At 41.8% G+C, this 72,089-nt stretch overlaps 1 protein-coding gene and 1 non-coding gene across 3 annotated transcripts; both read left to right on the top strand.

Annotated features, from left to right (window-relative positions):
- Positions 1-2,081: 2,081 nt before the first annotated feature.
- Positions 2,082-2,273, top strand: LOC149318751 (U2 spliceosomal RNA). The gene has a single exon (XR_016280301.1). It is a non-coding gene; the product is annotated as a U2 spliceosomal RNA (small nuclear RNA).
- A 2,920-nt stretch (positions 2,274-5,193) lies between these two features.
- DNAJB12 (DnaJ heat shock protein family (Hsp40) member B12) lies at positions 5,194-53,724 on the top strand. Of its 2 annotated transcripts, XM_089510400.1 has the most exons (10): positions 5,194-5,362; positions 15,597-15,771; positions 27,077-27,222; positions 32,519-32,704; positions 36,859-36,978; positions 37,834-37,913; positions 40,243-40,352; positions 47,833-48,005; positions 49,004-49,155; positions 51,346-53,724. In XM_089510400.1, the coding sequence occupies exons 1-9, from the start codon at positions 5,230-5,232 to the stop codon at positions 49,123-49,125; spliced, it is 1,245 nt and encodes a 414-aa protein (XP_089366526.1). In that variant the 5' UTR covers positions 5,194-5,229; the 3' UTR covers positions 49,126-49,155; positions 51,346-53,724. The 2 variants fall into 2 exon arrangements, with proteins under 2 accessions (XP_089366526.1, XP_089366525.1); XM_089510399.1 differs by lacking the exon at positions 36,859-36,978.
- Positions 53,725-72,089: the final 18,365 nt, after the last annotated feature.

A 72,089-nucleotide genomic window follows, 5' to 3' on the forward strand; every position in this document is an offset into this window, starting at 1 on the left:
CAGATGACATATGAACACGCACTTCTTGTCCTGAGATTCCTTTGGAAGAAAGCTGCTGTCGTGGAACTAAGAATATTTTCCAGGTGAACTTAGTTTGCTTTAAAATAATGGGAGGGAAATACAGGAAAAGAGATTGCACCTAAACACTAGGAAGAACTTCCTGAAGGTAAGAACGATTCCATAGTGGAATATGCTGCCTCAAAGAATGGTGGACTCTCCTTCTTTTAAGGTTTTTTTAACAGAGACTAGATGGACATTTGTTGAGAGTGCTTTGACTGTGAATTCCTGCATGGCAGGGGGTTGGACTGGATGGCCCTTGTGGTCTCTTTAAACACTATGATTCTATGAATGTCTGGAATCCACTATGACAGTTACAAATGCGTAACAGGGTTATGCATTCATGATTACAATGTATTAATGATCCCCACTATGTAGTAATTTTAAAAGTTCCCCAAACCACACATAGCAGTAAGCTGTGATCGTTTGAGGTCTATTCCCACTGATCAAGAAACAGCATACTGACCTTCCTATCTACACCTCCAGCATGAGGGGAATTTGATAGGAACCAGTTCTGTCTGTTGTACAGGAGATCGCTTATGGGAGAGGTAGGAAATGTCCGTTGGGCCGGGATTCATTGTGAAGCACCATAACGAATGTGTTTATGCATACATAAATGTCATAAAGAAATCCAGCCATTTTGCTTTAAAATAAGTTTCATTTTTAAAAAAAAAATCATGGGAAAAGGTGGATAGTTTTATGCAAACTGCAGACCGATAAACAAAAAAGCCATGGGAAGCAAAGTCACAAAGGAGTTTATCATACAAGGGAAATTGGAAGTATAATCCAATGGCAATCCTAACGCAATCATGGGGTTTAAAGTTATTGCGTGATAGACAACCACACGCAATTTTGGGCAATGAGAAGTCAGTCTGAACGCAATTATGGGGTTTCACGTTATTGCGTGAGAGATGATCACACACAATTTCTGGCTATGGCAAGCTATTTTCGGGCAATGGGAAGTCAGTTCAAACACAATTCGAATGCACGTAAATTTGCTGAACTAGTGAATTCACGTGAATGTGTTCTGGCCCCACTTTCCTTTCATTCGAAATTAAGAGAAATTCCTCCCGTGTGATAAACTCCAAAATTAAAAAGTCAGAAAAGAATTGACAAAATCTGAGATTAAACTGTGTTCCCCCCTCTACCTATTCCAATTTGGCAGAGACTGTCATCCCACTTTTCGAGCTGCTTTTGCAATATCCCAGTTTCTCTCTCGTCCTCCCCCTTTCCTCCTTTGTCCTCAGTTTACTTTAATTGCTGCAGGCTGTACTCTGTACTCATTAAATGTAGCTGAGGGAAGAGTGGAGAAGGGGGCAAAATCTAGCCCTTTACAATAGACTCAGGAAAAAAGCAGATCATTGCAACCTCTCTCCTAGGTTGTGTGCTCTTCTTCATCAGTGACTTTTGCCACCTTGACCACATTCTGATTTTGTTTGGTGACACATCTCCCATGAAATGTTGGAGGATATTATTTGGGCAGGGAACATTTCCCGTATGTCAGAGCTGATGAAAGTGGGACCCAATGGCCCAATGCATTTTGAGGCTCTCAAGGGCCCCCATCCCCAAACAGTATTTTCTAAAAATGTTTCTTATGCTTTTTGGTCATTTTTGAACCTCTCCTGAGGTGGTTTTACATCCAGAAAATGTGGGTTTCTCCCCCTTCAGTCAGGAAATTGACTTCCAGTTGACTGCCTGGTTGGAACAAGACTTATCTTGGACCAAATGTAGTCCTGAGGCTACCATGGATATGGCAAGGTTTCTCCTCTTGATGTCGGGTGGGAATCCTCTAAGGAAAAAAATGGGTGCATGGCTGGTGAGTGTGGCTCACCAGGTTCTCATGAAAGGTTGGTGACATCCACACGCCCAAGCAGTTGCCCAGTCTACTATAGGTGGTGGGAAAAGATGTAATTTCAATGTGTTTTTGACAAGACTTCAAACTGGGCTACCCCATATACAGTGCTAGAGCACCTGGATTTTGGCACTGCATCTGCCAGGTCTTCCTCGGTTCCATAAAGATTACTGTTGCTTATTGGTCTTTTGCTCTTAGATCAAGCATAGCATCTGTCCTTATCAGTTCAATACCTGATATGTCCACTACTTGTGGTATGTTTGTGAAACTGACTTTTGGCAATAGGAAATGGAATAATGGCTTGCTTAATCCATTCTGTGCATCAGCCTGGAATTATACTATGTGCAGGAGTGGTGCACTTCCCCTTGGAGAGGATAATTCTGGTTGAAAAATAGATGGACTGTTGTTGTCATGTTCAGGAAATAAATTGCTCAGGACTCATGTGGCACTTTAAAGACTACAGATTTATTATACCATGGCATTTATTATATTATAGTCTCTTTTTGCATGATGCAGTTATAAATAGAAACTTCAGTCCTATATAGATATGCCTTTATGGAATGCAGCCCACTCCAAGTATCTGATGAAGCAGACTATGCTCCAAGTCAATTAAATGTTAGCCATTTTGGCAACAATAAAGTACAATTATGACCCAGGAAGGATGCAAAAAAGCAATCAAATTTAAGTTTTATTTTACATTTCCTTTTATTTTTCTGCTGTTCTGCAGCAGTGATTTATTTGTTTCTTGTGTTAATTTAAGTTCTTCAAAGAGGCCAAAAGTGCCATCCCCTGGGGCAGTCCTGAAACAATTTCCTACTTGAGGAAAACGGTGCCCCCATCCCCAGTGAAGGTGCATAGGTACCCATTGGCCAACCATGTTCTTTAAGCATCCAAATCAGAAAACCCATAAGCAGCTCTCCCACTTCCTGATATGATGGAGGAGGAGGAGGACTACAAAAACAAAGGGCAAATGAGTATGCAAAGGCATCTTGTAGTGCCTTTAAAACTAACTCAAAGAAGTGGCAGCATCAGCTTTTGTAGACTTAGGGGCTAAACAGACCAGCTTGGAGCGCCGGCGTGGGGGTGGCATGGGGCCATAGCATCTGGACGAGGCATGCCCTGATGATGCCCCAAGCTGGCCTCACCCTGCCTATCTGATTGCATGGTGGGCGGCATCACAGCGCTCTTTTGGCATGGCATTTATATGCCACACGCTGAAAAGTGCCACTGCAGCTGGCTCTAAAAGGAGTGGCATTTCTTTTTGAGCCAGCAAACTGCCAGATTGGGGCTGTGGCATATGGATGCCATGGCCCTGATTCGGTGCTCAAAGGGGCATCGAGACGCCGCTCTATCAGGACCGTCTGTTTTGCTCCTGAGTCTACTTCAGGTGTATTCACACTGCAGAAATAAAGCAGTTTGACACCACTTCAAACTGTCAGGGCTCCATCCTGTGGAATCCTGGGATTTGTGGTTTGGTGAGGCACTATTGCTCTCTAACTAGGTTAAATACCTCACCAAGCTACAATCCCAGGATTCCACAGGATGGAGCCATGACAATTAAAGTGGTGTCAAACTACTTTGTTTCTGCAGTGTGGATACTTGTGTCTCTCAATGCTACCTTCAAAAGCAGAAAAAGTAATAGTATGATGACTTTTCATGACACAGCCTTCTCCGCCAAAGGGTGCTGGTGCCTCACAAAACTACAAATCCCAGGATTCTGAGCTGCATTATTCCTATGATGTAGATGTACCCCAAGAAACAGTTATAACCAATAGGCACAAATGTGGCACCTGTCCCTGCTTTGTGGGGCAAAGAAATCATTACTCCCTCACATCAGATTTCTTCCAATGCCATGGTTAAAGCAATTCACCCTGATGCTGGTTTGGTTGTTAGCTGCCTGCAGGTTGATAGCAGGGGATTGAACTGATGGCCCTTGTGGTCTCTTCCAACTCTACAATTGTATGATCCTGACTCATGGCAACCCTGTGGATGAGACATGGGCTCAGGCCCATGTCCTTCTGGCTGAGCCTATCTACCTAGTGTCCGGTCTTCTGCTTTTTCTGTACCTTCAACCCTTTTCTACCATCATTGTCTTTTCTAATGATTTGTTTTTTTTTTTCTCGTGATGTGGCCAAAATAGGAAAGCCTCAGTTTTGGCTTTCAAGGGCCCATATGTTTGTTTGTTTTTTGGCTCTCCATGGTATCCTCTGGATTCTTCTTCAGCTCCACATCTCAAATGAATTGATTTGCTTCTTCCCAGCTTTCTTCACTGTTTAACTCTCATATCTGTCTATGGTGATGGGGAATACAGTGGATTGAACGATGCTAACTTTAGTGCTTGGTGGTATATCTTTACTGTTTAAGATCTTGACTAATACTTTCATAGCTGTCCTTCCCAGTCCTATTCTTCTTCTAATTTCTTGAGTGCAATCTCAGTTCTGATCAGTGTTTGATCCAAGGTACAGGAACTCTTTCAATGTTCTCATTGAATTCTTGGAGATCTTTCATGGTTGTTATTTTTTGCTTTTTACGTTCGCATTGATCTAAACTTGGCCTTCTTCAGTAATCGCTCCATGACTTTGTTGGTTCCTGCTAGTAGTATGATGCCATCTGTGTATCTTAGGTTGTCAATGTTCCTTCCTCTCCTCCTCCTTCTGAGTCTAGACCTGCTTTTCTCACAATATGCTCTGCGTACAAGTTGAACAGATGGAGTGAAAGGGTGCAGCCTCTCCTGACCCCTTTGGCAACTGGGAACCATCCTCTTTCTCCGTACTCTGTCCTAACAGTCGTCTTTTGTCCTGAGTACGGGTTATGCGCAGGGTGACCAGAAACCCTCCTTTTTCCAGGCCATTCCTGTCAAGGGACCTTCTTCTGCCCAGGAGGAATCCCAACATGCCCTGCATTTAGAGCATAACTAAGATGCATGCATTTATATCTGATATAGGAGGGTATTTAGATTTCGTGGGCCTGGTCCTCCTCCATTTTTCTTGAACGCTCTCCATTTCGAGCATGAATTAGAAGCATGGATTTCCATTTCTAAGTGTGTTTCTGGCTTTTCTTTGGTCGTGTCCTCCATTTGCCTTGAATGTCCTACATTTTTAAGGATCACGAATTTACATTTCTGGGACTCAATACAATGAAATACAAGTGCCCCTCTCTTCCATGCAATACGACACGGCAGGTGCGCGGCTATTCCAGTCAACCCGGTAGTTAGCGCATTCGGTCGACGCAACAAAAGGGCTTCGGCCAGCAGGGGGCGCTACGCCTTCGCCGCGCGACGTCATCACCGTGCGCCGGCGACTCCCATCGCCGCCGCGGCCATGGAGTCCAACCGGGACGAGGCGGAGCGTTGCATCGCCATCGCGGTGGCCGCCATCAAAGCCAACCAGGCCGAGAAGGCGCGCCGCTTCCTGGAGAAGGCGCAGCGCTTGTACCCGTCGCAGCGGGTCCGCGGTGAGCCGGAGGCGGAGGGAGCGCCGGCGGCGGAGGGAGGGCCTGGGCCTGCGGAGGCCGGCTTGGGCTGCGCATGCGCGTGAATTGCGGCCGCGCGCGGGGCGCATGGGAGTTGGAGTCCTCAAATGGAGCATTGAGGGAGCCTGGTCCTGGCAAGGAGGGGGTTTTTCGGGGACAGCCTCCTCCCTCCCGGGCGCCCGGAGCAGCGGGAGTCTTCCCTGGGAAACCTGGCTCCATGTCCCTCCTGAGGAGAGAGAGGGGCTAGGCTCCGCGAGTGGAAGGAACTACAACTCCCAGGAGCGTTTGCGTTGCTGCGTGAGGGAGGGAGGTGGAAGTGAGCATTATTCAGGGCCCTTTAGCAGAGGCCTAGCAGCTGGGATAGACAGGCCCCTGCTCTCTCTGCTAGGCCTTGGGCTGGGGCTATGGAGTATTGAGGGGGGGAGGCCCCTAGGCAGCTCAGCCAGAGGTGTCTTCGCCCCAAAGGAGGACAAGGGCCACGGAATGGAGGGCCTCCCACAAACCTATGGAGACACAGGGATAAACACTCCTAGAAGGAGTTTTCTGTGGGGCTTTAGGGCTATGAAGCCATGGTCTAGAAGAGTTTCTGCCTGACATTTCACCAGCATCTGTGGCTGGCATCTTCAGAGGCTGGCATGGAAGAGAGTGGGGGATATAACTAAATACTGTATATACACACACACACATATTCACACTGTCTGTGTCTCTGTGTGTGTGTGTGTCTGTCGGATGTTGGCCACAGAGTTGCTCTGGAGGACCTAGACATTCATAGAGATGTGTCCCCCCAGGTAAAAACATGGTGTTTTTGTTATTTGTGGTTTTTCCATATTCACAGGGATCTTGTGCCCCTAACCCTGGCAAATATGGAGGGACAAGTGTTGTTCAGGTTTGACCTGTTCTAGAACCCATTTGTTTGTCCTTTTTAGTCACCCGTGGCATCCTCTGCACTCTTCCCCAGCATCACTTCTCAAATGAATTGCTTTTTCTCTATATCTGCGTTCATCACTGTCCAGCTCTCACATCCATGCAGTGGCTTGGACAATCCCTGCTTTAGTATTCAGAATTATATCTTCGCACTTCAGGATCTTCTCTAGTTTTTTTTTTTAATAGCTGCCCTTCCCAATCCTAATCTCCTGATTTCTTGACTGAAGTCTCTGTTCTGGTCTATACTTGATCAAAGGTATAGGAACTCTTCAATCAAGGAGACCATGGGCCTGAGCCTACAGGATCTGAGCAGAGAGGTAGAGGATAGAGGAGCTTGGAGGCGTCTCGTTCCCAGGGTCACCATGAGCCAAGTTCAACTGACAGGCAGTTAACAAAAACAATGGGAACTCATTGACTGTTTCAATTTTCTTATTGTCCGGGATGAATTATTGTAGCTCTTCCCCTAATGCTAAACATTATTTTTGTTAATATTTAGCATTAAGCCAATCTTGGCTCTTTACTCTTTGACCTTCTCCAGTGACAACACAGCCACTGTAATCCATCTTCAGGGATTGTGTATCCGAAAACAAGGTGCTAAGATGAAGACGGTGGCAAGGGCTCTTGCCTCCTTACCCTTCTCAGGTGCTTCCCTGAGATATTCTTGGAGACAGCATTTCGTTTATATGGATTCTTGATTCATTCATCAGGATGGGTCTTATGTCCCAAAACTCCCTTATCCAAGATGCTTGGGACCAGAGGTGTTTCTAGTTTGATTTTTTTTTCAATATTTGCATATAGTTTAATGAGATATCTTGAAGATGGGACCCAAATCTATTTGTTTCATATACCATATGCACATAGCCTGAAGGTAATTGTATACACAATGTCTTCCATAATGTTGTACATGAAACAAAAGTTGGTGTACATCAAACCATCAGAAAGCAAAGGTGTCGCTATCTCAGCCACCCATGTGATCAATTTTGGATTTTGGAACATTTTGGATTTCAGAATTCCAGATAAGGAAGATTCAACCTGTATAGATATTCTCTCACAATATTTGCCCACAGTCAGCTAGCCTCTCCTTGACTCTTAACTCCCAGTAACAATCTCCTCCTTCAGCTATCCTTTCCCTCTGCATTGTTGGATTTTGTTTTGGCTGTCATAGGTTTCATTCCACTTTACCACTCACTTTTCAGATCATTACTATTTTTCTCCTCTTACTTACAGTCATCTCTCTGCTTGAACCAGAAACATAGAGTATTTGCAGCAAACGCTTTCCAATATCTCCTTCCTTCAGAAACTACACACTTTGTTCTGCCTTCCTCCCTGGTGGTCCCCTGTGCTGCCATACCTTTCTCTCTTGGAGGCAGGAGAAGCCAAATGAATGCTGTTTAGCATTATGGTGTTGCTATAAACATGGCATATGTTAAAGTTGTATAAACAGGTTTTATAAACAGTGGCAGCACTTCCTGTTGTTCTGTCTCTGCCGAAACATCTCTGTGCTGAATTTCTGTTTGTCATACATCTGTGAAAAGCACACACCCTCCTTTGGGAGAAAAGGTCTGCCACCCTCCATAAAATTATAAATTTACATAAGTAGTGTGAAATGATGTGTAGAAACTTGAAAGTGTTGCAGGCCTGGTTTCAAGTGTGCCCTTGTTAATTTTGTGGTGGGAAGTTGAGATAATTCACACAGTGTCTTTCACCTTCCCTCTTAAACCATGAATAACAAAGCTTTCCATTATAAAGTGATGAAAAAAACACAAACACATACTCTCATTACTGGCCTTCAGAGCAAGTAGCAGAAAACTTTTCTAAAGTTTCAACCTGGAAATATGGTAATATAATTTATACCTACAAAGCAGGGTTATACTGAGCATTCACATGTGAACCTGGTTCGGTTGCAGCATAGTATTTCGGATAAGGGGTGTTCTCAGACCACTTTATTTTTAAACAAAGGCTATTTCTTCCCACCAGGGTGATCCCAGCCATATTCTTGTAAGTTACAAGAGCTTCTTAGACAATGGTGGTCTGCCTTCACTTTGAAGAAGTAGACTTCTTCCCTGTTGCTGCCCTCCCCACCCCCAGTAAGTGTCTCAAATAAAAGTGGTTTGAAACCTTTCAAGAAATGTGCCACTTCCTCTCTTTGAGCTTAGTCTTATATAAGAATGCTTGAGCATCTTCTTGATGGTTGCACATTGACAGATACTGCTGGGTGTAATTGTAATATATACAAATTGTGAAGACAAGGCCAATAAGAGGTGTATGTGTGTGTATACATATACTGTTACAATCTTCATGTGATAACATGATAAGAGGTGCTTCATGTTAGCCGCCTCCTTACTTGTTAGGCAACGTTGCTTTCTTTCTAAGGATATTGTGATGTTCTGGGAGGACTTTTCTCCAAGAAAACACATCCTCCCTTTGAAACCATTATGACTTTAGCAAAATACTATTTTTATTATCTTTTTATTTATTTATTTTGTTTCTATGCCACATTTCTCCCAGAAAGGGACTGAAGATGGCTCACAGATAAAATTGTTTAAAAACTTTTACAATGAAATTTACAAACAGTTAAAAATCATCTAGCTAAAAACAGTATAACATTACATAAAATGTACAACAGTTAAAAAAAAATACTTAGAGCACGCATCCTGTATAAAAGCTTCCCTGACATATATATTAAAAGCCTCCTTGAATAAAAATGTTTTTGCCTGCCAGGAAAAGGAAAGCAGGGAAGGGGCCAGTCTAGCATGCCACAGAAGGGAGTTCCAGAGGGTGAGAACAGTGACTGAAGGCGCTCTCTCATGTCCTCACCAAGCAAGTCTTTGATTATGGCAGGAACAGCATCACCTGTAGACCTTAGAACTTAGTGTTTGGAAGTTAGAACAAGTCAAATGTTATTGTTGTGCTTGAGATTCTGTTCTGTTTTCTTCTTTCTTCATGATAACAGAATCATAGAGTTGGAAGAGACCACCACAGCCAAGCAGTCCAACTTTCTGCCATGCGGCAACACAGAATCAAAGCACTCCCAACAGCTGGCATCCAACCTGTGTTTAAAAATCTCCAAAGAATCACCACACTCCCAGGAAGCATATTCCACTGTCGAACAGCTCTTACTGTCAGAAAGTTCTTCCTAACATTTAGGCGGAATCTCTTTTCCTGTAGTTCGAATCCATTGCTCCGTGTCCTAGTCTCTGGAGCAGCAGAAATCAAGCTTGCTCCTTTTTCCATATGACATCCTTTCAATATTTAAGCATGGATATCGTATCACTGCTTAAGCTTCTTTTTCACAGGCTATTCATACCCTGCTCCCTAAGATGCTTCTCATAGGGCACAATGTTCCAAAAGCTTGTTTTTAAGCTAATTTTTCCCCAATTGAAAATGACTTGGTAGGAGAGAATAGAAACCAAACCAACCAAATGTTGGTTTATGTTGTTTATGTCTTTTATAGGTCAAATAATTAATGTATCTTGTTCTACGTGAACAAAATCAGTGTTGAAATGTTTGGTTGGGCATAAGGGAACTTAACAGGAAAGATGTCTAGGTCAGTGCCTCCCATTGCTTACTCAACACATGCTGGAACTGAATGCTGACATTTATCTCGCCAGATGTGAATCACTCCTCTAAGTTGTATAATAATATATTACAGCATGTCACATCCTTAGAATTACTCATTTACAGATGAGTAATTTCTTTGGGAATAACTTTTAGATACACTACTATTATTCAAAATGTTGCAGGTAGCAAAAACAACATTTGAACTCTGGTCCAAAACACATAGCAGAAATAATCCAGTTTCAGACTGCTTTAACTGCCCTGGCTCAGTGCTAGAGAATCCTGGAAATTGTAGTTTATTGTGGCACCAGAGCTTTCTAGCAGAGAAGGCTAACTGTCAAAAAAACCTACAGTTCCCAGAATTCCCTAACATTGAGCCAGGGCAGTTAAAACAGTCTCAAACTGAATTATTTCTGCTGTGTGTTTTGGACCTCTGGTGTCCATTAATTGTTGGGATTATCTTCACCTCTTCTCCTTGGCACTCTGTTATTGCTTAGATGACTTGCACATTATTTAGTGTTTCTTCTAGTTTCATAGTTCTCGTTGTATTTTGGATATTTTACCAACGCGGCTATGGAAGTATTTTCTGAATACCTGTGTTAAACAGTGGCCTAAATACTTTAAAGGCACTGGATCCTGTTTGATCTTGGAAACTAAGCAGGGTCAGCCCTGGTTAGTACTTGGATGAGAGACAGACAACAAAGACCAGGGGTTGTAGGATATATTTCAGAGGAAGGAACTAGCAACACCACCTCTGAGTATTTCTTGCTTAATAAAACCCTATAAAATTCATGGAGTCTCTATAAATCAGCAGATTACTTGAAGGCACATGTATGTTAAGCAGCACATTAATTTCAGTTATTTGTCTAAACAATCCCTTTACTTAAACCAACAAGATGGTGATCATTTGTCAGTGAGGGTTTTTAATGGTGCTTGACTGTCTTGTCACCAACAGCATCTTTCCTACTATCTATTAAATGATAACATATACTGTACATTACTGTTGATTCGCATCACAGATGTATTTGTTTGGAGAACAACTTTACCATAGACTGGGAAGCTTCATTCAGACCTTAAGTGCAAAGCTTTGACCAGCAGTATGGGTTGAAGATCATTGTTATAATAATTGTTTAAATTATTCTTTTTTAGAATGACTAGGATGGTTAAAAAGATTTCTCTCCCACCCCCAGCTTCAAGGCAGACATCTGTACAGTATGATAATTTAATCTATGTTAATGACTGTGTGGATAGAAATAGTGTTAGTTACTGAGGAGAAATTAATCCAGTGTTGTTGATGTTTTTTAAGCACAAAAGAATATCACTCTAAATTGAGATGGGAATCGTGCAGCCCTCTGGATCTTGTCAGACTGTGTATCTCAGTATTCTTTCAGCATTTGTTCATGCAAGTGAGGAGCTATAGGAACATCATTCCAGCAAATTTGGAAGACCTCATGATCACTTTAAACCTATAGATGTGTGTAAACTTAGCCCATTAAAAGAAACTGTAGGGAGGTGGGAGAGAATGTTTTTTACTGTTGAGATTAAACATTATTTGTGCACAATCTAGCATTTATAGGTCATGTAGGATTGGATCCAGAAATAGTCATACTTAGAATAGACCTTGTTGAAAACAGTGGGACTTAAATTAATTTTAAGATACAGTCCCATTGATTTTAACCTGATCCAAGTTTGGATCCATCCACTGATAATACCAGGTGAATTTAGCACAGGTTTAGCATCTTTCCAATGAAGTTAATGGTGCAAACTGGCATAAACCATGCTGGAAAACTATAGGAAGAATGTGTTTTGTTGCACTGCATTTGATATGAAATGATACAGGCTAGAAGCTAGAATTGACACTAGCAGAGGATTTGTAATGGATGCAGAATAGATTTCTTTTAGTCTTGGAGGGAGTTATGGTGAAGTATCTATGGCAAGTGGATGCCCCTTCTTCGGTTCCCGAAGTTGGGAAGCACTGGCAGGAGGAGGATTGGGCATTAAACACCTGCCGAAATTGGGATGTGTCATCAAGGTTGCTCACATAGCCGCTGGACAGTACAACTCACATGGAAATTGTCAGGAATGGGACCATCAAGTGTAGGAATGCAGGAAGGATTCAGGAGGAATGGCAAGGTCATGCCATTTGATAGCGTGCTTTTAAAGAGGTCTCTAAAGGACATTCACATACTCTCATTTCTTAATTAAGAATAGAATTTAATTTGGATTAAGAGAATTTTATTATTGACTGAAAGATCTGCAGGATTAATGGTTTGATTACACCTGAGTGAGTGCCTTATTTTTATGAACTGAATCTAAAGGGCTGCAATATGGGGTAAAAGTACTGTGTTTTTAAGCCAAAAGGCATAACAAGAATACGGCTTAACAAATTATTAAAACAGACGAGGGGACCAGTAGACTGGATCTGTAGGATATTAGAACTGTGGATTTATGTAAGGCTGTTTATGAACAAATGCAAGTGGCTGTGTGAAAGTGAAAACTATTGTATGTTATTGTAATCTGTCAGATAACAAACACTTAGAATGGCAACATTATAAGAAGTGCAGATCTTGCTAAAGAACTAAATGTTCAGGCTTGCTGCTGTTGTTGTTGGGATGCTATTGCTGAGAAGAGGGAAGAACTGTGTGCTGTTGTGGATTTTTTGACAACAAGGAAGAGTGCTAGAGAAAGGAGAAGATTGAGTGATATGTCTGGAGACAGATGTGGATCTCCTGATGTTATATGAAAAGTGCTGGATGAACTTAAACTAATAAGAGTCTGAAATTAGAGTGGATTTCACAAGAGAATTTAAAAATGAGATTAAGGACTTTAAAAGTGCATGAAGCAGGTGAATGAGAAAGTTCAGGTCTTGGAGACAAATCAGAGTTTATGAACCTTGAGATGCAGAAAGATTTGGATAATTTGGATTTGATGACACTAAAAGAAAAGGAATTTTGCCTAAGATTTAGAGATGTGGCAGAGAGTTAGGATTAGGATATTTTTAAAAAGATGACTTAAGTTTTGGCAGAATTTTTGGAATCTGAGGTGTCAGGTGTGGTGACAAAAGTGAACTGTGTTTATAGAATAAATTCACATTATGCAAGATTGAGGAAGATATCAAGGGATATTTTTGTTCATTTTACTAAAAATTTGAAAAAGAATCAGATTTTGCAGCAACGTTATGAAGACAGTTTGGTGATTGATAGGAAATGTATTATTGTTCTTGGAGAAATTCCAATATATACATATCACCTAAAAGGAAGGTGGATTTTTGTTTTGCTTTGTTTTGTTTTTTACTGAGAAGCTTAAACAGAGAAGGATTGCATTCAGATGGGACAAATTAGAAGTAATTGTTGTTATTTTCAAACAATAAAGATATATATTGAGTTTGGTCCATAAAGCAAGATAACTTTTTTTGGAAAGATTCAGGAACAATTTGGAAGAAGATGGGCATAATGTTACTAAAGAGATGCAATCCCTGCAGCAAGAGAGAAATCTGGATGTGAATTCTTCAGTGAAAGGTGTTTTGGGGACTCCTCCTCCTGTTCCTTCTGCCTAAAAATGGATTATAAATACTTTTGCTGGAATGTGAACAGGTTGAATGCCCCACAAAACAGAAAAAAATTCTTGAAGAAACTTAAACAGGATTTGATTTGTCTATAGGAAACCCATATTAAGAGGTGTGTGTGTAAACTACTTAGGTTGGAAAGGATTGGTGAGGAAGGAATTTGTTTATGCTGGGCCAACTAAAAGAAGAGGAACTGTCTTACATATAAACCCTCAATTCGTCCCTGAACTGTTTTTGGTGGATGATCAAGGTTAGTTTGTGATGGCAGAAATTTAACATTCAAGGTGTGAAGGCACTGATGTTGAGGATATATACACTGAATGAAAATAAATCATTGGGTGCCCCCCCCCCTCCAAAAGACTTAATGGATAAATTGCTGGCGTTATCTTATGAAAATTGGGTACTATAAAGATTTGCAGGGGAAGCTCCCCCCAGGTTTTTGTTTTTTTTTAGATGCCTGACAGTCTTAATCTGATTTACTAATAGGGGATGATCAGAGAGATTTTATTTGGTTTTCCCAAAAAACATAGATTTTTTTATAAATTGATATGATTTGGGTTTCGAAGACTTTGTTGACTTAAGATTTCTAAGGTTGAGATCTTACCAAAGACTTTTTCCATCCGTAATCTGGTCACACTGAATATGAAGAGAACAAAGAGTACTTTCAGATGGAGAATTGGTTCAAAATTAGTTGGTTGTTCAAGCCTATAAAAAGGAATTAAGAAGGGTTTTTTTGCAGGTAATTTAGATAAGGACACTGGTGTGTTAATTCAACCTTTTATGAGGAAATGCTTTATTCAACATATTTCAGTGCTTAGGAAGAAAAGACTGGAAAAGATTTTGTTGTTGTTAACCACCCTCAAGTCAGTCTCGACTCATGGCAACCCTGTGGATGAGATATCTCCAAGACTCCCTTTCTTCCAATATTTGTCTTTTCATTCTTGTAGATTCATACCCCTGACTTCCCTAATGGAGTCCATCCATCTAGCATTCTCCTTCCCTAACATTGTGGTTGTATCTTCTCATGATGTGACCAAAGTGTGATGGCCTCAGCTTAGTCATCTTGGCTTCAGTGCCTTGCACTTTTAAGGATGAGGAATGTATGGCTCTCTAAATGTTGCTGAACTACAACTGCTATCATCCCTCACATTGGCTATGCTGGCTATGACTAGCAGTTGTTGCAGTCCAATTACCGTATCTGCTTCCCTATTTTTTGTGGTCTTCTGTCTCCCCTCCCTGCTTCACTTCCCCAACTAATAATAACAGTGCAGATTTTTGTTTTACATACGACACTTCAGTTTGTGGCATCATGGAAGGTGGTGTGAAAAGCTCTGTGGAGAGTGTCGTTGTTCCGCCTACCCAGGAGCTCTAATGAGAGCAAACGTGGTGTAGTGGTTTGAGCGTTAGAGTAGGATTCTGCCGACCAGGGTTGGAATACCTGCTCGGCCATGGAAACTCACTGGATGATCTCGAACAAGTACTCAGCCTTAGAGGAGGACAAAGGCAAACCTAAACAAATCCTGCCAAGACACTCTTTGTGATCCGTTTGGTTTAGGGTCTCCATAAGTCGGAAAGCGACTTGAAAGGACACAACAACTGTGAGCTCTATATTTTTCAACCACAGATTTTGTAATACTAACCAAAGCAGAAGCAAGTCAAGATGTTTTCTGAGTGTAAATGACAAAGAAGGCTGTGTTTGCAGATATAATTATTGGCTTGAATTGCAGCATTTAAGCCTATCGTTAGAAACAGTTGTTGCCATGACTTAGTTGCAGAAAATCTCAAACTCTGACCATTATGTGGCTTTTGTTTTCACTTACTTACAAAAACAAATGCATATAATACCTTATTATCTTTTTTTTTTTCATGTTTTTAATTTTGCCCTATTCTCTGATTGACTTTACACCCACAGAGAAATCCAAAGATTATGGGGTGATTGTTTGCCGGCATGAAGTAATGTGGCAACAAATTATTTGTATCAAATGGTGCTCTTTCTCTCTGGATGTAGGAATAAATGTCTCAGCCATCCCTGTTTTCTTGGATGGATGTCCTGAATTGCGGTGGAAGCGTGCCAGTGACAGGCCAGGGGCAGGAGTGTAAAAGAACATTTGGCAGTGTCTGTGAAAGAAATGAACACTTTGGACTCACAGCTGTGTTTTCTTCTTTTAGTGCTGCTTGACTCTCTCACCAAGAGTGAACATTCATCAAATGGCCATTCTCAGCCCAAGGAACCCACGAACCCAACCCGTAGGAAAATTAGTGCTGACTTCCCTTCAGCTAATGGAGAAGCAGGTGGGGATATCAGTAAAGGTTACACCCAGGATCAGGTAGATGCGGTTAAGAGGTAAGTGCATAATTCAGAATTTCACTTTGATCAGAAAGCCCATGCTTACTATATTGCAAAGTAGGTTTTTTAAAAAAAATTACATTACATTTGGAGGTTGGAGGTAAGCATTAGGATGCAGCTGCTGTCATGTGTTGATCAATAGCAGTGCTGGGGCTCTCCAAATGTTGTGAGACTCCAATGCCCATTATTCCCAAGTAGCATGACCAATATGTGATTCCATAAAATCTAGAGAGCTACAGGTTTCCCAGCAGAGATGGTCCTGTCCTCCTGTAATCTGGGTTTAGCTCCTCCTATTTGCTCCTGTAGGCAGGGACAATAAACAAAAGACCAGCCCCTATATAGGGAGGAGCTAGCCCCCCTGAGCCTCAGTCTTGTTCCTGCCTATGCTCCTAGCAGGATGTGTCTCTTCGAGCCAGCAAGGTTTTTCCTTTCTCTAAAGCAGTTTGAGAGTTCTCTTGGCCTTCCCTTCTTCTCCTCTCTCCTGCCTTTCCCCCCTTCCTTGGTGGTGGCTATGGCAGAGGACCCCAAGAGCACTGGCTAAGGGTCATCCTTAGCTCAGGCTTCCCTAGCTCAGGGTCTGCCAGCTCAACAGAAGGAGCTGGCTTCAGAGAGAGACCCATTGGGATGTGTTTGCTGTTGCTCTGCAGCTTCTTCACTACTGCCACTTCTGTCCTTTTCTTCTCTTCGTTTCTCTTGCTGCCTTGGGAGCATGAAGAAGGACTTAATATGGCAAGGGCTCCCAGGATTGGAGAAAGGTCTTGGCTTTGCCAATGACTCTCCCCCTCCTCCAGAGCTGCCCCTTATCATGGTGGGAGCACAGGAGATTTCTGCAACAGCATTGCAGCACATGGGAGCCGTGGGAACAGATGATGAGGGGTATCCCCTCCATATCTCTGTTTCTCCACATCACCTCTGCCCAGCCTGCTTAAGGCCAGGGATCAGTGAGGAAACTGGCCAGAAGTCATGGAAACTTCCCTTCTCAGCATCTCTGCTCAGCCCATTGGGGCCTGAGTTCAGAGGACAGGCCAGCCAAAAGCCATGGCAAAGGATTTCTCTGCATCACCTCTACCCAGCCTGTTTAAGGCCAGGGATCAGTGAGGAAACTGGCCAGAAGTTATGGAAACTTCCCTTCTCAGCGTCTGCTCAGCCCATTTGCGGCCAGAGTTCAGAGGACAGGCCAGCCAAAAGCCATGGCAAGAGATTTCTCTGCTTCACCTCTGCACAGCCTGAAACAGGGCCAAGGTCAGAGAGGCAAGCCAGCCAGAAGACACAGGAAAAGGGTGAGTACCAGGGGCCCTCTCTCTCCAGCCATCAAATAGCCTTTGCCAGATCTAATGCCCTCTCTCGGGGCAGGCATTGCCATGAGGCCTCTCCTTTCCATCAGAGATTATCCTTGTCAGCACACAGACATGCCTCAGGTAAATGTAGAGCCATGTCCCACAGCAGCCCCTCTGCCCTTCCCAGCTACTTATGCAAGTTGGAAGGGAGCTGAGGACCAAGCCATCTTCTATAATGCAGCCAGGTTACTATAAAGCCTGCCTGAGATTAAAAGGGCTAAGCTTCTAAACCCCAGCTTGAAGTTGGGGCTGTTTTAAACATAAATAAAACAAAATGCCTGTGAATATCAGGGCTACACTACAGGCCATATACAGCTATCTACCCATGATTAGCAATGGTCTTCAGTCACTGCTAACCCAGGAGCAGTTTCCTCAGTGCCTGGAAGAAGCTACTGCCCAGGCAGCCTCCCTTGATGGGGCAAATAAAGGAGGGGAGATCCCCCCCCCCCCATAGCAACAGGTCTAGGGGCTCTGATTTACAAGAGATACTGGTTAACTTTTTCTGGTGTTCATTTTATTACTGTTAGCCCATGAAGTTTGAGTTGTGCTGTTTCTGCTCACCCACTCTCCTTTTCCCAGGCCAGAGAAGATGCCTGGAAACTAATTCAACAAGGGAAGGGGCTAGCCATACGCCAACATGATGATTTTTCTTCCTTCCTCATGGGCATCCATCTCTGTCTCCATTAGGGCCACAGCCTTTTTGCCTTAGCTGGAACAGCCTAAGACATAAGATGAGCACATGGTTCTACCTCCTTTGTGCAAACTGTTATTCAGCCATAGCACTTCTCATTAAGAGCATAAGCTTTAACAATACAGATTCATTTAAATGCTAATAAACAGGGTAACAAGCAAGGAGAAGGCCTCTGGTCACTCAGCAGACCTCTAATGCTTACATACATTGAGGATCTTTGGTAAAAACATCTCATATTAGATGATAGATATATTGGATTAAGGTGACCAAGCAAGTTCCACTTTATTGGCAAAAGGGTTATGTTCCTGTTATAAAACACAGGGAACCTCAGTCAGCTAGCCTCAGGAGAGGTGGCTCCCCTTGCCTTCCCTTCTTTCATAGGAGAGATGTCTGTTAAAGGGAAGAAACTAAAAAATACAGTTTCTTCCATGAGATGGTTCTCACTAATACAGGGGGTTAAGAAAAATTATATAAAAAACAAACAGACAAACAGACTCTTCTCCATGGGGAGAGAATCTCCCCTTCCTCCAGGAGTGTTTTAAAACAATATAATCAGGTTTTTCTGCTAAGGGGTTGCTTCAAATCCCATTCAGACATCCTGCACAGCCCTGAAGAGTCTGCCACAAAAATCACAATTACCTCTTACCTTGGCTAGATAGTTTACATTTTAAATAATAATGCCTGCTGATGGGCTTGCCATTCAGCTGCTGCCTGGCTTGGAAGACCCATTGTAACAAGGTATGCATATGATGAGTTGGGCTCAAGGCCATGAAGGTTCATACTGCCAATCTCTTTCTTTTAGAGGTCTCAGGGTGCTACAAGATTCCTTTTCATATTGTTGGGCATGCTTTGATTGTGATTTCCTGCATGGCAGGGGGTTGGACTTGATGGCCCTTGTGGTCTCATCCAACTCCATGATTCTATGATTTTATTGTTATAGGTTAGCTGCTGTGTGGGAGAGTGTCTAATATGGGTTTTCATGCCAAGGTCTGGCCCAAACAACACCACTGCCTTCTGAGGCTGGGAAAATGGACTTCCTAGTGCCTATGCCTTGTTTTTCTGCTAGCACAGCTTGTGTGTGTGTGTGTGTGTATGTGTGTGTATATATATATATATATATATATATATATATATATATATTCATTCATTCCAAAAACAAACTGTGATTTTACTATTTTATACAGGAGACTCCATTTTACTATACCATTATATTTTCTGTGACTTCAACTTCCATGGATCTGGTATCCATGCAAAGTCCTAAATTCAACTCCAGTACATATCGAGGGCCCACTATACTATTTTAAATTTAGGTTTGTGTTCCTTTGACAGATCCCTTTTGTGGAGAAAATTCTCTCCTCGAAATTAGATACCAGAGGGCTATCTTTGCCAAGCCCCCTGTTCCCATTTCATGACTCCTTAATCAGCAGTTCATTTAGTCGGGAGACCCCTCAGCCTTCATACAGGTTGATGATAGTCTGCTACATGGAGTTGGGGTGATTTTTGAAGTCTCTAGACAAGTTCATCCTCAAAAGAAATCAGACTTAATTCTGACCACATGCCCTGTTAACACAGAGTACATCTATGCTTCTGCATGGACTCACCAATGTCTGCGAGATAAAGGTTAATCCAGTGTCTTCTTTGCCTAACCATGGGATTAGTCTTATTTTACACAGGTTCACAGATGTTCCAGTAAAGAACTGCACATTGTTTTGAAATTTTAATTGGAGGTCAGACATTAACATTCCTCTTTCAGAGTGGTAAGTCTTAATTACTACAAATGAAATCACCTTAATATCACCTTCATTGCTATAACCAGTTGACAAGGTGATCAGTGATAGGCTGGAAGCTGCCATAGGTCCAGATTAGATCAGGTTCTATTCTGATTGATCACATAATCCACTGCTTAGGCAAGTTCTCATCAACTGCTTCAGGTTTTCAGTGGCTGACCTGCTATAGTCCATCCAAGATGACATTAAGAAGGGACTTGACCCAACATGGTTATAAGGCAGGTGTCTGCCATCACGTCGTTTCTGCTCTATACGAGAGCAGCTAGAATGGCAGCCATCCTCACATTAAGAGGCTGTTGAGGGGAGTTTTCCAACAGGGCCTGCCCACCAGACATCGTTTTCCATCTTGGGATGTGAACACGGTCTTAAAGGCTCTGACGGTTGGGCTGATCAAGTCCCTTTGGGAGGCCTTCCTCAAACACCTCTCCCTCAAGGTCATCTTCCTCACGGCCATTCCTTCCGCCAGATGGGTGTCAGAGCTGGGGCCCTGTCAGTACGTAAAGACTTGTGTATTTTTAGGCCAGTCTCAGTGTGCCTTCGTCCAGATCCTACCTTCGTGCCTAGGGTCAACTCAGCCTTTCAGGTGTCACATGACATTCTCCTGCCTTCATTCTGCCCCGATCCTAAGAAGGACTTGGAAAAGACCTGGCACACATTGAATGTGTGCAGAGCCCTCAAAATCTACATCAAGAGGATTTCAACCTTAAGGTCGTCTGAGATGTTCTTTTCCTTTCGCCTGGGCTCTTTGGGGTGCAAGGTACCAGTCTCGACTCTGAGTAGGTGAATCAGGTCTTGTATTCAAAAGAACTACTGAATTCTTGATCTCACTCCACCCGAGGGGTTGATGGTGCACTCAACCAGGAGTGCATCTACCTCTGCGGCCTTGACCACTAGCGCCTCCCGGTCATATTTGCAGGGTGGCCACATGGAAGTCGCCTTCGACCTTCATAAGACATTACAAACTGGACGTGTCTCAGTCCGCAGAGGCGTCATTTGAAAGAGGTTCCTCCAACAGATTGTGTCGGGGGCCACAGTCTCCTAGCAGCACCTCCCTCCCAGTTCGAGAGGGCTTTTGTAAATCCCAGATTACAGGAGGACAGGACCCTCTCTGCTGGGAAAAGGAACGTTGGGTACTTACCGTGACACGTTCATTTCCTGCAGAGAAGGGTCCTGGCATCCTGCCCACCCGGGTGCTGCCTGCAGCCTCCGACTCTGCCTGCCTGTTGGTGGACCTGCCTTGTTCTTCTTCTTGTTGCTGGATTGGTTTTTCTGAGTTCTTGTTTGTTCTTGGACTAGTTTTTTCTAAGGTGTTCTAGTTAACCCTTAGCTGATGTTACTAAAGTTCAGTTCCTTGACTACCTTACTAGTTGCTTGGCTTGTTATTGACTGAGGCTCAGGGGGGCTAGCTCCTCCCTATATAGGGGCCGGTCTTTTGTTTATTGTCCCTGCCTACAGGAGCAAATAGGAGGAGCTAAACCCAGATTACAGGATGCCAGGACCCTTCTCTGCAGGAAATGAACGTGTCACGGTAAGTACCCAACGTTCCTGTTCCTCACGCTAGATTTATCCCATAAGTCATGGAGAGCAACATCTATGAAGCAACCTATATCTTTACAGGTCACCTCTTTGAGCACATTATCATAAGAATCAAAAACCTGGTTCCTCATTACTGTTGCTGAGAATTTGTATGTCCCTCCATGATGAGGAGCTTTATTTTTGAGCTGTATTTTGTTGTGTTTATCCTTAATGTATATCCAAATAGTTCAAAGAACCCTTAGGGCTGCATACAATGTTTTGTTGTTGACTGCCCTCAAGTTGACCCCCAATTCATGGTGATCCTGTGAAGGAGACTCCTCCAAGACCCCCTGTCCTCCACTGCTCTGCTTAGGCCCTGCAAATTCAGGTCCATGTCCACCATGATTTGAGTCTATCCGTCTGGCATGCAGTCTTCCTCCCTTTCTTCCACCCAGTACTTTTCTCAGCATTATAATCTTTTCTAATGAGTCGTGCCTTCCCATGATGTGGCCATCATGACAATTTTGGCTTTTAGGGAGATTTTAGGTCTGTTAGTGAGTCATGTCTTCTCTTTTTGGATGTCCACGATATCCTGGTACTCTTCTGCAAGCACCACATCTCAAATGAGTTGATTTGCTTCTTCTCAGCTTTCTTCCTTATAACTCTCACATCTGTTCATGGTGATGGGGAATACGGTGGTTTGGGCAAATCTAACTTTAGTGTTCAGTTGTATATCTTTACTGTTTAGTATCTTGTCTAGTTCCTTATAGCTGTCCTTCCCATTCCTCATCATCTTCTGATTTCTTGACTGTAATCTCCATTCTGATCAGTGTTTGATTCTAGGTATGGGAACTCTTTAAATGTTTCAATTTCCTCATTGTTTAGGTTGAATTTATATAGATCCTCTGTGGTCATTATTTTGGGGTGGGTCGGGGGTGGGATATGTTCAGCAACAAGCCTGCCTTTACACTTTCTTCTTTGACATTAGTATTTTTTCCAAGTCTGTGATGTTTTTTATTAGTAGTATGGTGTCATCCGCATATCTTAGATTGTTGATGTTCCTTCCTCCTATCATAATTTCTCCTCTTTCTGAATCTAAACCTGCTCTTTGTATGATATTTTCTGCACATGCTTTGAATGAATAGGATGTTAGGTTGCAGCCTTGCCTGACCCCTTTGCTAATTGGGGTTTCTTTTTCTCCATATTCTGTTTTAACAGTAGCCTCTTGTCCTAAGTACAGATTTCTCAGCAGGACTATCAGATATGATGGTTCTCCCATGTCCTTAAGAGCCATCCATAGCTTTTTGTGATCTATGAAGTAAAACATATTGTTATAGTCTATAACGCACATGTTAATTTTTTCTAGAATTCCTTTGTACACTCCATTAGCCATCATATGTTAGCAATGTCGTCCCTAGTGCCTCCTAGTCACTTTGGAAGTATGTTGTTTAAATGATGCATGTGTCCTGAGAGTCCAGAAGCCATGCCAAAGCCATGCTCCAGTCCTAAGGACTGGAGCGCAGCTTTGGCGCAGCTTCTAGCCACTTAAGATGTGTGTGTCATTTAAACAGCATACCTCCAAAGTGACCCAAAGCAGCTTTATTTTCGCCTGTCTGTACAGGCGCTATGTTGCAGGATTTTGATCATAATTTAGCTTGCGTGGGAAATTAATGCTATACTCCTATAGTTGTTGCAGTCTTTTGTGTTTCCTTTTTTGTGGCTAGGGATGTATACTGATAATTTCCAGTCTGCTGGCCACCATTTTGTTTTATTTTCCATATATATTATTTGTTGACATATATTAGTTAACACTAGAGCTGATTCTGTATGTACATCAGTAAATAAAGTATGCAGGCCCAAACACACAGTGGACTCCCCCTCATGTTACAGTGAGCCCTTGGTATCTGTGGGGAATCCATTCCGAACCTTTCCCCCCAAACAGATGCCAAAGTCTGTGGGTGCTCAAGCTCGCATTGTTTCCAGTGGCGGCGTGTGCATGTGGCTGTGCCACCATTAAGGACAGCCCCTATTGTCCTGTGGTGGTGCATGCACACAGCCACACTGCCATTGTGGACAACCGAACTTAGTGGCGGTGCATCCCCATGTATGGGCTGCCATGGGACAACAGGGTTTGTCCCTAATAGTGGCGTGGGCATGTATACGCGCCACCATTGGGGACAATGGAGGCTTGCCATCCACAGACGCTTGAATCTATGGTTGGCAAGTCCACAGATACCGAGAGCCAACTGTATTTTATTTTCCCAAGGGAGGACTCTGGAACAAAATCCACACAGAATTGGACATGCTGAGATGAAAAACACCCCAACATATTGATTGCTTTTTGTCATTGGGATACATATTGTCTCAGCCAGTACAGTCAGGCCCCTGTTTCCATGGATTCAACCAACCACAGATTCAACCATCCATGACTTGGGGAAGGGGAAATACATAGACACACACACACACACACACACACACAAAAAAAATCCAAAAAACAAACGTTGATTTTGGTGTTTTTTATAACGGACACAATTTTACTATGCCATTGTATATAATGGGAAATCAGTATCCATGGATTTTGGTATCCAAAGGCAGGTCCTGGAACCAAACCTCAAAGGATACCAAAGGTCTGTTTTATTACATATTGGGACAAAAATCTATGCAGCCTGTGATGGGGCAAAGTAGGAGTGATATTTTCACTTCATTGGCTCCATTAAGTAGAGACCAAAATTTCTTCCATGGACACTGGAAATTATTCAGGTCAATAAAAAGAAATGTTAGGCCTGTTACAGACAGCCAAAATAAAGCTGCTTCGAGTCACAGTGGAGGTATGGTGTTTCAATGATGCATGCGTCCTAAGAGTCCAGAAGCCACACCAAAGCCACACTCCAGTCCTGAAGGGCTGGAGCATGGCTTTGGCGCGACTTCTGGACTCTTAGGACGCATGCATCATTGAAACACCATACCTCCACTGTGACTCGAAGCAGCTTTATTTTGGCTGTCTGTAACAGGCCTTAGTTTTGTTTTATCAGATTCAATATCGTTTTCATTCTTTTTTTCTAACTTTAATGTTTAGAACACAATGGATTCTGTACACATCAACCCTCCTCTGGACACGGAACATTTGCATACCTCACAGTACCCTGGAATTCTTACTGGATTCAAAAAATATTCCACAACTGCCACAATGCAAGTGTTTTTGGTCCTACTGCACAAGATTTAAAATAAGAAGAATATTATGAGACATCTTATTACAGCAGTATTTTCAAAACTAGCTTTTCTAATTGTTTAGATAATTGCTTTGCAATAATTTGTTAGAAGAGAACAGTTTTTCTTATTTTTTTTAAAAAAACACCAGTATAAGCTTTTTCTGCAGAAGGGGTTGCATAATAACGGTGCTTCCAGTAAAAAGTCCTTATCCCTTGGAAGGCCAACCAGTCAGACATTTAATAACATTAGCTGTTGGAGTAGTGCCCCATCGGGTGATCTTAGTACCTGGGGAGAGGCGGTGTCCAGAAAGGTTTTGTGAATGGACATTCCCTGTGAGAGAATGTTTTATCTGTGGGACTGTTTGTATGTTGATTTATTAGAAATAGCTCATGCATCTAGAATTCAAGCAAGCTAAGATCAAAACCCCAAATCTCTGGTTTTTGTGTCCTATTATGCGGATTAATTGCTATATCTTTTTGCTGGGCATTTCAGTACAGATTATGTAATCCACTTGCACTCTGTTCTTTCTGTAGTGTTTGACATGATTCCTAGAAGGTCTTCCATTCAGGCAATGATTAGAGTCAGTCCCTTTAGATTCGGGACTAGAATTGTCTCTTGTGCCTTTGCATGTAGACTGTAATATTGTAATCCAGGGATGGGAAATACATAGTTGTTTTTATGGCTTTAAGTGCCATAAAATGCTTGCTTTAAACACTTTGTTGTTCACTTTACCATTTTAAAGCAAGCCAATTGCTTCCTTTAAATCAGAGGTTCTTAACATTGGGGAGCTATGATTTCATCTCAGAATCTGATAAAAATTGTGCTTCCTTTCCAAAAAAAGTATATATAAAGATATGTGCACTAAATTTTGCATGCCATTTATTTTATTGCATTTAAAATGAATGTTCTTCATATAGACTAGTCTAGAATGGGGGGGAAATGCCATTAATTGAAAATAGTAATTTTTTACCTTAAATTTCACTGTGATGGGGGAAGGGAATCAAATAACAGGAAGGACATTTTTGAAACATCATTGTTGCAGTCAGTTCTTATTGAAATCAGTGAGTCTTGTATCTGAGTAGACAGGTATAGATTTGCATTGCTACCATGGTTAATTTTTTTTTTTTTTTTTTTTTTTTTTTTTTTGCTTTCACGTGAATGACAACCTACATCTGTAGCTTTGTTAAATGCTATTTATTTTTGGTTTGAACTGACCACTTCTTCATATGAAATGATATTCTTAGGGTCTTTTTCAACAGGATTCTGAAGCTAATTCAGTATATATCAGATTAGGTTCAGGATGTAGTCAAAACATTTCCTAAAACTTTTACTTTAATGTAATGCAGGTGTATGCCACTTGAGGACAGCATTTTCATTGGGTAGATTCTGATCTTCAAAGTACTGTGACACTGGTGAGACTTTATAGCCAGGAGTGGGGAATGTATGGTTTGTGAGCTACATGTGGCCCCTGAATACCGTTTCTGCAGATCCTGACATGCATTTATTCTCTGCAGCCCCCCCCCCCCTTAACAGAATAGGTTCCCTAACTGTGAACAGTCTTTGAAAACTAGTGTTCAGCAACTTTCTCACAGGAAGGAGAAACATGGTAAAATCATCAACAACAAAATATATGGAGATTTATATGCCTGGCTTAGAAGAGAGACAAGAGACTTTCTTCTCAGCAATGGACAGGCAGTTTCTAAATGCAGCAGCTTCTCTTTGATTTTGGAGGGAAATTAGAGATGCTTTGTGCTGGGCTTCTTGGAATGCTGGTGTTAGTAGATCCTACATCTACATCACTAACACATATGGCAAGGGGCCCTATCTGTGCAGCCCTGTGTGAGATTACTGTGATGTTCTTAACTGCTGTCAAGTGTATTTTGACCTACGAATAAGGGACCTCCAAGTTACCCTTTCTTCAGTCGCGCAGTTCAGGTATTGCAGACTCAGGGCTGTGGCTTCCTATATTGAATCCATTTGTAATGCAGTCTTCCTCTTTTCCTATTTCCTTCTGCCATATTTAGTGTTACTGTCTTTTCTAGTGAGTCATGTCTTCTCATATTTCCAAAGTACAATAGTCTCTGTTTCGTCATCTAAACAGTCTTTAGTTTAATATTCAGTTCTAGGAAGTGTTCAGGCATTATTTGTTCTGGGATCCATTCGGTTGTCTTTTTCACAGTGCACAATATCCATAGAACTCTTCTTTAAATCCACATTTCAGATTAGTTGATTTTCTTCCTCTCAGCTTTCTTCACTGTCCAGATTTCACAAGCATACATAGAAGGTGGAAATATAATGGCATAGGCAGTCCTAAATTTAATATTCAGTTATGCCATGTACTAATGAATGGCTGCCAGTGAGCTTGGAAAATAGAGAAATAAACGAAGAGGCCCAGGTTCAAACGCTTCAGAAACTGATTCAAAACCTTAAGCATAAATGAGCAAGCTGCATGCACACAGCTCTGTGTTTTTCTCCCTTGTAACCTTAGTGGGATAGTAATGCTTGAAGACTCAAGGATATAAATCATTGTTTGCATAATGTAAGTAGCAGATTGTTAAACTGGGTGACTGAATCCTTGACAGGAGAGAAAAACTGAATTGATGCCCTGGTTTGTGACACTGTAGTAATGAATCCTTTAAGGAAAGAAAACTAGAAGGCAACATCATTCTAAGTTTTATTTTGGATGAAATGGAAGGTGAAGCTATATAACATAATCTGCATACAGTTAATGGTTTTTGTCTGCTCATCTCTTTAACCTTTAGGGTGAAACAGTGTAAAGACTACTATGAAATTCTGGGTGTGAGTAGAGACTCCTCTGATGAGGACCTGAAGAAGGCGTATCGGAAATTAGCGTTAAAATTTCACCCTGACAAGAATCATGCACCAGGTGCTACAGAGGCCTTTAAAGGTAAAATACAGTTCTTGTTATGGCGAAAATGGTGCTTTGGTATGGAAGAGGTGTTGTATTTAAGTACTGGAGAAGAAATGGTGGTAATGTGTTTCCTATTGTCACCGTAAACAGTTGAAAAAATCCAGGTTTGTTTGTGTGTGTGTACAGAGAGACTATTTGTCTCATTCATTAATCTGTTGGAGGGACTCTTCTGCTAAATCTTACAGTTGATGATACAGAATAGAGCCATAGTATGGGAACCACCTCACACAGAAATGGTTAAAATCTATTTCTTGTGCACCTATAAACTTTATCCATTATATATCTGTACTTAGCAAGGAGGAGCACTAATTTGCACAACTGTTGGCAGGGAAAGAGTTAAACAAAAATGGCAAAAGTGTGCTGTAGGCTTCCTTATTGGGATGAAATGCTCAGTCTGCACCCTTGCTCTCTTACTGTCTTTGTGCCAGTTCTGATGGAGGGTTAAAAACGGACATATTGGGGTGGAGAAGGTCTTGGATTCACTGGGCTTCCCTTTTTCCTGATACATGTAGACAAGGGGTGGCAGAAATGTTCCAATCCTTGAGCTTGTGATGTTATTTTCCCTCCCATTAAAATGGTGGGCATGGAGAATGAAAAGAGGAAGGAAAACAGTAAGTCCAAAACAAACTTCAGAAATAATCCAGTTTGAGTCTCTAATAGCCCTGGCTCAATGCTAGGGAAGTCTGGGAACTGTAATTTTGTGAGATGTTTAGCCTTCTCTGTCAGAGAGCTCTGGTGCCACAGCAAACTATAATTCTCAGGATTTCCTAGCACTAAACCAGGGCAATTAAAGTGGTCTCAAACTGGATTATTTCTGCAGTGTGGTTTGGACTATAGTCTTCAATAATGTAAAACAAATCAAAGAACCATGGAAAGTGTGCACAAGAAAGATGAGTTTGCCAAACAATTATATACTTTTCAAGTACAGAATAGGAGATTATTCAGATTCATTAAAATGTATAAATCCTTGAAACTGTGTGTACGATTTTAAAATGAGAAATACAAAATGAAATCCGCAATTATGGATTTAGAGGAATACAACCTCCTCAACCAGCAGACAAAAATACAACACTCAGTTAAAAACCTCAATGTTTTAACTGTAAAATGAAGGTTTTTTTAAAAAAAGAATATGCCTGAGCAGAGAGAGAGATTTTAATTTAATATCCGGGGGGCAGGGGGGGGGGGGGAGTTGGTGCCAGTTGTATCTCTTTTGAAATTTGAAAATCATGGTACCATTACTGAGAAAATCCTCTCCTTGTGTAAATGCATAGTGTATTTTGGTCATTGGTTGCATCTGTAGACAGCCCTCTTCTGAAGATCTTCGTGAATATATAGAATGGCATGGGAACAGATTCTTCTTTGGATATTTGGTCTCTAAGCTGGGTTAGGGGTGCAAAGGTGATAAACAGCACTTTGTACTCATTCTAAGAGAACTTAGTGTACTTCCTTAAATAGTGATATTATAGTCCAACAGTTGGTCCTTGTAACATTGCAATGCTATACCCACTTCCTTCTAAGCGGACATGTACCAGATTGCTCTGTAAGGTGCAGCCTGGAACATACTTACTAGGATGCAAGCCCCACTGAACAGAATGGGCATCACTTCTGATAAGCCATGCATGGGATTGCAATGCATTCTGCCCTCTTGACTTTGGTGGGAGAGAATTACATTTGTACCTACGTTTTAAGGGAGAAGAACTACTTGTCTGTATAAACAGCTTTTTTATTACTACAGATTGCAATTGAAAAATAACGTTTGGTTTCGTTCAAACACAGTGTTAAACCAAAACCAGAACTTCCTATCTTTATTTATAAACTGAGCTAAATATGGTTTCACTGAGGAAAAAACTACAGTGGATCCTTGTTATATGCTGGGGATTGGTTCTAAAATACCCCATGAATAATAAAATCTGTGGATGCTCAGGTCCCATTAAATATAATGGCAGAGCAAAATGGTGTCCCTTAAAAAAATGGAAAATCAAGGTCTGATATTTGAAATTTATACTTTTTTTGAACATTTTCAAACCATGGATGCTTGAATCCGCGTATAAAAAATCTGTGTATAAGAAGGGCCAACTGTAACAATTTCCAGAATAGGAACTACTGTATTTTAATAAAGTATAAGGAGGAGGAGGATCAGAAAAGTTATTTAAGTAAAATAGCTAAGGATCAATTATATAGAATTAGAAAGCTGTATCAGATTTCTTAGTGTAGTAATCAGATTGCAACCTAACCCAGGTTCAAATCCCCAGTCATCCATGAAACTCACTGGGCGACCTTTGGCCAGTCGCTGCGTCTTAGGCTAATATTCCTCACAGAGATATTGTGAGTATAAGCAGGAAGAGAGTTTGGATGATGCTTCATTGAGGCCCCAGGAGGAAATACAGGATATGTATGAAATACACAGAGAGAATGAGAGAGAAAGTATACAAATTTACCAAACACAAAATGCATGACAAGCACTGCAGTGGGTCTGCTGAGTTCTTTTTGGGCCCTAAATCCAGGCCTTTTACAATTGAAGAAAAAAGGACCTTCTTTTCTTTTCTTAAAATAATTACTATTTTATTAAAATTATAATACATACAGTATAATAATACAACAAGTCATAATTTAAAAACTTCCTAAAATCTCATCCATCTTCCCTCCCCTCCCCTAGTCATTCACTTGAACAAATCTCTTGACTGTCAGTCCTCTTTTCAAAAATGATCTGATGCTGTGAGTTAGGATTTGATTAATACTGCACTTGTATAGACAACCAGCTTTCATCAGGTTTCTAATTGGTTTCAAAGTGGCAAAAGGTAGGTTTCTTCACCTGTAGACTTTATATTATTATATTTGCTGAGGGCTTTACCAAGTGCTGCATGTCACAACTGGGGGCACAAAGCAAGTAGCACTTATCTTCCTCAAGAGAGGGCCATCTCTCATGGGGCTATCTTCATACTAGCACGTTTCAATGCTCCCTTTATCTTTTCCATGTTAGGAGCCACATGCCCACTACAGTTCATTTCTTTGGCTTTTGAGAGTGGAGAGAGAGAGAGAGAATCTGTTTAAACTACTTGGTTAATATTTTTCTGCCATTTACGTAAGCTGATCCTTTAGTGTTCCATTTCTCAGTGACACTGATAAGTGTGACATTTCTGCCTCAGACCTTGTTTTAATCAGTCATGTTTCTCTGTTTTTTTGGCGTAAGTTGGTAAGGAAACAAGAATTGCTTTTCCAGCTGTAGAACCACTGGTGGTCAATAAAACCAAACAGGAACATAGTACAGACAATTTTGGTAAATCCAGTCGCTTTGCAATATGATTGCTTTAAAAGAAATATAGCAAACCCTATTCCAAAAGTCTGACTTACACTTAAGACTACTTCTTTCCAATAAAAGTGAAAGATGGACCATATATTTAAAAATAACAGAATTGGAGCCCTTCTAACAGTGGGTCCCATTTGAGAAGAAAGGTGGGCATTTACCTTAAGTAAATAAATAAATAAAGTGTTCAGACTAGATGTGAGATTAATACAGTTGTTTAAATGTATTTCTCCTTAGTTTTGGCCTTAAACTAGGACAGTGATTCTATGGGTAGTTGCCTGAGAGTAAATCCCACTGAACTTAGTGGGACTTGCTTTCTTGTAGACTTTCATAGAATTGCATTAGGAAAAAAAATATGATTTTTTTGTTCTCATTGTTAGCGCATAGCACACTGCAGATTCAGTTCAATAATCAAGTTATATTAAATGGTAGTGAGATTGTCAGTGTTGTGTCTACTATTTAATCAAAAAAGTGTCAATCAGTCCTAAATATCTGAGAAGTACAGAGAGGAACATGGAGTCAAGGACAGTTTCCTGTAAGGAGAGAGAATGAAGTTGGGAAATCAAGACGTCAGATAGAAGATAAAAGAAATACAATTTGTACTAGTGATTAAACAGCAACCAAAGCAGACCAAATGGGATGACAGAGAGAGGTGCTCAGAACAGTGACTGGACTTGGTTTGGGTACTTTTCCATACTGACAGGTTTGCTTCACATGGCCTCTGGGCCCTTGTAGAAACTTTACTCTCCATTTCCTTACCTGAATTGTACCTCATTTTTGCAGATGCAATAGCATACAGCAGTTTTTTGTTTGTTTGTTTGTTTGTTTTGCAAAGAAAAACAATCAGTGGATAATTATGCCTTGATCTGGTTAGTAGTTAAACAGAAAAGTAGTACAGTTGCCCCTTGGAACTCATGGGGGATCCATTCCGAAACCTCCCGCAAGTTCCAAATCTTGTGCATATTCAAGCCCCATAGGCTTGGGTGAGGCACGTGCATGCGGGGCACACATCATGGGTGTGTGCCCCATTAACATTAATGGCGGTTGCCCCTTTGCAGATTTTCAAGTCCATGGGTTTCAAGTCCACGGACTTGGAGGGGCAACTGTACTTCAGAGACGGGATGCTTGTGGCCCTCCTGATTCTTTTGGGTTGAAAGTTCCATCAGCTCTCACCATTAGCTAAATTGACTAAAGTTGTTGAGAGTTTCAGTCTAAGAGCATCTGGCAGGGTATTGGTTACCCACCCTTTGTGTAGAAGGAAGGGTAGAAGAGGAAATAAAATAAAAGTTATCTGCAAAAGACCCAAATTTGGATTGAAAATGTACCATGCAAAAGGTTGAAGCCAATCTAAGGGCCTTCTCGCGCCACAAATAAGGCATCCTAAGCGCCCTCCAGTGGCTCAGTTACATCAGGCACGTGCCGGTCCATTTGGATATGGTGCATGCATGACGGCATCGTCACATGCTGCATATGGACAGCGCCATGCCAAGATGGTGCCCTCCATACGTAGTAGGGCTGGGAAGCGTGCGGTTGCTGCACGCTCTCCAGCCCTATTTTTGGCCCAGCACGGCACTTCTGTGCCGTCTGTACTGCGTCTATAAGAAAGCTAGTTGGAGAACTGTTTCAATTATAACTCAGTATTCAGAGGCCATATTACTGAATGGCCAACATATTTCGTATGTGTTATGTCACTAATTTTTCCAACAACTCTGTAAGATATATCTACCTAGCATTCCTGTATTGTAGTTGGCGGTCATAGTCTAAAAGATGTTGTGTCTGCAGAGGGATGAACGGGGGTCCCTTCCATTATGCAAAGGGATCTTGTAGCACCTTTGAGACTAACTAGAAGAAAGAAGTTGGTAGCATGAGCTTTCATAGACTTGAGCCTATGTCCTAAGATGCTTCCATTATGTTATATTTTGCCAGTGGGAAGAATCATAACAATTTTCTTCTTTTCTTACATTTTAGCCATTGGTAACGCATATGCAGTATTGAGCAACCCAGAGAAGAGGAAGCAGTATGACCAGTTTGGAGATGCAAAAACCAGTCCCACGCGGCATGGACACAGCCCTACAGATTTCAACCGAGGATTTGAGGCTGACATTTCTCCTGAGGATCTCTTCAATATGTTTTTTGGTGGAGGTTTTCCTTCTAGTAAGCTTGTCATTTAAGTATAGTTAGGGTGGAAGGGTGGAAGGTGAATGGGGTCCCACTTGGTTGGCTTCCCCCATTGTTCTTGTGCCAGAGTGGAAGTATCTATAGGGTAAACCCACATAAATATGCTTGGCCGTCTTAGGCCCTCAGCAGATGGGCAAGATAGCATGGGCCAAGTCTTGTGCTATCCTGACCCAGGTCAGTCCTTGGGCTGGCACAGTGACAGGTGGATGCTTACATATCCACCTGTGCCACAGACCCACTACCACCATGCGCCCTGTGTCTACCTCTGCCATTGTGTCTGCTGAGCAGAGCCCCATTGCAGCCTGTAAGGGTGGGAACAGAGTGCCTGGGTACATTTACATGGCCAGCCCCCCCCCCCCCCCCATCCTCCATCTGATGTCACAGGCTGTGACCGGGTCTTCTCAGCAGACATGATGGTGGAGGCAGGTACAGAGCATGTAGGACCACCTGGTCTGCTGAATGTCACAAACTCTGCAGCAAACAGCTGGTCTCTTAAGACTGGGTTAAGGTCCCTTTGGACTGGGATCGGGCCAGATCCATGAACGGTCTGCCTGATCCTCGCCTGGGACTAATGGCTTGCGTCACCTGGATAGGACGACACAAAGTCAGGGGGAGCATGGGCCTTTTGGACCATGCATACAGGCCCTTAGTGGATGCGTACCAGCTGAAACATCTAAGCTTAAAAAATGGTAACCTGTGCTAATATGTTCTCTGTGTTGGATTTTTTTTTAGCAAAGAATGTCATCAGAAATGGGATTTCCTGAAACCCTTGGAAAAGATATTTAGTAGTAGTCTTGGGGAAAGTTTCTTGTTCTAAGGATGCTTCCTTTCTCTTCTGTCCAATCTGACCCAAAAATGAAAATTGTTGTGACCCAATGTACCTGCCTTTGATATGTCTGATCTTCCTTGAAATAACTGTAAACTAGCATCAGTTGTGTATCTCATGTGCAGCTGAAAATGGCCTTCCTGAGTGAGATGAATTCCCATTAGGCTAATTGAAGTAGGATTTGTTTCCCTGTGTGTTCAAGCGATAGGGAAGGAAAATCCCTTCGTTTCTTCCCATAGGAGGATCAGTTAAGTAGAATGCTGTTGGCTTCCCTTCTTATACCACAGGGATAAGGATCAAGTGGCCTTCCACATTTCTGAAGATGCTGACTGCATCATCAGCCCAGGAAGGCTTTTTCCTGTGGCTTAAATTGACTAGAGATCTGGAGGGCTGTGTGTATGTTGCTGAGTAGAGGTTGTATTCTTGACAGCATGGGACTAGGCTCTCTCTTGCTTGTGTCATTTGGAACGAGTTGCTCTTAAGCTCTGTTGTCAGCAATGCGCCTGTGCTCTGTTTGTGATATCATGTGGCCTTGGCTTAAAAGAAAGGATTGGACAGTTGCTAGTTAGTTCCTTCTGTCCAGAGCTTGGATGTAAGGAGGTAACAGCCTGATTTTTTTGTCTGTCAACGGGAACACAGTGAAGTTGCATTACAGAGATAATGCTGCAAGTTTCTTTACTCATGTAACTAGAAGTATTTTCTAATTGCTTTTAAAGTTTCTTTTAAAACACCTTAAGACATTTTAAGAGGCGTTTTGACAGTAATATTATGCCATACTCTTATCAGTTTTAGGGGATCCACCCCTAAGAAGTACAGTAATTAAAAATAACAGACAAACAGTGCACTGGGTTACTTTTCTAACATTGTAACAAGTAACAGTAACAAATCATTTCCCCAAACAATGAACAATTGAAATTTACATTTAATCATAAATTAACTGCCCGGGTTCTTTTTCTGCTTTTGTGAACAAAAGCAGATTGAAAGGAGCCTACCTGGCAGAAGAAAATTGGAAGGGCTCATCTCACACTTCTTGCACTCCACCTATTGTTTTTTTGATCCTCAAATGCAATTCCGAGGCTCTGCAGTCAGCCAGCGGGAATTGATCTGATCCGCTTCTTTTAGTTAAATCTCAGGCCAACAAGGGGAGCAAGTTATAGGAAATGACTGAATAGGCATTGCTGTGTCTGAGCTAGTTCTAAAGAAATTATTAAGCACAAAAGCCAGATGAGTTGGTGAAACTTTTCTTGGACTATATCACTTGAAATTGTAGATGGACATATTAAAAAGTTCTACTTCCCTCAGTTCAATAATGACCTATGTCAGAATTTGGACTGGTACTAATGCCATGAAATTAGATTTAGGCAACTCAAACAGAATCTATACCCCAAAATGTAGTGTGTTTTGGTAGGGATTTGTGGATCAAAGATCTGGAAAAGACAACCTTAACAACTTCATGGTCCTTAGCCATTGTGGATTTGTCATTTTTCCTGACCACATGGATGGTGTTTATGATAAAAAAAAAAAGCTTCTGTTGAATTGAAGCCCGGTTTTAAATGGAATGCCTTGCATACCATAAATAAGGATATGTTAGTTCATAAACTGAGCTGTCTGCTCTGCTCTGATTCAGAAAGAATAGCTACCCATTGCCAGTGCTTTGTGCTGCCTCAACATAGAACCTTGGTTAACTTCTCTGTTTTGGAGCCTTTATAAATTTGAGAAATTATTCTGCTGCACAATATCCTAAAGATGAAATATCTTTGCAAAAGCTATATTCCTCTTGAAGGTATTTGCTGAAAAACTGATGTATGTGTTACACTGAAAGAGCCTCTCAGCTAGAAAAGAGAAATGGAAGGAGGCAACCCCACTGTATGGTTTCACCAATTCTTGAGGCATAAAAAAAGTACAGGGACTGTTTTGCCAGTGCTGCAGGTGTGCAGCAGAAAGCAGCAAATGGGAAAGACAAGCTTCTTTTTGAAAAAAAAAAAAAAAAAACTTGTATCAAAATCAAAGTATAAATAAGCATAGTTATATATTAATAAGAAAGTTTGTCCAAGTGTGAACAGATGCAGCATTCAGGGATTTGTTATCATCCCATCTCAGAAAAAAGTACACTGTGTCAATTGTCCAGATAACAGTGGCTGTTAGCATTTCTCAGAGTCATAATCCTGATGCACAAGCTAAGAACATGTTGAGTGCAGTGAAGGATCCACAAAGGGGCTAGTGCATGCCCCATTTTCAAAATATCAACAAATATTAACATGACGTCTTTGATCTCTCTGATTCCAGCTGGAAGTCTTCTATTAAGGATCTGGCTGTTGCCTGGCTTGAGCTTTAAAGGCAGCTAGAGAATCACAGCTAGGAAGCAAATAGGTGCATGTAAATGTACAGTGCTATATAAATAAAGCTTAACAATAATTATAATAATCTACACTCAAAGGTTTTGGCTTTCTAATCCTATTGATAACATTTGTATGGGCTTCCACTTGCTACCCATAGTAGGTTAGGAAGCATTTAGTTTTCTAGCACAGCATGTCTTAGAGTCTGGCTGTTGAAAGCACTACAGGCAGAGTTAGGAAATATTACCTGTTCAGACTGCACCTCCCAAAATCCCCCTGTCTCTTCTTTGCTGGTGAGGGGATTCTGGAAAGTGCAGTCCCAAAAAGTAACACTTCCCAATTTTGCCTAAATGTCCTGTAAAGTTTATTAAAACCTCTCAGAACACACATGTAACAGATTCATCAGAATGTGGCAGAGAGGAATGAGGTAGAGATGAAGATTTGCAGGAGTAAGTCACAACCTACCCCACATCCTGTGTCATATACCACTTTAGGAAGTTCCCTCTGTGCCCTTCTGGGGACTGCCTGGCCTGATGAATGTCAGTGGTGCCAGCTTCAGATGACATCCAGCACTGGGGTGTGGAGATAAACAAAACAAAAAACAAACAAGCTTCATTGATATACTGCTTCATACCGCCTAAGCAGTGTCTAAGCGGTTTACAACTGTAAGCTAATTTGCCGCCAACAATCTGGGTACTCATTTTAGCGACCTCGGAATGATGCAAGCCTGAGTCGAGCTTGAGCCCTTTTGCTGGTCTTGAACTCGCAACCTTATGGTTTTTAAGTGAGTGGCTACAGTAAAGGCATTTAACCACTGCGCCACCTGGGCTCAAATGGTGGGTATGCGGGAAGACAGCATACCAAAAGTAGAGAGGGGCAGAAGGAGTGAGCCACTGGGGTTCCCAGGAGCCAGAAATGGGATTTGGGGCGGCAGCAGGGAGTCATACTTACCCGAGTCTCCCTGGCAGGCCCCACCCTTTATAGAGAACCCAAAGGAAGACGTCACTGGGAACAGAGCGTCCCCGCCTGCAACGGAAAGCCTCCGAGAGTGGTGAAACCTGCCTGGAGGGAACGCCGGGGAGAGCCGCGTGAGACTAACCCCCTGGGAGCCAGAGTCCTTGGGCTAAGGAGGGAGAGGGGTGGCTAAAGAGCAGCCCCCTGGGAATGCTTGAAGCAGAGCTATAAAGCACAGAAGGTGGGGGGTGAGACAGGAGATGTCCATCATGATCTTCAGGTCTGAGAACCTGAAAGGAGCAGTTAGTATCAACACCCTCTCACCACAAACAAAATGCTTACAGTTGATGCTGGGTACTCCTGGGAGAGGGGCAAATCCTAGTGAAATGATGTTGAAGGTCTGTATCTACAAGGTTTTACAATGGGAAGCATAAAACACTTGACATTGAAACAGTCTTGTGTAATTCTTGTGATCTGAAAAGAGTCCATATTGATAGGTTCTTTTGCAGCTCCTTCTTAAGCAATATTGCTTGGTGCTGGGCGGGGGGGGGGGGGGGCAACCTTAAATTTGCATCCTTCTTCCATATCTGTTTCCAATGGCACATCAGCCATTCATCAGTGGATTAAAAACTCTGATCAAAAATTCTGTACATAAATATAGACCTCCATAATTTCAGTAGACCTTAATGGCCATATGTTGTGCTCAGGATTCAATTGAAGTCAGTTTGAGTTCAGCTAGTCTGATAAACTTGTTTTCCATTGCTTCCTTTTGGGCCACCCTGTCTATCAACTCTACCACCATGAGTTTTGTCCTATTATTAAAGACCTCATTTTCTAAATTTGCAGTGCAGTTGATAGCACCTTGTTAAACTCCATTCCAGGAGTGGAATGTTTTGAGCTTCTTTGCAGTTTCTGTTCCGTTTCCTGATTTGGTTAGCTGAAATAATTTTCTTTCTCTCATTGTTAAAATGTTTCTCTCCTCTGTACAGGTAATGTTCATGTATACAGTAATGGCCGGATGCGATATACCTACCACCAGAGGCAAGACAGGAGGGAACATCAAGGCGACGTAAGTTGCAACAAGAAGGAAGATAATTTTAAAAAAAAACTTCAAAACATGCAGTTTTTTCAGAAAAAGCAACTGTTGTACTCCTCCATCCTAACTGGTCTGTTATTTTTTTTTTCACTTTGCCAGTGCAAAGGTGCAACAAGGCATTGTGTTTTTTTCATTTAAAATTGTGTTTTGGGAATGCTGCCTCTGCCTTTAAGACTGAGTTGCCAGATAGATGATGAGTGAGTACTTCTCTTCGCTTGTGCTGAAGTGCCAATATTACGGTATTTCCAAATGGACTGAATGGAGCTCCTTTTAAATTGGATTTTGAAAATGATTTGTGGTTTTCTGCTAAAGTTCTCCTTCCTAGCACATTGAGTGCCTGTGAGCTACATGGCAGAAACCCCTTCAGCTTTTATAGCCTTTGTTCCATTATCGAATAATCCAAAAATGAATGATTCCAGGTACAGCCTCCACCAGCCTTGACTCCTCAGGGGTATGGCAGGCATGAGAGTCTTTGAACTGTGCCACCAAATTTGGACAGTAGCTTTTGAACACAAGCTTTCAAACTATTTGACTGCTTCAAGGTGACTTTCTGCTTCCAAGTGTACTTTGGCCAGAAATGAGAAATGTTAGGTGTTGAGGACTACAATGGATGCAGTCTTTTAGCTAGCATGAGCCCTGGCCATGCTGACTGGCAGATCCTGTGAGTTCCCAGCTCTGATTCTGGCAACAAAGACTTACTGAGCATAAAATGCAAAACTGGAAGAATAAGAATAAGTTTTTAGTGCGCCAGGAGAATACACCAACCATTAAGGGTTTTCTTAAGCCAATTTCCGTCAGGCTCTCAACAGAGATCTCCAGATTAGTACATTACTCTTAGTTAAAAATTGAAGGAGTCACTTTCGGTTCATAGAAATGATGTAACAGCACCCCCATCCTGCCAGCTAAAAGGCAGAGGGCACTAAGTCTAAGCCTTTGTAGGACTGACAGCCCATATACATATAGAATCCTGGCATTGTGCGATCGATGCCTTCTCTTCTACATTAAATATGTGTGCACACGTTAAGTGTTAGATGTCAGTGTAGCCAACACTGTCAGGGAGAAGACCAAAGATGCTGTATGTAAGAGGAGGGAGCACACACAAGTTCACACATTCGGATCATATGCTACCCCCCAAAGGGGTAGTGCCCAGTTCTGGATTCTCCAGGCTAACCTGGTCCATTGTGACCTTGATTCAGTGGAGTGAGCTGCACCGTCAGCTCTCCATGTACTGTAGACCTTCTCACTGGGGAAGCTGACCTCCAAGCTCAGAAATTCAACATACCTCCTGCATAACCATCTGTAATATTTAGCTTTATCCCTGGCATTGCACTAGGTAACTTAAGGCAGAAAATACTGTAGTTTTAATCTGTGTTGTTGTGTGCCTTCATGTTGTTTTTGACTCATGGTAAGCCTAAGGGAACCTTATCATAGGGTTTCCATAGCAGGATTTGCCTTCTTCTGATGCTGAGAGAGTGTTACTTGTCCAAGATACCTAGTGAGTTTCCTTGGCTGAGTGATTAGAACCCTGGTCTCTAGAATCACAGTCCAACACCCAAAACCCAACATCATTCTGGCTCTCATTAATCTATACACATGAATTTTTTCCAGACAGTCTCTCTAAAATGCAGTGTAATTCTTTTAACAAAACAGTGTTGCTAGCAATACTACTGACTAGTACTATTTCAGGTAGTGTTTGATTGAAATACCATAGCTTTGCTTCCAAAAGAACAATGAAGTTACACACTTGTCAGTCACAAATGAATAGAGATGAATGTATACTGCTCCAGCTGGATTGCGGGTGAATTAACAAGTCACAGATATGGTTTTGCAGAGTAGCCTGATTCATACTTGATGAATATGTTTCAGCAAGCTTGTCTCTTCTCTCCTTCGCCTTTCCCCAATCGTATTTCAACTACTGGGTAGCAAGTAAAGCATAGATGCTAAGAGTCTGAGCCCAGAATCAGATTGTCACTGGTTCCAATCTGAATTCCACCATGAACTTTCCAAGGACACGAAGTAAAATTCTGTTCTCTGAGCCCCAGCCACTATTCATAGTATTGGGATAATGGTAATATACTGACTGACCCAACTTCAAGGGGTGTTATACTGAGTGTTGTGAAAATAGGGCAAAATGCTGAATGTGCTTCAGTTGTATTGCCAAATTCATTCCGTGTTAAATTCTTCCTTCCTTGTGTAAACCCAGGGCTGAAAAATGGCTTGTTCTGAGCAAGACAAGAGTGGGAAATAGCAAGCTGTTTTATGAATGCAAATACACTGACAGCCTTCCTTTCTTCCTCTGCAGGGTGGCCTTGGTATGTTTGTCCAGCTGATGCCTATTCTCATCCTCATAATTGTGTCTGCTCTCAGCCAGATGATGGTCTCCAGTCCACCTTACAGTTTGAGCCACAGACCGTTAGTTCCCATTACTCTTCTACACAGTTATCTTGGGCACTTAAGGGTATGGGAAGGAACAAAGTGCCAATGCAGGCACTGTTTGCCAGTTGCTGGCTTGGTTTGGCGTGTTCTTTCCTCTGTGTTGCTTCTCTTTCCTTCTTGACATTTATCCCACAAGTATCTCCTGGCTTTCAGTAATGCCTACTGGGATAAGAACAGATTTAAAACTTTCATGCATTCACATGGAAAAGAATTGTAGGACCTCAGTTTGCATTGGGGGTAAAGAATCAGTTGCTTGAAAATCTGCCATGGGGCTTCTACAGAAACTGGTCCATATTAGTTTAATGAATCAGTTGCCCAGTTTTCAAAGAAACTGGTGATTATTAGAACTCCTTACCCAGTGGAAGGAGTTCCTATATAAACACCTTGTTTCTTTTTCATTTCCTGTGTCAGGAAGTCTTGGATTAGGGGCATTTGTCCTGCATTTCTTTTATGAATGTTAAAGTGACAAGGATAGAGAGGATCCTCCTGAGATTGCTCAAGTTGGTGTCAAAATGACCTTTTCATTTATTTAAAGGTGTAAAGAGAATTCTGCTTCTCCCCCTACTGTCTTTTTTCAAATGTTCCCCTGCACTGTTTAACTCTTGCCCTTCTAGCAAGCCACCCATCAGGACTGTCAAAGAACAAAGGAAAATCTGGTTCTCCTCCAGTGATAGGCATTTTCTTTGCTGTGTGAAAGGATCCCTGTAGTTGCAGTTAACAGCTGAGACTATTAACTCAGCTTTGGGTGGAGAGAAGAACATTCCTTGTGCAATGACCAATTTTACCAGCTGATTAAGGCACAGAATGACAGAGGCTAGGGCTGCAGATTATATCTGGAAAAGTACCAGATACGCAGCAAGGACAACTCTGCAGAATGTTTACTTCCCCTTTGCACCCTTTCTTTGCATTCATTTTTCATGAAGAGAACAGCTAACAGGCTGTTTGAAATCACCCCACAGTGCATCCAACAGCACCTCCTTTGTCAATTCCCCATTTGCCACTTGTACTTCTTGAATCAGCTAGAAGGAGAGAGAAGTCTGGCATACTTTAGCTCAAGAGCCAGAAAGAGAATCCTTCTTCTGCTGGTGTGTTTCTTTCTTTCCATTCTGCTTTCATGCCCATGAAGAGGGAATGCAAATAAGAATGAAAGGCAAGTTGCAGTTGGGAATAAGGTTTGCACTTTTGCCCCTAGCCGTAATTCAAATGGAAGGATTTTTCCACCAACTAGATATACTTGGTGTATGTAATTCTGGTAATTATAGGATCTAGTTGTTCCAGTGTCCGTTTGAGAAATAATGACTAGGCAATATTGTGGAAAAGTTGACCAGATTTGAGTTTCCCAAACAAGGCACCATTTCAAATATCTCAGATTCTGTATGCCCAAGTGAAATCTGCCACATACACCCCATTAAGTGTAGGTTGAAGAACCCCAGATAACTAATCTTAACCTGACCTAAGGTGGGGGTAGGTGAAGCATACTACCATTCTGAAATACAGCAGGAGCACAAACATCTATTGAGGAAGGGAAAGTAGATTCAAGTCTTAGCACCTTAAGAAAAAGCCAGTTCTATAAAATAGAGACTAAGGCCTGTTACAGACAGCCAAAATAAAGCTGCTTCGAGTCACAGTGGAAGTATGGTGTTTCAATGATGCATGCATCCTAAGAGTCCAGAAGCCACACCAAAGCCACGCTCCAGTCCTTAGGGCTGGAGCATGGCTTTGGTGAGACTTCTGGACTCTTAGGACTCATGCATCATTGAAACACCATACCTCCACTGTGACTCGAAGCAGCTTTATTTTGGCTGTCTGTAACAGGCCAAAAAAAGGCTAAAAAGTGCACATCATTTTGGTAGAACATTCCTTTTAATGGATGTGGGAAGTGGGTGTGGGAAGTGCTTGGATATTGCTCTCAGCATGGGCTCACAGGCATTTTCAGTATTGAAAATTTCTCTGAAACCTGAAATCAAAGCAAGAAGCAAAGTGCAGAAATATATGTATTCCATTATGCATGTATATTCAGTTCAGATTATTTACAATCCTATCTTGAAGGTAGGTCTTGTACAAATTATATAAAATGTATTGGATGTTAGACTTCACCCATGGTGCTTCATTTCAGGCAAATCAGTTTGTCTGGCTATAATCAAGTGGCTCTTACAAAGTCACAGAATGACAGAATGACGGTCATCTGAAATCAGGTTGCACAATGGTTGTGTAACATGTATTCTCAGGCTCTCATAAATCTGGAGTAGAAGCATGATGGAATGGAGCAATAGCTTACAGAAGGGGAATCATGCAACCTTCCAAATGTCACACTGCAGCTTACAGCATTTCCCACTGTTGCCTATGTGGGCTGCCGGGAGTTGCAGTCCCACAGCACATGGAGGGCCAGATGATTCCCATTCCTGGCTTACAATGGCCAATTTCATTTGAGAACAGTTTTGAAAAGCTGTGGGCAGTCTTTCCAAGATGTGTGGAGGTCTTGTGTATTATGCCATTGCCCGTATCAGTGTAGGAAAGGTCACTAGCCCTGAGTGGTTAGTTAGTCAGTTACATAGAAATCCCTCTGTATTATTAAAGGGATAGCATTCATGGATCTCATCCTCCTTTCATCCTCACAGTAATCCTGTGAGGTAGACTAAGTAAGGCTGAGAGAGTGATTGGCCCATGAAGACACATTAAGTTTCATAGTTCAGTGAGAGACTTGAGATCAAATGCCCAAAGACTAAAAGTAATCTTTATGTATAATGCTTAGAATTTGATACAAAAACTAAACCCAGAACATCCACACAACAGCATGTATATAAATAAAATACAAAATACACATACAGTATAACACAACAGATACGTTGTTACCTCTGTTATACATCTTCATTGTGTATGAAAATTCTGTATTTTGTATTGTTATTGCCCACTATATGAACTAGCTTTTATTTATACATCTGTGATGTGGGTATTATATTTTAAACTTTTGGCGCTAATTCTAAAGACTTATATATGACTATGAGTATTTAGATGAGTCTGAGTATTTGGGCATTTAGTGCATGTGATCCCAATTGTGTCTGTATGGTAGTCTCTTTTTTCACACATAGCCATTGCCTGCTTGAGAATGGCTATTTGATGGGCCATATTGCCCTATACTAGCCTGTGTGAGCCCTTAAGATCTCAGGAACAGACCTTTTTTCTGTTCTTGTACCTCCCCAAGGAAGAAGGCCTTTTTGGTGGCTGCTCCTAGACTTTGGAACTCCCTCTTTAGCTAAAATGGCTTTCTCTTTGTTCCCTTTCTTCAGGAAAGTAAAACGTTTCTATTCAATCAGGCTTTTAATGGTATATAGTTTGTTGATTTTTTCATACTATTTTAATTATGTAATTATTTTAACTCTGGAGATGGTTTAATTGTTTTTTAAAGTAACTTTTTACAGATGTTGTATGTTTCTAATCTGTACTGGTTTTAATAATTTGTAAACTGTCTTGTCTTCCATTATTGGGGGAAATCTGTTAGTATAAGTGTTAAATTAGTATAATACTAATAATAGTAGTAGTAGTAATGGGGACTTGAACCTTGGTCTCCCAAATATCAGCCCAACTCTCTCTTAACTACTGGACTGCAATGGCGCTTGTGCTGGTTGTGACTCATTCTTCAGCAGCCTTCAGAGCATGGCGGATTGCCATACATTTGGTGGCAAAATTGGGGGTTCCAGAATCATAACAGATTGAAAAAGTTGCAAGGTAACTGAGGACAGGGCAGGAGGTGTCATACACTGGAATGAAAACCCAAATCTGCTCAAGGTTTTCCTGAGCAGCTTACTTACATTTAGAACAGCATCCAGCAGTTTCCTGTGAAGCAGGTGCCTGTGAAGTGGTGTCGAACTGGATTAAAGGCACCAGATCCTGTCTGATTTTGGAAGCCAATCAGGATCAGCCCTGGGTAATGGTTGTATGGGCAACCACCAGTGAATCCCAGATGCTGTAAGCTATATTGCAGAGGAAGGAACTGGCAATTCCAACTCTGAGTGTTCCTAGACTGCATCCACACTGCAGAAATAATCTAGGTTGACACCACTTTAACTGCCATAGCTCAATGCTATGGAATTCTGGGATTTGTAGTTTTGTGAGATATTTAGCCTTCTTTGTCAGAGACTTCTGGTGCCACAATAAACTAAAAATCCCATAATTCCATAGCATTGTGACATGGCAGTTAAAATGATGTCAAACTGGATTATTTCTGCAGTACGGAGCAGCCCTTATCTAAGAAAACCCTGTGAAGTTCATGGGGTCAGCAGGTAGCTTGAAGGCACAGACACACACAGGTGCCTCCTAGGTTTAAAGTCTGACTTCTAGCACAGCCTTCCGCTGCTTTTCAGAAGCAATTCATTCATTCATTAAGAGTTTTTATGTTTTGCTGTTCTGCTGGAGCGTCTTACAAATTGTTAATTAGACTAATCATACCCAGCCAACGTGTCCTTTTAAGGATGATGGGAATTATTATCCAAACCTTCTGAGTTGAAGAATGGCCCAATAACAGCTAAATTGGAGGAAATTACTATTTTTGGCCTTAAATGGGCTGTTATTCAGCTGCCTTCAATCTAGTACAGTATTCCTTTTTTATATTCATACACGTAAGTCACTGCTACTGGATTTTTCTTTAGGAGCTGTACAGGCTTAATTCACTGGAAGAAGTCAGGGGAAGGGTTTGAACCCTGCTGACTGGCGTTTCCCTTAGGGTTTAACCCTTCGATTCTGCTCTGTTCACAGACTGTAGACCTTGCTCCTTCATTTTTTATGATCAGCTATATCCCTCCCCCTGGAGAGATTTGAATAGGAAGCCAAGTCCATCAGTTCCACTGTTGATTCATCGCAAGCAGATTAGCTGCATCAACTAAATGGCAAACATCTTGACAGCAATCCCATCCACTGCTTGAGCAACAGAATTTAATATAAATGCATTCTGCCAGTATTTGTCATTAAAGCTGAAGTGATGGTGCCAGATCAGCTCATAGAACCAGCCAGCAGGGGGCAGTGGTGATATGTCACTATTTGCTTTGCCTGCTCATCAAAGCTTTTGGGATGACCTGATAATCTGAGCACATTCTTATCAAAATGTTGCCTCTGACTGCTAAAGAGGCAGGGGTTCAGAAGCCATCAGAAATTGCTTCTGAGCTATATTGCATGTTGTCGTCGGTGGAGACAAATTCATCAAAAGAAGCTAAACTCTCTTGCACGTTAGATTGGCAGTACAGCTGGTCTACTTCAATTAACAAAGTAGATGTGTTCCTGGACATTATTTCTTTAATAGAAAAATTGGGTAGCAGAAATAACATGGAAAAAATAGGATGGGGTTCCTAAATCACACACCGCCACCCCCCCCCCCAAAAAAAAACCCTCAAAAACCAGTGTTTAAGCAAACATTTTATCCAAAAATAACAATAAGCCCACGAGAAATGGAAGAACCAGATCAGAGGAGTGTTGCATAAACAAACAGAACAATTTTGAATTGTCTAGAGATTGCTTAAAAGCTTCTTCCGGAATGCATCTAGCAATGACTTCCTTTCATCAGCCCCCACTTTTCTTATGAATCCCATTTTGGTGGCCAAACCTGTAGATCTATACTTTTAAACATGCTGGGGGGCAATCTGCTTTTCCCTTTTGCTTTTCATGCATTCTGACTAGGGTGCTCTGGAGGCAGCTGCTGTTTACATGACCTCTCGTAGGCAGGCACATACAGCAGCAGTAGTATCTAATAGAGCAGAATCCCATTCTTTTCCAGTTCAAGCTTTATTGCACTCTTTACTTCAGACATACTGCTGTAATTCAGCACTTAAAGTAACAGACCCTTTTTCACCATCCTCCAAAGGCAGATGCTGCTGTAAAAATTCAGGAGGGCAAGGGGATGCAAAAAGGCTTCTTTAAAAGGAGCTTCTTTGTCATTAGCTTTGTTAACTGAAGTATGTCTGTACCTTAATTTTGGTCACCAAAACTGTGTTTTGAGTGCTGGTGAGATTGCTTTGCACATTGGACTATAACTCCTTTGGGCTAAGAGGATCTTGTGATGTAGGTCAAGTGTTGGTTTGTTGCTTTCATCCCACCATGTTTGTGTCACATGTGCCAGGGCTTCCTGTCATTTTGGGGAGCACCAACTTCCAAGGATCTTCCAAGCCAGCATGGCGAGTGGTGATAGTGTATTGGGGTTATTCTTGGGAGTTATACTTCATAACTTCCAAGCTGGCTTGTGTGGTTAGTCACAGATTGGTTTGCTGCAGTAATCCTCTGCCAGAAATATCAGTTTGTGTAAATTTTACCATGGGCAGAAATAGTTTCTCACAGTGGGGATCTCATCCATGTGTGTGTCTTGCTTTTGTTTAAAATATTATAGAGCCTTAATGTTCGGAATAAGAGCAAATGGCAATACACTGAGATAACACTATTCCTCCAAGGCTGTTCTGCCCTGACCTAACTGGGGTAGGGGATGGAGAGCAAGTGACTGCTGCTCTACCAAAGTTTGAACAAGTAACTCTGTGGACTACAATTCCCAGAATCCTCCAGCCAGCATGATCACTGACCATGCTGTAACTTTGACATGCTCATAAAAATAAAAATAAAAAAATATTTTTTTTATTTCTGTCCCGCTTTTTGCCAAGCAATCAAAGCGGCGTACAGGAAGTTAAAATACAAGTATATATACACAGTACCCCCCCCCCCTTAAAACAAGATTAAACAATATAAGATTAAAAACCAACTAATCCAAACAAACTAGGGCAGAGTCACTAGATGGAAAGTCTTATCCGTGGCTGAGTATTTTATTCCGGGAAGGCCTGCCGGAAGAGATCCGTCTTAATGGCTTTTTTAAAGCTCTCTAGATTGTTAATGTGACAGATCTCGTCTGGCAGGCCATTCCATAAATTGGGAGCGGTTGCAGAAAATGTCCTCTGGGAGGTCGCTGTCAGCCTGGTCTTTAAGGGTTGTAGTAAATTCCTCCCAGAGGACCTTAAGGTACGGGGCAGATTGTATGGAAGCGGAGCTTGTTTTCTGCTGCTCCAGAGACTAGGACCCGGAGCAGTGGATACAAGTTCCAGGAAAAGAGATTACACCTCAACATTAGGAGGAACTTCCTGACAGTAAGGGCTGTTCGACAGTGGAACACACTCCCTCGGAGTGTAGTGGAGTTTCCTTCCTTGGAGGTCTTTAAACTGGATGGCCATCTGTCAGGGATGCTTTGATTGAGAGATCCTGCATGGGCAGAATGGGGTTGGACTGGATGGCCCTTGTGGTCTCTTCCAATTCTATGATTCTATAAAAGGAATCACTGATTCCCCAACACCATCCATCCAGACTAGGGAGCTTTATGGCCATTTCTTGTTCTAACAACACTGCTCTACATCTTATCAATTGATTAAACTTAGTTTCTTTATCCTGACTATTTTCATTATCCCTTCCCTCTCTCCCTTTCTTTTCCCCCCAGATCTGTCGGACATATATACAAGAGAGTGACTGATCATTTGAAAGTAGTATACTATGTAGCTGAGAACTTTGCAGAAGAATATACTGGCACAAATCTGAAAAATGTGGAAAGGAGTGTGGAAGATGATTACATTGCAAACCTCAGAAATAACTGTTGGAAGGAAAAACAACAGAGTGAGTACAGTACCTCCAGATGTTTAAGAATAGTTATAATGTTCATTTGTGTACCTCTTCTTGGAATCAAGTAATTTTGTATTGTAAGAGAAAGATAATATTTTCCCATACTCTTAGGGATACTCTTTTGATACAGTGGTCTGTGAGGGATCAAAATCTATTTTTTGTAATAATTATGGATTGAGTTTGATTCTTATAGAGTATATGCACTGGGTCAAAAATATATTTGCATAATATACACGTTATCTATGAAATGTAGAGGTAGCATTCCTGTAGGTGCTCTTTCTGTTACAACTTTTTTTTTCCTTTTTCTGACCTGTGGAACTGATAAAATTGGTCCAGGGTCCAGATTGAATTTGCAGGCGGCCAGTTTGCTCACCCCTGGTAGAGAAAGCTATCTCTCTAACTTGACTTATTGTGCTTAGGCTTTTAGAGCTTTGAGAATACAAATGTGCTTGACAAAAGTGTTGAGATGTTGTTATCCAAAGATAAGCTTAGGGCAGCCTTGACGTATTTCAGAGTCTGATTCAGCCAACGTCCTTGTCCAGTGTATTTAGATGCTACAGGTAAATGCAAACTCATGTTTTAGACAGAACCAGTAGTTATGGCCTGTGGCTAACACAACAGATTTCTTAATGTAGTCCTTCAAAACTTGGAGAAGTGTGTGACTGCGGTACATTCAGTGGTTTAGTGATGACCAGGTTGTCTATCTCCATATAACCTATTTTGCCAGTTATTTGTAAGCTAAACTGTAATTGCAAATTTCTGAAGCAATGATCAGCAGTTGGTAAACATTTTTGTTGGCCCCCTGCCTAAAATGGTGCACTGCACAAAATGGGAGAGGTAAGAAACTGTTCCTGGAGAAACTGGGAAGCTTATTCTTCCTCCAGTGAACTTTATGGGAGAATTTGGCAATGAGTATTGTACAGACCAAAGAGAATAATGCCACTGGACCAGATTCTGGACAATGGCTTCAGTGATTTGGCTTTCTTTTACAGAGGAAGGGTTACTCTACAGAGCACGTTACTTTGGAGATGCAGAACTGTATCAGAGAGCGCAAAAGATGGGCACACCAAGCTGCAGCAGACTTTCTGAGGTTCAAGCATCGATGCATGGATAGTTGCCACTGAAACAGTTCCTAGAGATTTAAGTAAGTGCAGGTAGTTTCTTTTTCTTTCTTTTCTTTTCTTTCTTTCTTTCTTTCCTTTTTTTTTTATTTTTTATTTATTTTTATTTTTTTTGAGATTTCAAACTACAGCACAACAGTACTTCTTTTCTGACAGACTCCATAGCTAAGATTTGGCTTTTCTCTCCAGGTACACTCAGTCCTTAATCAAGAAGCCATGTCCTCTGCCAGGACATTCAGCTTAATTTCTTTTCTATAGCTTTTTGATGTGTCTTCCTTGACAAGGAAACCAAAATGGCCTGATCAGTGTTTGGGTTCTCCCTTGTTTATTGTTAAGCATTTGCTGTCTCCAATCACTATCTCAGTGAAAACATGTATGAATGACAGTGGATTAGTTTTTACCGGTGGAGTGCTACAGCTGAATGAGAGATTACTTCAGTATATTCGTACAGTAGGATTTCTACAGTCGGGCTTGCAGAAGCTACAAATGTGGAATGCAGCCTTTGCAGGCTCCTCTTCAAACCAGTCAAGATATGCCATTCACTTAACCCTAGTTCTGTGATATCTGAAAATACCCTGAACAAACTGGTCCACATTGCTTACATTGGATAAGCTACTTTGTGTTACCTGCGGCTTTAAAATTGAAAACCTGGTAGCTTCATAACTAAGAGATAAGAAATACTTTCTTTAAAGAGTTGGCAAAATTTTCATTATAAACTGCCAAAAGAAAAGAAAAAGGTGGGTTTTGAAATGGCATGATGAAATCACCAGAACTGTAGTGGGAGCTGCTTCATGCAAACAATGTGACCTATTACGTAGCCTCTTTGTGTTTGTAGAGAATTAAAAGGGATTTGTCTCTCTGTGGTGACATTTCCCTGTAAGTAATGAAGTTTGACAAAATTTGACTAAAACAAGGATAGAGTAACTGTGACTCTTCAGATGTTTTTGAACCACATCTTCCATAATCCCACACCACTGAGGGCTAGGACTTATGGGAGCTGCAGTCCAGCAAAAGCTCACAATTGCTCACCCTTGGACAAGAAATACAACACACACACACACACACAGTCTCTTTACCTGGGATCCTCCTGGGAAGTTTGCAGGGAAAGGGAGGGAGGGAGATGCCCCTCTTTTGGGAGCTGGGGCAGAGGGAGCCCCCCTCTCTTCTAGATGGCCATCTTTGGGGATGCTTTGATTCCTGTGTGACAGGGGGTTGGACTGGATGGCCTTCAGGGTTTCTTCCAACTCTATGATTCTATGATTAAATTGACCTTCACACAAAACCTTTCCCTCTATGTAGAGAATTAGCATGTTAGGGAGTGAGCTCAGCCAGAACTCATGTCTAAACTACAGGCTCATCAAGTTGATGAGGAAAAGATCTTGATCAATTTTTAGAAATGTGGGGCTTACTTTAGCATAGGGATGAGGTGGCTTAGTGGTTAAGAAACCAATTCTGATGATCAGAAAGTTGGCAGTTCAAGGCCCAAGTGCCTCATGATGGGGTGAGCTCCTGCCCAGCTTCTGCCAACCTCACAGTTTAAAAGCATGCAAATGCAAGTAGATAAATAGGTACCATCTTGGTAGGAAGGTAGCAGCCTTCTGTGCAGTCATGTTGGCCACATGACCACCAGAGTCTTGTTTGGACAATGCTGGCTCTTTGGATTAGTAAAAGAAATGAGCACTGTCCCCTAGAGTCGGTTGCGATTAAGTCCTGTTGGTTTCCTGGTAAGGGACCTCAGTGACATAGACCCCCTCTATTCCTGCTAAAAGCTCTCTGGAATGTTGAGGCCCACATTTAGACATTTGATTGGGTGAACAGACACAGATTTGAAGGCACCCATGTAGGATTTTTGCAGGTTATCTGAACTTAACATTTGTCCACTGCCAGCACTCTGAACTTACATGATATTTGCCTTTATTGGGTATGCTGTGCTTCTTCTCGTTCCATCAGTGCTCCGCACTATTGTTGCAATTCCTCCTCCTCTGTTTCCTCCTTATAAGTGGTGAAACCTGTATTGTTTGTTTACATTAAACAGTTACTGGGAATTTCTCCATATATCCGAGGAGCAAAAGATAAGTTTAAATGAGCGTTTCCAGTTACACCAGTCAAATGTATTGCTCATGGGAAGGGTGGTGGTGGAAATATGTCCTCTGTTGTTTCTGCTAGCCTCTTAATACACTAGAGACTGATACTATTACTGCTTTTATTCTCAGACTGTTCAAATGCCAGAAGACTTTGGGGGAAGTACACTGAGCCAAGGCGACAGACTTTCTATTTAAAGAATCAGACCTTAAATTAAAATGGAATTGGAGAATTAGCAACGCACAACTGCCCTCTCCTATCTCTCTCTCTCTCTCTCTCTTGTCTGTCCATCATTAGACTTGAATGTCTCTTAGAACAGGGGAAAAAAGACTTATGTCCCCCCCCTTCCTTCACTGTCAGATGTCTCTTTCCTGGGATCCAGCCATCCTGAGAGCAAGTGTTGAGGAATTGTTTTTTTAAAGGCCTACTGAAAATCAGAATAGAAGGAGAGAGCCTCCTGCAATTGCACTGGTCACTTCAAAGAGAGAGGGTGAAATTGGAAGATCTGTAGGACTAAAACAAAATTAGTTTTAAAAAGCAAGAGAAAATATTTAGAATTAACTTATTAGCTGTAAATATCTTGTACTTCTAAACTATGCAGGGATAGAATTAAATTATTTCAATTTATGCTGAACTTCTTAACCCAGGATGTGTGAACGTTACCCTTTTCTCCCCTCAGCACCCTGCAGACCAGCCTTGTGAAACCTTTCCTACTTAAGGCAACCTTATCTGATGACACAGCATTTTTATATTTTTTAATGGCTTGGTTTTTCTGGAGAAAGAAAAAACCTGTAGAATTGGACCTGCCATTGTTTCCCCTTTTGTATCAGAGGATCAGTAAAATCTTGTGAAATTTTTGGGACTGGGGTCTAAATTGCTGGTATCTCTACAGAGTGTTTGTTCCTCATAGAGGAAGGAAGCAAAATTGCCCCAAATGCTTTCGAAGTTCATTGCGGTTGCTTGGGTGTTCGTGTGGAGCTTCGTATTTATTTATTTTTTTATGTTTTAGCGGCTCCAACCTTTCTGCCTTGCAATCAGTGTTAGCTCTGGTACACAGAGCTTTCCACAAGCTGTGTCCCTTTGGTCACCTGTTTTTCCCTGGGCTGATTGCTTCCAGCTCGCAGCACTACAAAGCTGTAGTCAGCAAAAGCAGCCTCTGCTTGACATACTGCTACTGCTGACTTCATTCCAGGAACCTGGTGTCTGTTGTCCTATAAAGGGGAGCTCCTTATCCTCTTGCAGGGGCTGGACACACAACAGCAGTGGATGTTTACACACCCTTGTGTCAGCATCCTCCAAAAAACAGGGCCTTTCTGTCAAAGGAGGGTTTGCTATAGTCATTACGGCTTGAGCAAATTGAAAGTGGGAAAATAGTAATGTCCCTGGACTGGGTTGCCCCTTTTCCATTAGGGGATAACCAACCCATTTTCTCAGTAATGCTCATCTTGATTTGTTTGTTTGTTTGTTTGTTTTAATACAGTGCTATCAGGACAGCCTTAAAGCTATGTTATTTCAGGCAACTGAGCCATACGCCAGAGCGTAAACAGGTTAACGCTCCCAGTTATGATAAGCCCAACTCTCCTGAGGTAGTTGTAATCCACAGGGTTTGCTCTTGTCTAGCAAGCGATCCTGTATTCATGACAACCGAGGAAACATGCCACACACTCCTCTGGCACATGGGGGCCTTTGCCCACCATGGAATGAAATAGGGGCTTTGAATGGGCAAATGTGTCTGGTTAAGAGAAGATTGAGTTCTGCCAAGTGCACCAAATTGCCCTTGACCGTGTAGACGGGAGTCTTCTCCATATTTCTGTGTTAAATTTCATCCAGAGACATTATCAGTAAGAGATTTCAGACTTCCTTTTTGGAAACTTACAGAATAACAGAAGGTATCAAAAGACAGTTTAGGAGTAAAGCTTGAGAATGTTACTTTTTGGATTAGAGTCTTAGAATCCCCCAGGGTTTCTGGGGTTTTTATTTCAAACAAGAAACTTTCCCAAATACTTATTAGGTGTACAAGGGTCATTCTTTTAGTCCTGCGCTTCCTCTAGAATTGACATACTAGATCCTAATTTAATGTAAAGTATGCATCCTGCATTTAATCACTACCTGTTATCAGGTTACCCACATTTGAAGGAGAAAATTCACTCAGTGTATACTATAAGAAGGCCTTCCTGCTTTGCATTGTCCTGTGATGGCAGGTAATTGGACTATGATATTGTCTGAAGTCTCAGCCCTATCATCTGACTTGCAGTCATCCCGGCTCTTGTCTCCAGAGGGCCACCCATTCAACGGTTCAGCATGAAGTTACCCACGTCTTGAAAAATGGCATTGGCAAGTCTCAGTGCCTATCTGTCCAACCCTTTTGATTTCTTACGTAGATAGCCATGGATGGAATGAACAATGTGCAATAAAGAAGCATAGATCCTGAAAGATAATCTTCAAAGGCTGTATTTTTTAATTTAGAATCAATTATACAATTGTACATCTATAAATAAAGGTTTATAACATGAAAGCTCTCTGCTGGCATTTCTTTCATGAAGCTCGGATTGTACAAGCAAATTAGAGTCCACAAAAGTGGGTGCAGTGGTGCCATCTACACTCGTGGGGTTGAAACAATTGCCCTTACCATGAACTGTGCTGAACTGTTGCTTGTTTTTATTACTGAACATATTGCCGATCTCCAAGACTGGCAAAACCCAGTTGTTAGCAACGGTAGGGATTAAGTGTTCTGCTGGTACAAGCAACATAAGCCATGGACTTTTCTAGTCCTGTGTGTGAAAAGCTGCTGTACTGTATGATGAAAATCCTTGTCAGAGTAGCTGATGAAGAATGTATTTTCTGCCCCAACAAATATCAGCTGGTGCTGTCTCCTCACATTCTGTTATAATCCAAACCCACCTTATGGCTGGTTATCATTTTGGACAGAGGTGGGGGGAAGACCAAACTAGCCCTGAAGACTGGGACCTGCCCATTTCCTCTGGAGCTGAGTGATTTGGCTTGTACCAAACAGGATCCTATCATCATGTTGGAGCAATGTATGTCTCATGTATAGACAGTGCAATATACCACTGTGGCCAAAATCCAATAGATAAAAGTGCAGCATAAAGATTTCAAAGGCAGAACTACTTATCTCTTCTCAGCTCCCCCCCTCCACTACTGTTTAGCCACAGTGGAGCACAGGGCAGTGGGTGATCAGAGAATCTCCTGGCTGTGCCCCTATAGCCAGACACTAACTGATGAGATCTCCCAAGGTCCTCCAGAGGTCTCACTGACTGATGTAATAATTTTACGCCTGCCTACGGGGACATAACCAGATGCATTTCCAGTCTCACCCATTCTCCACCAGTCACAATGCCCATGCAGAAGTTGCAGCAGATGCGTGGGGTGGACCTTGTTGCAGAGAGAGGAAGACAACATCAACCTCCACAACAACCAAAGACATATGCAGATGTGTATTGAACTTACAGTTGGATATATCACTAACTGGATGCCAGGCAATACCTAGGAATGAAGTCTTTTAACCCGTCAGTGGCAGAGCTGATTCAACCACCTCCTCCAAGTGAAAGATAAAGGACTCCTTAGTGCTGACTGGAGCTCTCAACCTATCCATTCTCAATGGTGCATGGAACCAGGATATGGACATGTTACTGAGAGTTGTCACATCCACTGATCATTATCCTTTTACACCATTCAATTCTTCCTTTAAGAGATAAGAGACCACAAACACAGGAATACTTTAGAGGAATTACTTGCTCTGTGAATAGTACTGATGAGAACAATTTGGTTTCTGGGACCACAGCTAAGCTTCCATAAGAAAGAACTATTAGCAGGAGGTGAACTGCATCCTTACAAGAATTGAAGCAAATGCATTTGGCAGAAGGATGCAAATCTGATCAAGGGAGCTTCAGAGTAAATGCTGTGGAGGATGGAAACAAAAGCCTGAAGTAACAGACCAGGGTTCAATTCCCAGCTTGGCCATGGAGATCCACTGGGTGTCCTTGGGCAGGTCACATTCTCTCAGCCTCAGGGGAAGGTAGTGCCAAACCTCTGAACAACTCTTGTCAAGAAAACACCATGATAGGGTTGCCTTAGGGCCACCATAAATTGAAAACAATGTAAAGGCACGCAACAACAAGTAAAGTACAAAAGTAAGTACTAGAACAAGGTCTTGCATGCTCCAAAAAGAGGTGTGAGAGTTGTGGGAATGCCTGGCAAAGAGTATAGTCAAATAATGGCATCCATACATTGACATCCAGAATATTATGGGCTTCCCATGGCAGCTGATGGTCTGTATAAGACCATTAAATTAGACAGGGCTTTGCTTCATTATATGTGAACATGAAATCCTATTACTTAACAAGAAAGTAAGAGGTTGTCGACACGGGCTAAATGGCCTGGATCTCCACCAGCCTTGCATTGTCTAGTTTAGATGATGCAGACCGAAACCCCCATGGCAGGATCGAGTCTGATCCCACCAGTTCAGACACAGATCTGGAGGATCCAGTCTGACCCCAAGGTAAAGAGCCTTTATCCCAGGGTAAAATAACCCTGGTTTTGCATGGAGGTTCTAAGAAACTGGGCTGTTCTGACACCCCACCCTATCCCCAGTGTTCTTTACCTTGCCAAACCATGCAAGAAGCCCCCAGTCGCTCCATCTGATGCAGAAATGGGATACCTGGTCACATGGGTGCAACCAGGCACCCTGTTTCCACATCAAATGGGGTAACGGGTGGAGGGGGCATCTCAGATTGTTCACATGCTGGCAAGGTAAGGAGTGGCCCCGGGTTTTGGGCTGATATGGGAGATGGATGTTTGAATACCTGCCCATCCTCACACCAATAGCAATAGCAAGTACATTTCTATACTGCTTATCAGTGAACTAGCACTCCCTAAGTGGTTTACAATGTGTAAGCCAATTGCCCCCAACAAGCTGGGTACTCATTTTACTGGCCTAGCAAAGGATGGAAGGCTGAATGGACCCTGGAGCCCTGCGGGATCGAACTCACAACCTTGTGGCTGTGAGTGGCTGCAGTACTGGCACTTAACCAGTGTGCCATCAGCACTGTCACCAACCCAGGAATTAACCCAGTTTCGCACCGGGGCCAGGATAGCCAGTACAGACATGGATCCGGAAGATCCAGTCTGATCCCAGAGTAAAGAGCTCAGAGGGGCTTCTGACTACTGTTGACAGTGCAGCAAGGGAAGGGGTATGTGCCAGTAGTGCCCCCTGGATCAGCATAGGGACAGGCGTGCAAACACCCACCCATCCCTGCACCAACCCAGGTGAGTCCCAAAGCCTTTGATCACGCAAAGCATCCCTGGATACTAGTGTATGGAAGGTATGCCTAAGGAGCTGTCCATATGGGCCAAAATGTCTGTGCTCCTCACACTTCACTGTTTGGATGACACAAGCCAAAACCCTGGGGCCAGGAATGGGACAGATCCTGGCAGATTGGACATGGATCCAGTGGATCTGGCCCACTCTTGGAGTAAAAGGGCCTTAACGCAGGTCAAATTGAATTTCCACAAAACTCTACAGCAAGTCCCCGCATGTCCCATATCTCCATCCATCTATGCTGCTAGCGAGTAGATTCCCATCGCAGTGTCAGATGCAGAAATTGGGCACCTGGCCACTTGGATTATTTTGTATTTTGTATTATTTATTATTTTATTTACTGTGTATACTGATGCATAGATCTAGAAATTTATGTTGAAAAATTGACACCCCCCCCCCAAAAAAAAAACCTGAGTCAACTTATCCATGGATCAATGTAAGTACTGTATTTTAACTTATCTATCTATCAATCTATCTACAGTGAAAGGCAAGAGTTTAATCTGCCCTGGAAGCACTGACCCCCTTCTACTCTCTCATTCATTCAGCCTTTAGTATGAGCACAAATAGTTATCCCTGCTAGAGTTTTGTAAGTTCTTTGGCATTTTTTCCTTTGCTTCGTCCTTTACATCCTTCATTACATGCACCTAAATTTTACCCTTGACTTATCCATGGCTCATATCAAAATCCATAATTTTGGCCCCAAAACCTGCCTTAGACTTATACCAGGGGTAGGCAACCTGCAGCCCGTGGGCCGGATGCGGCCCAGCGAGGCCTTGGGACCGGCCCCAGCCCGGTCCTGCCACCGATTGCCGCCTGGGCCTTTGGGGGGCAATTGTCTATAGAAGCCTCAGAAACATGCATTTATATTAACATTTTTTAAAAAATCAGCAAATTTTTTCACGTGTCCTCAATTTTTTTAAAAAAGTGTCTTCCATTTGAAAATTTTGTCCTACATTTGTCCTGGTTTATTTATATATTTATTTTTTTTAAAAAAATTGTTTAATTATTTATTTTTTGGCTTCGGCCCCCCAGTTGTCTGAGGGACAGCAACCCGGCCCCCGGCTCAATAAGGTTGTCTACCCCTGACTTATACAGTATATGAGGTGGACTTATAGTTGAGTATATACAGACATTTATTTATTATTACCTTTTTGACTTTTTATCCTATTTAATTTAATATTATTCTATTTATTTGTTTTATTTATTCATTATTTATTTATTTTATTTTAAATTTTAATTTATTTCATTTTTATTTTGTATATTAATCTTATTTTGTATTTTTACTTTAGTTGTAATTTATTTTTAATATATTTTATATATACTTTCATATTATTTTCATTTTATTTATCTTACCTTTATTTTATTTTTATGCTGTTATTTCATAATTATTGTCATTTTAAATTATAATGGCATTAAATATATAATAAAATGAAATAAAAATGAAATATAAAATAAACATAAATTTATAAAATATAAAATAAGCAAAATAAAATTTTGAATAAAATAAAAATAATAAGGTAAAATAAAAAATAAATAATATCAATATAAAAGTCAAAATAGAATGAAATAATGAATAAATAAAATAATACAAAATAAAGCATGAAATAAAATGAAGTATAAAATTAAATATTGAAATAATAAAAAAAAATGGAATAAATACAATGAAATACCAAAATAAAACTGAAAATAATAAATAATGCAATATAAAATAAAATTAAATCAAAATATAATTGAACAAATATATAAAATATAAAGTATAAAATAAATAAAATATGAAATGAAATGAAAAATTAAAGTAAAACATGAAACAAATAAAATATAAAATATAAATTAAATAAAAAGTACTAAAATATGTGAATTCATGAAAAATAATTCATTTTATTTTATTGTATATTATTGTTTTGTTTATTTTATCTTTCATATTTTCTATAGTGTGTTTGTGCATTTGTGCATGCACACACCTTCAAGTTGCCTGTTGTCATACGGTGAGCCCATGATTCCTGCACAAATGGATTTGCAAGTATTTGCTCCATCTGAAGTGTGAGGAAAAAAAGGTTCTCTTGAATGATTTGCAATTTCCCTGTGCCTTCCACTTCCACCTGCGAAGTATGTTGGCTCTACTTGGCCCTGAGAACATCATGTGGTGTTTACTTACCTCCTTCAAACCATTAATAAAGATGTTTAAATACAAGGAATGTGATGCTAGGAGAGCGTGTATTTTCTGGCTGCCTGGAGCTGAAACTACAGACTGTTACACCAAGCTGTTACTGAAAAACATGAGGAGCAGATGGAATGTAAACAAAGTGGGTGTTCTTGGCTGGCTGCCATTCAACTAGAGGTGGAAAATTAGAATTGAAAACACCAATTCTACCTACAGTTGTTTGACGGTGGCTGCTCCTTTGCCCTCCACTTAAGAAAAATGGTTGAGATGACCCTTTAAAAAAAATTAGGCCAGTTATGCTGATGGGAAAGCATGCTTGCAAGCTGACTCAGTTGGCACTTTCTCCCCGGAAGGGTCTCTGTGCCTTTAACAAGCATATGTCAGGCAGAAATTAACCAGGTGAAGTTCTTTCCATGTCTGTCTTTCTGTGCAGCAGCAGGGTAAGCTTATTTAGGGGTGATTCCCACTATGATTTCAATCGAATTACAAACTAGGTTATATATCTGTCGTTCCCACTTGAAATTGGGTTCGATCTGATTCTGATCTTATAGAAAAGGTCACAGTGACATTTGGAACACCACCAGGGAATTTTCCCATAGGAGGGCACATAGTTCCAAAGACGTGTGAAGGACCCAGGTAATACCAAGATAAAAGCTAAATGGGTTTGCTGATCTCCCCGGTCCTCCCCATAGACCCTCCGCATATGCTCTTGCACAAATAAAACAATGGCAAAGACAAGCCAACACTTCCTACTTAGCCTCTGCCATTTTCCCAGCCAACTACCCTATCCATCTATTTTGGGGTTGTCCTAAATCCAATCGGTGTTTTTGTTACTCTGAGGTTAAAGCCTTCACTCTAGAATCCCATTGTCAATTCCCTGGGAAGACTATCAGGTCTTTGTTACATTGTAAGATAGCACCTAGCACCCCTTGAGGCTGGGATCTCAGATATAAAAATCAGTCCCAAACCTAACCTTCTCACACACAGAGATTCTTCCACTTGCTGTGTAGCCCTCAGGATCTGTCTGAGCCACACTATGCTTTCTGTGATCTCCTCTTCAAGACAGGTAAATATCAGCCCTCTACAACCCTAAATCCCCACTATCCAATTTCCATATCTCTATTTCAGTTAGCTCTTATGGTGTTGTTCTTTGAATAATATTGTGTGTTTGATTGCACTTTTTACATATTTCCAATAAAAATCTTCTTTATTCACCAGACTTGAAGTCCTTCAGCAGTTAGTATTGGTATAAATAGGTGGAAATGATCCTTAAGGCCCAGTACAGACGGGCCTTACGTGACGTCCTCATCACATGCTAGGGTTGCCTTGGGGCGCTCCGCCCACATGAGGCCTAACCCTAGTATGTGACAGGGGAGTAATCATGGCAGCCTCCCGTCCACACAGGGGCCACCATGATTACGTCAAACACACCACTTCCAAATGGCACAGCGCTTGTGTGACGTCGTTGCGCTGTCCCAGGTCCCTTACGGCGGCCTGGGCATGGCGTGCGAAGGAGCTCCGAAGCAGCATTTTGCCGCTTCTTCCTGGTCCCGAAAAGTGCCGGATTGGGGCCTTTTGGCTGCTGGCGTGGCTGCCATGGCCCAATCCGTGGAGTAAAGGGGCCCATGCAGGCCGCCCCAAAGGGGTGGTCTGTACCCCATCAAAGTTACCTAGCCTCTTGCAAGCCTCCTTGAGCTAAGCCAGACCTGCACAACTTGGCAGTAGGTAGGGGCTGAAATTAAAATAAGTAATACTTCTTTGGGCCACATATAGATTTAAATTAATAATTAATAAATTAATTAATATTATTAATAGTAATTCTTGTCTCTTCCTCCTCTCCTCGGGAGAAAACTGAGTGGTGGAGGAGCCTTGCAGGGCAAGTGTTTACCCCCTTCCTCATCCACTGCCCAGCCTTCTCCTTGGAGTAAAACTCAGTTGTGACAAAGCCTTTAGGGGTGAGCATTCTTCCTTTACCGCCACCTAGCCTTCTCTTTGAGAGAAAGCCCAGTGGTGGAGGAGCCCTCAGTGCTGAGCATTCACCCTTCCTCCTCCTCTGGCCAGTCCTCACCTCAGAAGAAACCTGAGCAGTGGAGGAGCTTTGATGTTGTTCCACATCCATGTGGGCCACCAAAAATCCAGTGCGGCCCCCAGGCTGTATGTTGTGCAGGCCTGAGCTAAGCAATCCCCCAACATTTAAAGGACATAGTGACAGTTGATGAGGACCCTTTTAGAGTCCAGTCCTGCTCTATGGGATTTGGCCTGCGTTGTCTAATCTGGGCAATGCTCAGCCAGGGGAAGCCAGGCCTTTTGGTCCACGTAGAAAACCCCAAAGTTGCTACAAGGTCGCTTTGTATACGGCTATAGACTAACATAGCTATGTCTTCAAATATTCCTTTTATCTGTCCTGAATCTCCCACCATTCATCTTCAGTGGATAACCAAAGGTTCCAACATTAAAAGTGAGAAAAGCATCTCCCTCACCACTTTCTCTATACAATTCATAATTATATATATACCTCCATCCTGTTTTCGTGACCATTCTTTTTATAAGGTAAAAGAACCCTAAGATATTGTAAACTTTCTTTGGGGGAGAGTTGTTCCAACCCCTTCATTATTTTGGTTTTCACATTCTGCATATTTCAATTTATATCTTTGTTTTGGGAAAGAAAGAAAGAAAAAGAAAGAAAGAAAGGTAAATTGTATTTTTTCATCTAAAGCCTTATATTACTGCAGTGCTAGAAATTTGGGAAGTGAAGGAAAACTTCACTGGGAGATAATTCTTATTGGGAGGTAATGCCCTAATTTTTCTTACCCCTGATGTGCCCCCATTTTGGACATCCATAATCTGCTCCTTTGTCACATCAAATATTTCATCTCATCCCAAGTCCAAGGAAGCTACCAGTGAATACAATCCATTAACTGAAGATGTGTTGAGATGTCCATAGTTATTGGAATAACTTGTCTAGAGCCACATACTATTGCTGGACTCCATCACTCCCATCACATCATTCCAGGACAGGAGTTTGAAAAGTTAATTTGCTAGACTAGGAGACACATCTACACTGTAGATATAAAAGCAGTTTGATACCAATTTAAATGCCATATCTCCAACTTAGAGAATCCTAGGATTTGTTGTTTTGTGAGCTGCATCCTAGGATTCTATAGGATGGAGCTATAGCAGTTAAAGGGGTATCAAATTGCATTATTTTTACAGTGTAGATTCCCCCTAGGAAATGGTTAAAATCCCCCACAGGTTTTGAAGGCTTCTGAGAACAGAAGTCCACCAAAAGTAAGTCTTCCAGGCTCTGGTCCTGGTCATTCCAGTGAGGAATGGCCAAGAAAGCTTCATGCTGGTTTCAACCAAAATTGAAATCATGGTGATGTTTCGATTTTTCCAGCAGTGTCTTGGGCCAGCTCTGAATCTCTCTCTTCTATATGATGTTATTGCTGCCAATTCCTCATCAGCATGGGACATTTAGATCCTTATTAAAATGCACTATAGTGTGACAGCCAAAACTAATCAGGAAGTAGCCTTAGGACCTGTTCTTCGGTTTGCTTGGACCTGGAAGGGTGGAGAAGCAGACGTCTGACCTGCCTTTGTTCAGAGAGGAAATATAGTTGCCTTGAAGTAAGACGCACTTCCCGGTTGGCTGAAGCCCAGCTGAAGCTGAATTAAAATATAAGCAAAAGGAAAAAATGTGAGGCAAAGCCTGGGAGACAGTATGCTATGAAAGCCTCCAAACGAAATCCAGAAGCTGCTTCAGCAGGGATGGCCATTAGCCGCCTCAGAGAGGGGTTCTGGGTTTTAGGAAAAGGGCGGTGAATTGTTAGTTATTTCATTTGTTGCACTTTTTAATGGAAAAATGTTTGTGAGATTTTCTTTCTCTCATACCATAACAACCTGGAAGACTTTGGGTACTAAGTACCTTGACTTGAGGAGGTTGCATTTGCTGCTCCACCTCAAGAAGCAGAGACCCAGTGTGGTGTTGGGTTTTGAGCGCAGGACTAGGACTCCAGGAGACCAGGGTTCAAATCCTGCCCCTTCAGCAGGCCATTCCCCCTCAGCCTTAAAGCAATGGAAAACAACCTCCCTGCTCTTGTTCAGATTACAGAAACCATCAAATGGCCTTTTCCACCACAGCAGAGAGATGATCTCCTGCTAATGTCTGCAGATCAATCTACTCTTAAAGTGTTTAGGGAGCCAGTGTAGTAGTCTGTGTTGGACTAACGCTCTGGGAGACCAGGGTTCAAATCCCTGCTCAGCCATGAAAGCCCACTAGGCTGAGCAGACAGATGGAAATCCAGCTTTCCTGAATCAGTTGGAACCCCTGCTATCTGAACTCTTCTTATATTTTGCTTCCCACCCCCATGCATGCACACCATCACATGAATATGCCACTAGTGAGTGCCAATTATCTTCCTCATCCTGCTCAGCTGCCATCCCATTGGATGCCCCATGTGACCAGCCTGTCAACTGAGGGATAACACCGCCCATGCAGTGCATCAGTGTGCCCAGTGGCACATTGGCAAAGCACATTCATGGAGACCCCCCATACATGCCCCCTTTCCCCCTTCACCCCATGATTCCCTGTTGGACTGGCCAGTTTGTATATGTTTGTATTACATCCATTGCATTATTGGCAATAAGCCATGTTTTTCATTATTTCACTTCATTGGGTATGTGATAGATCGATTGTGCAATGGGTCGATGATGCAGCTGGCTGCGCATGCACCTGTATGTTTGACAAAAGGGGGGGAAGTATGGCAGGCAACCGTGCTAGTGGCTTTCACTCAGAAGCCCCCCATCACAGTATCTGACAGAAACGGGGCACCTGGCTGCACCCATGTGGCCAAATGCCTGGTTTCTGCATCAGACATGGTGATGGAGGGCTTCTGCATGAAAGCAATGGCACCGCAAGGTAAGGTATGCACACTCCTCCCGGGTTGGTGCAGAGTTGGGTGTGTGAAAACCCACCCATCCGCACACCAATCCAGTGACTGACCTGGATGAGCATTGAGGCTGGGATAGCACATGCTGAGCTCGTACTTTCCTGGCCAGTCTACTCAGCCCCAGTGCTATGGAATTCTGGGATTTGTAGCATTTAGCTTTCCCGGTAACAGATATTTAGCTTTCCTGATCACAGAACTCTAGTGTTCCACCAAATTCCAAAATTCCAAATTGAGCCATGAAAGTTAAAGTGTTGTCAAACTTCTTTCTTTCACCTACCATTCCCATCAGCTTTTAAACATCAAAGGGGAGGGAATGCAATCTTGCTGTTTGTCTCAGATAGTCAGCAAAATGACTGTTGGAAGCTGCATTTTAGGACTCTGAAAAACCATTTATGAACATTTAATCTGCTTTCTCAGCCAAAATTCTTGACATGCAGGGTTGACAATCAGAAAGTAGCTATTAACATCATAGTTGTGTTAGTCTGGAATATTAGTATGCAAAGGGATCTTGTAACACCTTTGAAACTAATTGTGTAAAAGAACCTGTAGCATAAGATTTCATGGACTTAGTCTGCTTCCTCAGATGCATGAAGTGAGTTGTTGCCACATCCATGCATCTGAGGAAGTAGACCAAGTTTGCGAAAGCTTGTGCTACAACTTCTTTCACACATTTAGTCTCAAAAGTACTGCAAGATCTCTTTGCATATTGATATTCTAGACTAACATGGTGATGTCTCTAAATTCTACCCTTTTGTAAAATTAAGATGTCCACATTCATAAAATAGATGATGCATACATTTCTGTCTTTGTGAAGAGCATGGGCTTTTGGGCATCACATTTATAAAAAAAGAAATTTTTTCCAGCTTTCAAATAGGGGACATCACTTTTAATAAGGGACCCTTGGCAACCCACTTTGAGCACCTCAAGCTGGAAACCCTCCTGGGGCACCTTCACTAAATAAATCAACAGACTTTCTCAAAGTTCACTATTGCATGGAAATTATTCCTAAACACACACACATATGCCAGTTACCAGATTTTTTTCTAGAATAGCGGTTCCCAAATGTCAGTCCTCCAGATGTTTTGGACTTTGGCTTCCAGCATTCCTAACAATTGGCCAAGCGGTCTGGGGCTTCTGGGAGGTGAAGTCCAAAACACCTGGAGGGCCAAAGTGTGGGAACTACTGTATATAGAGCCTGGGAAAACAATGAAGGGGATTATAATTTCCAGTAACCCCAGCCAAGAGGACCATCTGTAGTCCCTGAAAAGAAACTTATCTTTATTCCTGTTGGGGGTCAACCTGTCCAAGGAGGCCACAAGAAAAAAACATAATCCTGTTAACAGCACGATTGGCAGTCCCTTGTGGTCTCTTCCAACTCTGTGATTCTGTGATATCAGGATCTTGTTCATTTCTTTCTTAGCTGCCTTCCAAGTCTTAGGAGTTTATCACACAAAGGAAATCGGGAATTCATCCCGTGAATATCCTGGAAAAATCACGTAATTACGCAAAACAATTTCACACGACGTTGCACAAAACCTGCCATTAAAGTGGTCGCCAAGAAGCATTGATGCACATCTTTTTACTTTCGGGATTTCAGCGACAATGCATTTTCGATATCACTTTATTTGCGCAATTGCATGTGATAATAATTCACGCAATTACTTGCCATTTTCACTTTATTTGGGCGATGCTTTAACTGCGCTTTAATCTCTCTTTAATGCCAAAACTAGCCCCAATGTGATAAACTCCTTAGTCTTCGTCTGGTTCCTTGCCCGCAGGCAGGCTCTACTGGGGAGACCTGCCAAAACTTCCCAAGTGACCTCTGCCCATCCTGCCTGGAGGGGTGCCAAGGGGCAGCTTCTGGCAGGGCCGGAAAGGCCCCCTTTGGCAGCTGCTGTTGCTGTAAAGAGCCCCCCTTCTCTCCCCCACACCTCCCAGGGCTTTGAGCAAGCCAGGAATGAATGCCTTTGCCAACCCACCCTGGAGAGGGACTGAATCTGCTGACTCAAGGCTTTCTGGCCTCTCTCTCTGCCTTGTTTCCACCGCCCTCCCCTTTCCTCCCAGCCATCTCTCCCCCTTATCTCCTCCATGTGGGACATGGGCTACGTGCCTGCTCTGAAGTCCTGCATGGGTCTCTCTTCCCCCCTCCTTCCTTCTGAACAGCTGTTTCTCTTCTTCCATCACTGCCCCCCTTCCCCCTAAATCTTAAGGGAAGCCCTCCAACCAACTGCCAAGGCCCTGTGGCTGGTGATGTCCATTGGTGCATTAGGCAAGGTTTTGTTTCTCTTGTCTTTTTATCCTGTGGAAAATGCACTCCCGCCTTGACCTGCACCATCTGGGCTGCTTGTGTCCCTTTGCCTTTTTTTCTGGCACTTTTCTTTTGCCAAGCATCAGGAGACAATATTATTTCCTCTCTTCCAACTCCTGCTGCTGCTGGAGAGATCCACTTGGTGGAAAATGAAGCATTAGGCTATGTTCCTCTTGCACAGGCATTGCCTTAAATAAGAAAGTGTGGACATGGTTATTTTTTAAAAACGCTCGAGGAATTTTTTTGTCAGTTTCCTCTACTGTCTTCGTGGCCATATAGGCCATATTGTAACTTTTACAAAATTGCGTCCATTGCAGATACGGAAAAAAACTAATTACCGCTAGAGTCTCTCAATACCTTTGGCTCAGTTTTTCCAGCTGTAAGAACAAACACTACCAATTTATCTCTTACAATTCTTGCCCCATTTGTACGTCAGAACTAGCCCCCCCCCCCCCCCCCGGCTCCCTGTGACAAAGATCAAACAGAAAAGCAGGTAAAACAATTTCTTGTAGTAAATACTGACAGATATTCTCAGTGAGTCTGGCCACGTCATATATGCTATGTTTATGCTCACAAAAGTGGTTGTATATAATTTGGTAGGCTTGGGTGTAATGTGGTAGGGCTTCTGTATCTGTAAAAACAGTAGTGGGTCATTTAAACCATGTTGATTTAAACTGTGTTTTAAACCTTGGCTTCAACCAAACTCCTGTTTTTTCTATTCATATATTGGCTATTGCTGTTGTTATTTCTGTGTGCCTTGAAGTCATTTCTGACTTATGGCGACCTTAAGGTGAGTCTATCATGGGGTTTTCTTGACACTTTTTTTTTGTCAAAGAGAGTTTGCCATTGTCATCCTCTGAGGCTGAGAGAGTATGACCTGCCCAAGGTCACCCAGTGAGTTTCCATAGGCAAGCAGAGATTCGAACCCTGGTCTACCAGTGTTCTAATCCAATGCTCAAACAATTACATATATATATTGGTGTAGTTCTACACAATAATGAAAAGCAAGCAAGCAAACAAAGCTGGTTTAAACAAAAACAACCCCAGTTTAAACCAAATATATATATTTGTAAACCCTTTCCACACACACCCCAACCCTGCTGTAAAGGTTGTCTAGAAGAAGGAATTTCAGCAGGTGTTTGTTACCTGGTTGTAAGACAAGCAACATCTGCTGAAATTCCCTCATCCACACAACTATTAAATGGTGTAGGAGCCCTCTTCAATTTTCACTCTGGCAATCCTAAAACATTTCTTCAGAGCCACAAATAGTGTTTTCTGGAATTTCCTATGAGTAAAAGATCTCCTCTTTCATGTGATCTTAAATTTTGAGAAGTAACTTTAAAAACCATGCAATTTCTAGTTAGCCAAAAAAAAAAAAAACATATCCTCGCACATATACATATCTTGTACTTTAGCCACCAATGGCTTTACAGTTGAAAAATATGAAAGAACCCAAGAGAAAGCATTATTCTCACCTGTCACAGGTGCCCTGCCAGAAAAAAAGGTGGCATCACTATTTAAGGATAATTTCCCATATCTTTAATTTTAACATCATAATGTTGTTTAAATTAAACACTAGAAAAACTCAGTTTTGTATTGTCAGTGCTTAATTTAAAGAACACCGTGATGTTAAAATTAAAGATATGGGAAATTATCCTTAAATAGTGATGCCACCTTTTTTTCCTAGCAGGGCACCTGTGACAGGCAAAAACTCAATGGATACAACTTTTTCAAGCACTAGGTCTGATGCATTTCTGCCTTTGTGCAGCTATGAAAAACACAAGAAAACTGCCAGAACACAAAGCGGCAATTGTGTTCTGGAAGAATACACCATCTGTCCCCTACAGACTCCCCAAATAAAAGTTTCCAATAGTATAGCCAAACCACATTCCTTCATGCCATCTGGCATCACCTCAAAGCCTACACAGATGGCTTATGCTTGTGTTACGCTACTCAATAAAATAATTTGGCTCTACTGATCATTTGGAATTTCTTCTTTCTTGTATTTCCTATCATAGTTGGAATATTCAGATGCCAAACTCAGCGAAACAATAATTAATTTTTTAAAGGAATTGCTTGGGGGGGATGAGCTACGTCTTAAACTATTATTGACAGAACTAGAATAAAATGTCAGAAATAACAGTCACGAAGCTACACGTGTAAGTAATGTCGTACAATGGAATATTATCTCCCTCAGCTTTTTAAGCTGGGATTTTCTGATGTTCACAGACAGGTATATGGACAATCTGGTGCCTCACCAAACTACAAATCCCAGGATTCCATAGGATGGAGCTACAGCACTTAAAGTATTGGCAAACTGCGTTATTTCTATAGTGCACAAGGAGGTGTGAGAGAAGAGGGACTGTATGAATTAAAGACTTGATCTTACAATGCGGAACTGCCTTTCAGTATCAAATCTGAATAGTTCTACTAGACCAGTGATGGGGAACCTATGGCACATGTGCCAGAGGTGGCACTCAGAGCCCTCTCTGTGGGCACATGTGCCATCGTCCCAGCACAGAGTTTGCCAGAGTTTGTTACTAGAAAGCCAGAGGGACATGGCACTTTGCAATAAATAAGTGGGTTTTGGGTTGCAGTTTGGGCACTCAGCCTCGAAAAGGTTCACCATCACTGTACTAGACCAAGTCAAACATTCCTATTCTCACAGATTCCAGGATGCCTGGTAATGCTCACTGCATTTGGACACTCCTTTAGCCAATAATGTTGAATGTGTATTATGTTGGAGCATATAACAAAAAGGGTTTTTTTTCCAGGAGGAAAGGGAGGGCACCCTGGCTGGTGGGGGGGATTGTTGAAATGGATACCTCTCCCAAGTGTACTTTAAGCCCCCTGCACCCTCAAGTGACACCCATGGGAGCTTGTAATCCCCATCTGCTTTTAGGGGTTGTAGGACTATTGGGGGAGAATAGTGCAGCAGGAAAGAAGAATGGTCAGAAATTGAGGGCCAACAGTTCATAGATGCTCTCTGGTTCAGGGGTTTCTCTATTGTATTTTGTTCTTGCCACTGTTGTTTACATTACTCTGTGAGGTGTCATGAATATTGATAGTGTCATAACATATAGATGGAAACATCAAAGTACTTCCTTGGCCAAACTGGTTTCCTTTGTGCCATGCAAGATTTTAATCAAGGTGGGGTTAAAAGTTTATCCATAGTTGTAATCATCAGGGAGTACGACAAGTTAAGACTTGGTTGTTTGCTAAGGCTTACAGTGGCTTTGCATAGCTGGTGTTGTTGCAGACTCCTATTACTGGGGTTCTGGTTTTCATTTTATATGTGTCGATGGATCTGTTTTCAAGTCTGAAAGATCTGCTTTATGCAGACCTTGTGGCCACAACATTTTATTTAGGTAAGATTTAACCTGATGAAGAATTCTGAAGAACTCAGAAGCTTGCACACTTCTGTGGTATTGTGGTTCATCTAGATATTGGGGATATTTTGTAATGGACCACAAATGCCTCTTTTATTTGAAGACGCCTCATTTATTATTCTTGCTGCATGTTTCTGCAGTCTGTTTAGAATTCTACTATTTAGAAATGTGGGTTCATGGGTGTAGCTATAGTGGAGACAAAATTAAGGATTTGATGCCTGAATAAGAATTCTGCCCTTCCTTCAATTAAATTTTCCTTCAGTCTCCAAATTTCTAGCATTGCGGAAAGTGAAACATGGAAAATTTCACACATAGAATGCTTATATTATCTCAGTTAATATTCACATGGTGACTTGGTTACTTTATCTACTCCCTTTTCTTTGGGTGCCTAAACTGTGTTTCTCAATAGAAGCTTAAAATTGCTGTAATGCTAGAAATTTGAGGACTGAAGGAAAATGTCATGGAGGGGCATAATTCTTATTTGGAGAAGAATACCTTCATTTTGCTGCCCCCTTTCCCACCCCCAGTAGCTACCTCCCTGTGAAGGATGGAAATACTGTAAATAAATATGTTTTAACACCCTTGCTTTTTAAAACAAAATAGAACTGGACATCAGCCAGATGGGTGGTTGGTTGGTTTGGCATACACTTTCTGTACTTGCACCATTTTCTAGAGGACAAAGCAGCTCCCCAAAATACAGACCTAGGGTATTCCTGCCACACATAATGCCTGCTGCCACAGTACAGATTTAATGCAGTTTGACACTGCTTTAAATGTCATGGTTCCACCTGATGGAATCCTGGGATTTATAGTTTGTTGTGGCACCAGATCTCTCTGACAGAGAAGGCTAAATATCTCACAAAACTATAAATCTTAAAATTCCACAACACTGATCCATGGCCGTTAAAGTAGTGTCAAACTGCATCAGTTCTGCAGTGCAGATGCACCCAATGTCATTGACCAGCGCTCCTGTTGCTCGTCTCTCTTCACCACACACTTCCCCCATCACACTCTGACATTACTCACATCCTTGGTGGTAGTGCAGACAAACAACCAGTTGGGTGTCTAACTGTGCAACACACTTGATCAGTCAAGGGTGGACCTTGTTTTAAATGTCCAGGAACTAGGAATAGCTCTAAGCTATTGTTTGGTTGTGCTAGTTGTGTTAAGCGGTCAGTGAGATGGAAGCAGGTAGCTGCAGAACAGGTTTTCCAAATTAGTATAGCTGCAATATCTCTGGTAACAAGGGAAGGGATGGTGACAGCTAGTTTAATTTAAGGTTGTGCATGGCAGACAGTCTCAGGAATACCTGGGATTGTTTTACTCGTTCTGAAATTAAAAGCCAGATTGCTGTCTTTCAACACAACTGCCACCGTTTATTGGCTGTAGATTTGAAAAGGTACAAAACTGGAGTTAAGGATCTGTAATCAGATAGAGATATCACCTTTACCATTTTGCTCCCTTTTAAATTTAAATTTAATTTAATTTAAATTAAAATTTAATTTTACTCTTTTACTTTTAATTACTATGTGTAGTCAAGGGTATATCAGGTGGAACAGCTCACCTGTTGGACTTCAGCCTGTCAGGTAGCTTTTCCATCAGTGGTAAACAAGGCTAATGTTATTAGATTGCAGCTCACTGGCTAAGACTGATGGGACTTGCAGACCAACCATATATTTAGGGCTGTACTTTGACCACCCTTGCTTTACAGCCAGAGCAATGACAGATAAATGTCCATCTAAATCAGGTTGCTGTCCCAGCCAAAAGCATTTACATCAGGGATGTGTAACCAGCCAGTGACTCAACTGCTGGATGGCATCCACCAAACTAGCAGGGAAAAGGTCATAAATGCACCATAAAGGTAGAAGTGGTGGGTTTCCTGAATTCCCACGCTATTTCATCAGTGTGTCACAAAGCTATTATTAATTATGCTTTTTTAAGACAGCGTGTCTTATTGAATACACATGTGAAAATGCCTATTAAAAAGGACAGCATGGGTTTAACTGTCTATTTCCTTCCTTTTAGTTTTGGATGCTGCAAACACAAGCTCTTCTTTTATAGGCCCGTTTCCTTAACACAGAACAAATCTCCAGTGCAGGCTGTGCTGGGGATGTTTGCAACAGATAGGACTGGCATGGTTTCTTTGTGCCAGGGCTAGGCTGTAGGGAGCTAAAGCACCTTCTTCCATACGACATCCTTTCAAATGGCTATCATGTCCCCTCTTAACCTTCTCCTCCCTAGGTTAAACACATCCAGCTCCCTAAGCTGCTCCTCATATGGCTTTATGGTTTCCAGACCTTTCACCATTGTGGCTGTCCTCCTCTGGACACACTCCAGCCTGTCCACATCCTTCTTTAATTGCAGAGCCCAGAACTGGACGCAGCATTCCAAGTGAGGTCTAACCAAAGCAGAAAAACATTTATATCCTGCCCTATATCCAAAGTGCTCAGGGCAGTGTACAATAAAATAAGTTTAAAACAATAAATAATTGCAATAGTCTAAAATGATTTTAATATGTATATTAAATAATTTATCAAAAACAGACAAAATCGGTTAAAACAATTTGGACTAATATAACCATAAAACATGTGCATCCTCAATAAAATCAATCAGGCTCCAAGTCTTTAATAAAAGAAGCCAAGTTTTGACATGGTGCCAAAATCATCCCAACATTTGCACCAACTGGGTTTGCACAGGGAGGGAATTCCACAACTGGAGTGCCACTAGAGA

The sequence above is a fragment of the Sceloporus occidentalis genome, unplaced genomic scaffold (assembly GCF_023333645.1).
Source record: "Sceloporus occidentalis isolate IW3139 unplaced genomic scaffold, rSceOcc1.0.p SCAF_2, whole genome shotgun sequence".
Classification (NCBI taxonomy): domain Eukaryota; kingdom Metazoa; phylum Chordata; class Lepidosauria; order Squamata; family Phrynosomatidae; genus Sceloporus; species Sceloporus occidentalis.

What these genes read in the sequence shown, in the direction of transcription:
- DNAJB12 (XM_089510400.1), top strand. Translation starts at nt 5,230, where the DNA reads ATGGAGTCCAACCGGGACGAGGCGGAGCGTTGCATCGCCATCGCGGTG. An exon ending in GGAGGGAACATCAAGGCGAC is followed by an intron (nt 37,914 to 40,242) that starts GTAAGTTGCAAC and finishes CTTCCTCTGCAG; the next exon opens with GGTGGCCTTGGTATGTTTGT. An exon ending in TTGGAAGGAAAAACAACAGA is followed by an intron (nt 48,006 to 49,003) that starts GTGAGTACAGTA and finishes TTTCTTTTACAG; the next exon opens with AGGAAGGGTTACTCTACAGA.